Genomic DNA, 72,089 nt, shown 5'->3' with positions numbered 1-72,089 from the left:
GACCACACAACAAATCTCCCCCTCACGCACCATGTGAGGAATTCGCCATACTGGCGATCAATATGTAAACTTCAATTTAGGAGGCTCTGATAAGCCTGCTTCCCTTCTGCAAAACTCAAACTTCTCTCTCGATAGAGGTTTGGTCATCATGTCTGACACGTTGTCATCGGTATGAATCTTCTCGACAACAAATGACTTCATCTCCATAGCATCTCGAATCCATTGATATCTAACCTCAATGTGCTTTGACCGAGAGTGAAAAGTAGGATGCTTACTAAGATGGATTGCACTTTGACTATCACAGTGCAACACAAAGTTCTCTTGAACTAGGCCAAGTTCATGTAAGAACTTCTTCATCCATAACAACTCTTTGCCCCCTTCAGTAAGAGCAATATATTCAGCCTCTGTAGTGGATAATGCCACACATTTTTGCAACCTTGATTGCCATGAGACTGCTCCCCCTGCAAACTTCATCAAGTATCCTGATGTGGACTTTCTAGAATCAACATCACCAGCCATATCTGCATCTGTGTATCCATCCAACACAGGTTTATCATTACCAAAACATAAGCTGAAACTAGAAGTACCTTTGAGATACCTGAGTATCCATTTCACTGCTGACCAGTGTTCTTTACCAGGATTGGAGAGGAACCGACTAACCACACCAACTGCATGAGCTATATCCGGCCTTGTGCAAACCATGGCATACATCAAGCTACCAACTGCGGATGCATAAGGAACCTTTTCCATCTCATCTCTTTCTTCATCACTTGAAGGACACTGCTTAGAACTTAGTTTAAAGTGGCTTGCAAGTGGAGAACAAACTGGTTTGGAGTTGCTCATGTTGAATCTCTCAAGTACCTTTTGGACATATCTCTCCTGAGATAGCCAAAGTTTCTCCTTCTTCCTGTCACGTGTGATCTTCATGCCAAGAATCTGTTTTGCCGGTCCTAAGTCTTTCATTGCAAAAGACTTGTTTAACTCTTCCTTCAACATCTGAATCTTCTTAGCATCATGGCCAACAATCAACATATCATCCACATACAACAGGAGAATAATAAAGTTTCCATCTGGAAACCTTTTCATAAATACACAATGATCAGAAGTAGTCCTGTCATAACCATGATCCACCATGAAAGAATCAAACTTCTTGTACCATTGTCTTGGAGCTTGCTTTAACCCATATAAGCTCTTTTTCAACTTGCAAACTAGCTGCTCTTTACCTTTTGCTTCAAACCCTTCAGGCTGTTCCATGTAGATCTCCTCATCTAAATCACCATGGAGAAAGGCAGTTTTCACATCAAGTTGCTCAACTTCAAGATTCAAACTAGCAGCTAAGCCAAGCACAACTCGGATTGAAGACATCTTGACCACTGGTGAAAAGATTTCTTCAAAATCAATACCCTTCTTCTGACCGAAACCTTTCACAACCAATCTTGCCTTGTACCTTGGCTGTGAGCAATGTTCATCAATTTTCAACCTGAACACCCATTTGTTCTTGAGCGCTCTCTTACCTTTAGGAAGCTTCACTAACTCAAAGGTATGATTTTCATGCAAGGATTTCATCTCTTCTTGCATTGCTTTCAACCACTCACTTTTCTTCTCATGTGACATAGCTTCATCAAAGCATTCTGGCTCTCCCCCGTCAGTAACCAGCACATACTCATGAGGAGAGTATTTGGTGGAAGGTTGGCGAGGTCTAGTTGACCTCCTCAATTGTGGCTCATCTGGAGCTTCCTGCATAACCTGTTCAGGAATAACATCAATATCATCATTAGCTGATTCAGGATCACCAACTAATGGCTCATTAAGAAAACCACCATTTTCATCATTTTGCAAGTCTCCCCCATGATTAGCAGGCATCAAAGATAACTGTGGAGTAGGTGCTGGATTTGAATTAGATGGAATAAAAGTAGTAGACTCTGTTTTCTCCTTCAGTTCAAAGTCTTCAATGGTTTGATCTTCAAAGAAGATAACATCTCTGCTTCTCACAATTTTCTTCTCCTTTGGATCCCACAACCTATAACCAAACTCATCATCTTCAGAGCCCAAGAAAATACACTGCTTTGTCTTGCTATCAAGCTTAGACCTTTCATCCCTTGGAATATGTACAAATGCTCTACATCCAAACACTCTCAAGTGTGCATAGGAAACATCCTTTCCTTTCCAAACTCTATCTGGAACATCAAACTCAAGAGGAACTGATGGAGAAAGGTTGATCATGGCAACTGCAGTCTTCATTGCCTCACCCCAAAAGGACTTAGGCAGCTTTGCATGAGAGAGCATACATCTAATTCTTTCAACAATTGTTCTATTCATTCTCTCAGCCACTCCATTCTGTTGTGGAGTCTTAGGAACTGTCTTCTCTAACTTGATGCCATGTTCCCTGCAGTACTTCTCAAAAGGACCCCTGTATTCACCACCATTATCTGCTCGAACACATTTCAGCTTTCTACCAGTTTCTCTTTCAACTCTGGCATGGAAATCCTTAAAGACATCAAACACCTGATCTTTGGATTTCAAACAAGTGGCCCAAATCTTCCTGGAGTGATCATCAATAAAACTAACAAAGTACAATGCACCTCCAAGAGACTTATCAATCATTGAGCAAACATCAGTATGAACTAAATCAAGAACATGTGACCTTCTATGTGAAGGTGATCTTTGAAATGCAACTCTATGTTGTTTACCAACTAAACAATGAGTACATGTGTTCAAGTTCATACCTTTTAAAGGAAGGTAATTCTTCTTGGCAAGGATTCCAAGGCCTTTCTCACTCAAATGTCCAAGCCGCTTATGCCATAAATCAGTAGAGCAATCTTCAATTGCATTTACCTCCCCTTTGATCACCTTGGCTTGTGACATGTAGAGACCCATCTTCTTCCCTTTAGCAACAATTAGGGAATTTCTGGAGAGCTTCCATTTACCATCTCCAAAGTAACTGTGATAGCCTTCTTCATCAAGAGTACCAGTAGAGATCAAATGTAGGCGCATATCAGGCACATGCCTAACATCTTTGAGTAGCAACTTGCACCCAGTATTGGTTTCCAACCAAATATCTCCAATGCCCACAACACTAGCCATCCCTTGATTTCCCATCCTAACTTGACCAAAGTCACCAGCAGTGTAGGATGTGTAAAAATCACGTCGGGGTGTAACATGGTAAGAAGCTGCTGAATCTGCAACCCAGGTGGTATCTTGACATGCAAGATTAACACAACCATCATCACACACAATGGCAACATCACCATCAGATACAACTGCAGCTGTACCATTCTCTTCATTCTTGTCTTCATCTCTACCCTTTTTATCTCTTTTATACTTTCTGCAATCTTTTTGCATATGCCCAGGCTTGTCACAATAATAACACTTAAAACCCTTCCTTGACTGAGATCTTCCTCTTGGCTTCCATTTGCCTTTTCTATTGCTGGATTCTCCATCTTGCTTGCCGTGAGAGAACCTGCTTTGACTTCTCCCTCGACTTTCTGTAACAAGTGCATGAGACTCGGAAGTGCTTGTCCCTTTCCTCCTCTTCTCTTCATTGAGGATACAATCCTTCACTGTTTTCAAAGTGAGCTTTCCATTCGGAGTAGAATTGCTAAGTGACACTACCAAAGTCTCCCAACTATCCGGCAATGAACTCAATAGGATTAATGCTTGCATTTCATCGGCTAACTCAAGGTTCATCAATGACAGCTGATTCAAGAACCCTTGGAATACATTTATATGCACTGAAGCATCTTCACCATCTCTATACTTCAAATTCACAAGGTCTCTAATTACAAAAACCTTGTTTTGTGCACTCTCCTTGGCAAATGTTTCTTCCAACATCTTCCACACTGTATAACAGTCATGTTCTTGAGAAATATGATTAATGGACTTAGAAGATACCCATTTTCTAACATTAGCGGTAGCCTTTCTATTTAGTCCATTCCATTTTGCATCATCCATGTCATCAGGCTTTATTCCTTTACATTCAATCGGCAAAGCCAAATCATTGCAATATAAGTGATCCTCCATCATTGTTTTCCACAGAAAATAATTTGAGGAAGTGAGCTTTATCATGCCCGAATCTTCCTTTTCCATTTTAACTGCACAAGAACTCAATCTACACAACCAAATGCTCTGATACCACTTTGTTGGGAAAACTCGGGACAACTAACCGGATCAATTAAGCGGAATACATTCACAATTCACAAGTCCCAATCCTTTTTCCCTCTTTGTGCAGTAAAAAACAGATTCAAACAATGATCAAATATAATGCAAATAATCACACAAATTAACACCAAGATTTTTACGTGGAAAACCCGATGCGGGAAAAACCACGGGACCGGAGTCCACCTAAAAACTTCCACTATCACAAATAATGGGTTCACAACTGTTCTTCCTCAGATTCAACTAAGGGATACAACATATATATCATCAAGAACTACTTATTCTCGGATTACAACAAGATTAAAGGAGAATTATTTGAGAAAAACTCACAAAACTGACAGCCCCGTTTTCTGTCAAAACGGCCAGCTTCCACACCACCAATCTTCGATCCAACCGTCCAGAATGAAGAGGAATGTGTCTAGAAGCTGCTGTCAAAATCTCAGCCCGATCCAACGGTGAACGAACTGGAAATCAAAGAAAGAACGCAGGCTGCTCTGCTGCCTCTTCTTCTATTTTTCTCTCGGTTTTCTTCTCCTTTCTTGTTAAATTTGCTGCTGCTGCTACAGTATCCGACCCACATTAATTTAAATTCCAAGAGACAACATGTCTCTTGACAATTAATGTGGTGGTCCCACCATCACATGGTGCGGGACCACACAACACAAGAACTTCCCATTGCTGGAAAAAACATGATAAACTACAAGGACAGCACCAGTGTAAGCCCCCCTAGTCTATGAGTTTTGCCCAAATCATCCAATGCCTCTGAGGAGGTGTTCCACAGACTCTTCACGTGTCAGACCCTTTCTAGCTAGAGAATAGCTAACCAACAAAAAACTCCCGCATTGAAAGGATCTACCCCTTTCCATAAACCACAAAAAGAAAAACAATTAGCAGATTGATGAAGAGGTAAAGAGAGTCCACACATCGATGACAAACCAGACTTGACAGTCACCAACAACCTCCCTCATAACAACTTTGAGCCTATTCGCCAGTGCCTTTGAGATAATTCTGTACAAACTCCCAATAAGACTGATTCTGTCCAAACCAGAAACACTTTAAGACCCTACTAGTTTTAATAACTTTCGCCATTCTGTTCGAACCAGAAACAGAGTTTATAGCTGAAGACCATAAGTTTTGTATGACCACCTTGAAATCAGGTCGCAGGCATCAACCATTTAGAAATTAGAATGGTTAAGGACCCTCAATCCTTTTTCACCATGTTGGGCCCGGGATCCGATGTATACTTGGGAAGACGAAACAAAGAAGCAGAGGGAAATGTTTGAAACTTGCCGTGGACATGAAGGCTCTGTCAATTCTACCAGTAGAATTTTCCTTCACTATTAGAGAATAATATAAATTATATTTTGAAATTTTATATTTTAAAATTTTACCTATCAGTTTAAGCTATTAAGTTAAGATAGTTCTTTGACATGATATCAGAACCTTAATAACCAAATGTTCATGAATTCAAATCTTACTACTCTCATTTATTTGATAAAAAATCAAGTATAAAATAATGTGAGTTGGGCAAATTTCAAGTTCAAAAAACTTTTATTTAAGAGAGTATGTTAGAAAATAAAATAAATCATATTTCTAATCTTATTTATCAGCTTAAACTATTGGATTGTTATGATTCTTTGACATTGAGAAAGTAAACGTTTTGCCACTCACAGCTAGTTCTAACGATTTACACGTTAAACAATCTCGAAAGGCTTTCATGTAGCAGGAGTATATCTTCGATAACACACCTAGGCTTAGAGACACTACCCATAAAATGAACCAAATAGTCCCCTAATTTTGGTTTCTGGGAGTAGTTATTTGGGGTATACACCATTGTGATCATATACATTCGAATTTACACTGAAAAAAATACCTTCAATATGAAGGACTCTCCCATTCATACCCACTAAAGAAGAATTAACACTGAAATTACAAGAATTCCAGATGCAAAGAATCCGTCCTGCAAACCAATATCTAGATTCCCGCCCTCAGATAACGTTTACAAAAATAAATTTAACTTCCAATCTTCCAATATTCAATCGCTTCATATCTACTACTGTTGTGATGAGATCGTATCATCAGAGGATCTGAAGTATGCTCCAACACTATTTCCTTTTGAGATTAGGCCAATCCAAGTTGTCTGTTCCCGTTCCTTTTGAGATCGTCTGACACTGACATATTGACAAGCTTAATAGAAACAATCTTCTTCTTCTTGCTTTTGCATCTCTTTCCTATCTTTTTTGTTGTTTTCAAAATAGATAATTTCTTCTTCTTTTTTTTTAGAGCAGCTCTCCTCTTATCATTTTCCATCTCAATAATCTCATCTGGCTCAGAAATAGATTTGATAAAGTCTTCAAAAACCCCCATTGCTATTGCTGTTTGAACATCGAACAACATTTACAGATAGCACAAGCTTTGTATTATTGGGAGAACGAACAAGAACATTCATTTTCTTGTTATCTAAGGAACAATTGCCATAGAATCATCAACAGGCCTGACCATCATAAATGGGCTTATCAACAAAAAATGGATCATCACCATTTATTTTAGGTCCAAAAACATTCAAGAGCCCATAACCACCATTGTCATCAGGGTCTAAATCATCTGTCTTTGTGCCTTTTTCTTCCACCTGAACAGTTATCATCCACAGTATCCACCAACTGGCAATCACTAATCACCTATCCGCATTAACCCCATCTTCACATTCTTTCTCTGATTTCTTTAAACATGCCTCTTTGAGATTTTTATCAGTATATTTAGGGGAATCAACATTCAAGGATGAGTAATCATCATACGAAGAGGGATTATTATATCTTCCCGCCCAAGAATCGACAGCTTTCTTTTTTTCTACCCAGCAAGCATTAATTTCCAGACACGGTTCTTCAGTCACTTTAATACCACAAATTGATACATTTATATCCACCCTTACAGTTCTACCAATGCACTCCCTCGTACAAGTACTATAATTAGTACCTTTCCTGCATCAAACGCTTCTTATAGGAAGAGTTATCAAGAGTGATGAATTTACCAAAAAGGGAATTAATATATTAAAAGAAATCCGCATCCCATGCATGGAGAGGAACACCCTCCACCCCAAGCCAGACAAATCTTTCAGTAGCAGTAAGAATAGGTTCCCAATGTCTCACGACGTCAAACCATTGAGCAAGCCAATCACAGTTATCTTCAATCACACTATTCAACAAATTTGTAAAACAACGTTACCTCGATCCCATCGGTCATGGGAAACATCTGGAAACATAATCCATCGTAAAATATCCATGAAGGTTTGGCATGATCTCAGGAGATCTGGCATATGCCACAGCACTTCTGAGCAACCATTTTTTGTTCACTTCAGCAGCCTCATACTTCAGATTCGGTTCTGCTTTATGGGAGCTTGATGGATTTGGGAAATTGCCAGATATTTGTTGTGATTTCCTGAAGTTCCCAGTTCTAAAAACTTCAGCAGAATTCTCTGCTCTCTATATGAATCTGTAGGAGGATAGTACTTCTTAGATGTATCTAACTTTCTAACAGTAGAAAACCTCTTTTTGCTTCCCCGGAAATCATTTCCTTATCATTTCCCCTGGTGACATTCTGTCTAAACCGAGCAATTTAAGCTCTCAGTTTGAAGGTACCGATCCAAATTAGATTACTATCACGTATAGTTTCTTCAATATTGACTCCATTTTAAAAGCGTGCAAATCCAAAACGCCGATCGATTAAGTCTATCAATACAGGGGGAGAACCAGAGATTGGAAGGGTGGTTTTTTGAAGAGGAAAACAAAGAAGTCTTAAGAGATAGAAAGACTTAGAGAGAAGGTTTAGGGAACGGTTTCAAACAGAGGGGACGATATAGAAAGAAGGAAAAACACAAAGAAGTAGAGTAGAGAAGAAGAAGGACAGCCACATGGAACCACTGCCATTCCACCAGCAGCAGCACCGCCAATGACAGCAAAACCACCGTTAGAGGGAAGAACACCGTCAGAAACAGAAGAAGAATTAAAGAAGAGGAGGGAACGAAGGATAGAAGGAAAAACACAGAGAAGCAGAGGAGAGAAGAAGGACAACCACCTAGAACCAGCACAACACCGCCACCGTATACGACTACATCGCCAACACCAGATTTTCATATAAAATGCTTTCAAATAAATGCTTTCAATTAAATTTGTGATTTTCCCGTATATTTTTGTATTAATTTTGTTTAATATTAATTTATATTTTTATATCATAATGATACAAATCTAGTATTAAAATACCAGATTTTCATCAAAACATTGAAAAAATTATAAAACAAAAAAAAATTTCTTGTTGTCATGCATATGACCAAGTTTCTAAAAAAATATCATATCATATTGTATTTTCACACAATAAAAATTCAAAAATAATTTTATCATGCATTTTGGCTTTAATAACTAGTTTATTAAAGTTATGAGAACTAAGTAAATATTTCAAAAATTCCAAAAAAATCAATTTTCTTCTTTTAATATTAAGGATTACGAACTTATATGTAAGACGTATTCTCGATATAAAAAAAGTAGTTCTTTAATTATTGACGTTAGAATTGTTAGGTTTTACCTGATAAAATAAGGATCTCGTTACAGAGGGGACCTTTTCTTAAACCATAGACAGACAACCATAATTAGAAATACAATAACGCCTTAGTTTTTATTAGACAATTAAACAATGCAGCTTACTTTAGGTATGACATATTTGGGGTGTCAATAACTTCCCTTTACGCAACTAGTCCCCGAGCCCGATCTCTAAGGCTAGTTATGGTTCCTAGTGACCAAAATACTAGGTGGCGACTCTAATTCTTTCATTCCACTTATAAAAAACAAGAATTCCTTGTCTGTCATATTTTGCCGATTACTTCAAACCAACAGAGTGGAAGCATTCGCCGCAACGCCGCACACGTGCGACAAAATAACGACTCCACTAGGAATGTTATAGACTAAGCATTGTTTTTGTCTGTTTTTGGTTTTTTATTGTTTTGTTTTGAGTGTTTATTGTTAATATGCATTTCCTTTTGTTTCTTGCTTATACGCTTTAATTCTTGTACATATATGTTCTTGCATTTCCTTTTGGTTTTGAGTGTTTATTGTTAATATGCATTTCCTTTTGTTTCTTGCTTATACACTTTAATTCTTGTACATATATGTTCATGCATTGTATAGAATTGATTCATGCATCATTCACTTTCTTCTATGAGAGTGTATACTGAAAAACTTTAGGTTAGGTGCGGGACTAGCAGCTTACCTAATGGTAATGATGTATTGTATTGTTAGTCAAGGTTTAAGTTTGTGTAAACCCCAACTCTTCGCTAAGTATTTAGACTGGTAATGATTGGTGCATATGCCATCTCATTACCTACTGAACCCCTATATTACCTTCACAAGGGTGATCACCAGGATAACAAGAGACCCTTTTTAGATACTAAATAGTCAACCTACCCTTTGTCTCACATAAAAGAACTAGAACCTACCTGTAGGACGTATTATTCTTACCCATTGTTTTGCATCAAAACAAGCCCTTCTTGAAGCATCTTGAACTCAAGACTTGTGGTTGACACAATTGTCGTCACTCAAGAAATTTTTGTTGTAAAGTTTGAGCAAGAATCAAAATTCTTGTCTCATCATACAAGAGTTACGACCATGTCTCAACCCTGAAAGGCAAGCTCATCATATAAAACATGCTCATACATTTGTCGTGTACTTCACCAGGTTGAAACACAGGTCCCTCACCTAAGGTTTACTACACCAGATTAATGGAAAATGAAGAAAGGGCTCAAATAGAGGCCCATTATCAAAGGGAAATTGAAAACCTCTAAGGTGAAGTAGCTAGACTTACAGATCTGTTTGAACAAGTGCTGAGCTTCAATAAGAAACATCTGCGTAACCTTCCATGATAACATTGTTAGTCCACGTACCTTACACACCTCAGAACTTGGGGGCAAACTCAGTAACTCATAATTATTTTTTCCCTTTCGCCCCTATCTATCCAAGTCCAGCTCAGATCACCATGAATCCAACAACAAAAGGATCTTCTAATAATAGGTTTAGCGATCCCAAGGGCCATGATAAATGGGTTGCTCTAGAAGAAAGATTGGGAGCAATTGAAAGAAATAATCTGATTCACCTTGTGATAGCAGCTGAAGTTTGTTTGGTTCCAAATATTGTGGTGTTGAAGTAGTTTAGAGTACTGGAATTTGTCAAGTATATCGGACTAGAATGCCCATACACCCATCTTCAGTCATACTACAACAAGATGGTTGAAATGATTCATAATGATAAGATGCTAATATATTTTATCCAAGATAGTCTCACTAAATCCGCCTTGAATTGGTACATAAGACTAGATAATATCAGGATCAAGACATGAAAAGACCTGGTAGACGCCTTCTTGAAGTAGTACAAATTCAATATGGAAACTGCTCCTAATAGAACCAGCCTGATGGCTATAGAGAAGGAAAACCAAGAGTCTGTAAGGGCATATGTGTAAAGGTGATAGAAGGCAACACATGTTCAACCTCCATTGATTGATACAAAAATAGTGATGTTGTTTGCCAACACCTTCCAAACCCCTTATTATGAGCATTTGATGGGAAGTTCAGCTCAATATTTCTATGAAGTTGTGAGGATTGCTGAAAGAATTGAACAGATTATCACGATGGGGAAAATTAGAGGTCTTACCACGGATTCTATGAACATTGCTGGCTTTTGGGTTGATAGGCCCAATCACATCAATTCCCCACATTACGAAAGGCCATGGAGATGTCAAATTAAACAGAGGAACTGGAGGGGTGTTGATTTTATCACTGTACACCTGACACTTATTGCATTTTCGGACATAGTCAACACAGTCCTTTTCTAATGTCATCCAAAAGTAACCGGCTCTTTGTATCTTTCTAGCAATCATATGTCCACTAGCATGGGTTGAGAAAATCCCTTCATGGATTTTTTATAACCCGTCTTTGGCCTCAACTTCATCCAGACATCTCAACAAAATCCCATCAGATGATATCTTATACAAAATCTCCTCATCAAGATAAAAATCCATTGCCAACCTTCTCAAGGTCTTCTTATCTATTTTGGATTTCCCATAGGACATGCCTAGTTTTGTACAAAGTTCTTGATATCATAGTACCAAGGGTTTCCATTGATTTCTCTTTCAACTAAGCAACATTGAGCTGAGTTATTTTTTATATCAATGTGTACCGGTTGTACCTTATGCCCAACATCTATTCTAGCCATAGAAGTTAGTGTAGCCAAAGCATCAGCAAACTGGTTTCCTTCCCTTTCTAGATGGGTGAACTCTATTTCCTCAAATTCTATAGCCAGTTTAGACATGTACTTTTGGTAAGGCATTAACTTCTCATCCTTGGTTTGCCATTCTCCTTTTACTTGGTAAATAATCAACATTGAATCTCCATACACATCTATCTTTCTGATGTTCAGCTCCAATACAACCTCTAAACGGAGAATGCAAGCTTCATACTTAGCTAAACTACAACTTAATTGAAACCGGATACTGTTTCTTATCAGGAGAGATTATCACTGCACTTACTCCATTACCATATATATTTACAGCACCATCAAAGTACATAATCCACCAATCTGATTTCCCTTCCTCGACTGAAAGCACATCTTCATTAGGAAAGTCAAAGTTTAATGGCTCATAATCTTTCATAGCATTGTCAGCCAGGTGATCAGTGATAACACTCCCTTTCACAGCTTTGTCAGCTAGGTGATCAGTGATAACACTCCCTTTCACAGCTTTCCTTGTCATATATATTAAGTCATACTCAGCCATCAGAACATGTCATCTTGCAATTCAGCTCGATAGATAGGGCTTTTCATAGATGTACCTCAACGGGTCTAATTTGGAAATTAACCACGTAATTATGATACAACATATATTAATGTAGTCTCTTTACAGCCCATGCTAGCACGCAACATAGCTTCTTAATCATAATATACCTAAACTCACATTCTGTGAACTTCTTGCTTAGGTAATAAATGGCCCTTTCCTTTCTTCCGGTTTCGTCATGTTGTCCAAGCACACATCCCATTGTTGTTTCAGTCACTGTTAAGTACAGGACCAACAACCTTCTTGATACAAAAGGAACAAGCAATGGTGGATTCAACAGATACTGCTTGATTTTCTCAAAAGCTTCTTCGCACTCTTCATTCCAAATCTCGAGATTCTTCTTCCTCAACAATTGAAAGATTGGTTCACAAGTCGTGGTTAATTGGGATATAAACCGGGCAATGTAATTCAATCTTCCTAAGAAACCTCATACATCTTTCTCAGTCTTGGGGGCTGGCATAGATTGAATACTGATAGAATTAGCGACAGATGATGGAATTACCAACGAATGGTATACCGACAAACGCATTCCGTCAGTGAATTAGTCGGTAAAATTTTCACCGACGGAATGGTAATCTTACGCCGACGGAAAATTTCCGTCAGTAAAACTGTTAAATGTTGTAGTGTTTCCGAACATAAAACATTTTAAAAAAACAATCACTATCATACGTACAAACACCTTCTAATCTAGTGTACAAACAAATTTAGTCTTTTTTCTACTGACTTCATGTGTGAGTGTGTATGTGTGTGTGTGTAACTTGATAGATAATCTGGTGTGAAAATTGCAATATTGAATTAAAATGATTTTGGACCTAACTTATAACCATCCATGGCCTTTCACTTAAGTATGCATTATAGCATTTTATTAAATAATTATTCGTGCTACGCTGTGGGTTAGATTAAATTTTCATTGAAAGTAAAAAAAATAATTATTTAGATATTGTGTTTTCTTTTAGAAAATATTTAAATTATGTAAGGATTGACTACATATGACCTGATTAACTTTGCAAGTTCAAAGACAACCTAAATTAACATTAAGAATATAGTTGACTTTAAAAAAAATCAAGATGATATTTTTTTTTTAATATTGAGTCAATAACATATTAAATCGACTAAGATTTACTTAGATCAGTTTAAGGTTACCTTACCAAATTATGAACTCAAAGTTTGATAAATTCTAAATATCAATAATTCTTAATTTTTTTTTTGTATAATCTCCTATGAAAAATAACATACAAATTGTTTAGATGTACAACTTAAATCGACCACTTAGAAAGAAAACTCAAATAAAATAAAATCATGGAATCCAACTAGAAAAAAAAATTCAAAAATAACTAAAAAAAATAATTCTGAAACAATAACTTCTAGATGACATATTATGAAACAATATCTTTTAATACTAATTTGTACACAACCCGACCTCAACAAGTTGTGGCAAGCTAATTCATTATAAAATTAGATCTGTAAAAAATGCTGAAAAAATTTCAACCCAATCCATCAATGTCTTTTTCTTGGATTTGAATTTGTCATTACACGTCCAGATCAAGCTTCCCCGATATACGCAAGCCACTTTGTTCTTCATGAATCCATTTTCTAATTTGCCATTGTACAGAATTGTGTGAAATTAATTTAAGCAGTGGAATATTGTTTCCTGGGTGTGATTCGATATACTTCTATTGGTCCTTGTTTTTAATTGAAAACTTATACACTATTGCCACAAATTTCTTCTGTGGGTTCCACGTTAAATAGAAAAAAGAATTAGAGCCTATTTGTAGAAATCCTCCTTTTGCTTCCCCAGAAATCATTTCCCCTGGTAACATTCTGCCTAAACCGAGCAATATTAGCTCCTAGTTTGAAGGTACCGATCCAAATTAGATTAATATGTTTTTTCAAGTCGGCTACCTTTTAGAGTAAATAGAAGTCCGAGTTTGAGGGCACTGTCTTGTGATTGACAGGGGAGGAAGGTTGAAGACAAAAGCTATCAGGTTGGATTTGAGATTTGGGAAGGTGAATCGAAATTTTATTAATTTGTTTTTTTATTTTAAAAATGTTTATGAAAAAAATTAAATTTTTTGTTTTTGTTTTAAATTAATTATTTTAGTGTTTTTAGATCATTTTGATGTACTGGTGTTAAAAATAAATTTTTAAAAATAAAAAAATACTTTTTTAATATATTTCCAAACAAAAAAACATTTTAAAAAACAATCACTACAACACTCACAAATACCTCCCAAATCTAGTGTACAATCAAATTTCATCCCTTTTTACTGGTCTAAAGTTCAATTTTAGTGTATATCAATAAGACATCTTCATGCAACCACCCATGTCTTCACCTTGATTTGTGGATGAGTAGATGGGTCAGGTCAATCTTTCTCATTCACCTTGCCATATAAGTTCGTGTGTGTGTGTGTGTGTGTGTGTGTGTGTGTATATATATATATATATATATGATGAGGTTACAAAAATCATGGCGAATATTCTGGAAGGAATTATTCCTAAAGACCCATGCAGATCATTTGTAACGGGTTCTACGACCTTCACTTTCAGACTTTATCGACTTCCTCTTTAATGGATATTTTCAGGAGTTGTAAATCTTCTCTTGAATGAATACCTGCAAAAAGTCCCTTAGAGATCCTAGGGGTGTTGTTGGGAGATTCTCCGAAGATCATGTCAGTACGAGGTATTTTATATGGTAAAAAGACATTAATAAAGCTATTAATGAGTTTTTATAAAGATAGAGAAAAAGAAGGAGAAGAAGACGTATATGTAAAGGAAGAAGAGAACGAATGTGTTTATATCTAACAACATAAGGTTTCAAACCTTTTTTTGTGTACCCAAGCTTTCTTTTATATTACTTGTCTTGACTTGCTTCATACGATATATGAGGGGTAGAGATGTAATCTCGTAATGGTAGAATAATATTATTCTACTATTGATGCCATCACATCTCATTAATATAATCATGGGCTGCTTTTTCATAATTAATGGGATGTGATGGGTATCATAATAACTAGCCCTGACCTAAAGTAGGGGTGGATTAGAGTGGGGTCATTTTTCAACTATACGCTGAACCCAGGTGTATTTGGGTTCAGTAGTACGTCGAACACAATAGAAGGTAGGCTCAGCGTCATGTTGAACCCAAGAGGAATTGGGTTCAGTTGTACGCTAAGCCCAAGTGTTTGTGGGTTTAGCTTGTACGCTGAACCCATGTGTGGTTAGGTTCAGCTGTATGGTGAACCAAAGAGGAGTTGGGCGTGAACGCGTCATAGCCCAACATAGAGTTGGGCACAAACATAACCCAATTTTGTTTTCAGGCTTTCGTGTGATGGGCTTAAAATGTGGGAGGTTTTTAGAAAACCATGTCCCATCAGTAGCCCCCCAAGTCTGTTCATTCTTAAAGAATAGGGATACTTAAAGGATCAAAAAAGTTTTTGACTAACTTTAATTGAGTCGTCAAGTCAAGTTCCTATTTCTCAAGCTCCACGTGGCAATGCACCCTCTCATCGGGCCTTTACCGACAGGGAGTCCATTGTTAAATCTCCAAGGTGTGTTCCAAGAACTCCCATAGCTCCCACTAGCAAGAATGTAGCTGGTAAGGTTTTAACAAGTAAGCCTTCCGTCAGTGATGTAATGGTGCTTCTAGTCCTTTCTAAGAGGATTGTTCTTTCAACTTCTCCTCCCAATCAGGGTGTGGAGGTTTCAGAACCTCTCCCTTTCAACGCTTTGGTTGAAACGATCTGGAGCTCCTCTAAAGTCCCATCTCTTCATGTTTCTGTCAGGATGGAGGCGTCCATGTATATGAGTAGTCTTGTCAAGGAGGCAGGCATGTCTCTATTGGCTAAATTGAATAAGAAGAGTGGAGCTGCTCAACAAATTCTTTTTGGGCAAGAAGCTGACATGAAGAGAGTCGAGGAAGAAAATACTCATATGATTCCTCTTAGACAAGAAGTTAGGGAGGTATCCCCTACTAACTTGGGAGTTGGAGCAGTCCAAGAGGAGGTTTCTCAATCTAGACCCTTAGAAGTTGAGGATGCTGATAAGAGTTCTTTTGTGAGCAGAGAGCTCTTGAGCCTTCTGTCGAAAGAATACAGATGAGTTTGTGGGGTTGCTTTGTACGCAGATAAGTTGTGGAGAATTTTTTAATTCTTTCTAGCTATGCTAGAGACCAATGAACATTGAACACTCACTACTGTCCTGGAGAAGTGGGTCCCAGACACCACAAGGTATGTAACCCAATTTGGATCAGTAAGAGGTATTATCGTGGAAAGACTGGTTCCATCATCCATTTTAGAGGGGCATTGGACACTCACTACTATCCTAGAAAAGTAGGTCCTAGACGCCATAAGGGGATGTAACCCCGCTTCGACTAGTAAAAGGTATTATTGTAGGAAGGCTGGTTCCAACACTTCTTAATGCTGTAGAGGCTAGTCCTCGTGCTCTTCAGGAGAGATATGGGTCCCAAACTGCACCCAGGGTATGTAGCCCATTTGGATAGACAGGGTGAGCCTGATAAGGTCGCTCCAAAAGAGATGTGGGTCCCAGACCACACACATGGGTATGTAGCCTGTTTGGACAGATAGGATGGACTTGATAAGGCCACTCTAGTGCTTTTACTTCCACCTAAAAAGGCTAGTCAGAAAAAAGCAGGGGACGCTGAAAGCCACCTTGAAGAGTGAAGCATTGATCCCCCTACTACTACCTTGGAGAAGTGGGTCTTAAACGCCACAAAGGTGTGTAATCCTGATTGGTGACAGTAAAGGTTGATGCTCACTTAGGATTTCGCTACCGTCTTGAAGAAGTGGGCCTCAGATGCCATAGGAGTGTGTAACTCCAATTGGATCGGTAGGAAGTGGTCTTGAGAAAGGAATGTAAATTAAGTAAGAACACCAATGATAAAAATAAGCATTCTTTATCAATGAATTCAACAATAATACAACTTAAGGTGGTCTGAATGCCATGCATGAGGAAGGTTAGAGCTGTGTAGATCCTGTAGGTGATAGGTGTTAGCTCTGATCACCCGTGTCACTCTAAAGGGACCATACCATTTTGGAGCTAGCTTTCCTCTACTTTCTGTATTGCCCGTGGCTTCTAACTTCCTCATTACCCAGTCTCCTCGTTTGAAGGTTCTATTTTTTACTCTAGTGTTGTGGTACTGAGTAGCCTTGTGTTTGTAAGATTTATTCCTTATTGCGGTTATGAGTCTGGATTCTTCCAGTAAGAGTCTGTTTGGGAACGTGGTTGAAACCACATTCCCTCATATTTTAATTTTTTTTGCTAAAAAATATTTTTTTATATTTTTAGATCATTTTGATGTGCTGATCTCAAAAATGATTTTATAAAAATAAAAAAAAATATCATTTTGATGCATGTAAAGTTAGTGGGCAAGATCTGCACATGATGTCATTGTCATAGATGATCGGCTCAAGGCTTTTACTCACATTTTATATATGCTCTCGGGGGTCACATGATGTCATTGTCATAGGTACTCTTGAGGACTCTCTTAGACATAGGGGAACCTTCCACCTGATACTGGTGGACAGGATTGTGATGCCATGAACCCTCCTCAGCCCTTCTCCTAGGTCATTGTCTATGTGAGTCAGACGAACTGGATGAATCCAGCATGAGACGACGAGAGTGATGACTTCTTTCTCTCCTATGATGGCTAGCATGGGCTCTATGAAAATGTTCACTTTGTAGTGGTACCATGGGATAGTGTGAACGTTCTTGGGTTGGATTATGAGAACGGTGTCTCGGAGGTTTTTCCTCGTTCTGTCCATATCCCTATGCACAATTGAGACGTCTTCGGGCAACGGGGGTTCTTCGTGGCTAATATGGTAAGATATGTACCAGGACATCATGAGCTGGCTGAGGATGAACATGAATTTGTCCTCTTAATCTGATGACTTCTTCAAAGAGCAAACATATTTGCTCAGCCATCTTCTCAATCTGAGGTTGGGCGGATGCACCAGTGACAATGTTGGCATTTGTGACATGTCTTGATGTGTATGAATCTGCGATATCGGTGTAATTAATGGAACTGTATGTCAAAGCTTAGTTTCTTGCTGGAGAAGTAAGTAGCTTTTTTTAAGAGTTTCCACGGATGGTGCCAACTGATGAGGCTATAAAAATCACGTGGAATATTTTGGAAGGAATTATTCATAAAGACCCTTGCAGATCATTCGTAATGGGTATTATGACCTTCACTTTCAGACTATATTAGCTTCATCTTTAATGGATATCTTCAGGGGTTGTAAAGCTTCTCTTGAATGAATACCTGCACAAATTCCCTTAGGTATTGTGTTTTCTATTAGAAAATATTTAAATTATATAGAGATTGACTATATATGAACTGGTTAACTTTATAAGTTCAAAGACAACCTGAATTACTATTAAAAATATAGTTTGACTTAAAAAAATCAAAATGATATCTTTTTTTTTTAATATTGAGTCAATAACATATTAGATTGACTCAGATTTACTTAGATCAACTTAAGTTAACTTACCAAATTATGAGCTCTAAGTTTGATAAATTCTAATTATTAATAATTCTTAATTTTTTTTTTGTATAATCTCCTATAAAAAATAACATACAAATTGTTTAGATGTACAACTTAAATAGACCACATAGAAAGAAACTCAAATTAAATAACATTATGAACCCAACTAGAAAACAACATTCAAAAGTAACTAGAAAAAATTTTCTGAAACAATAACTTCTAGATGACCTATTATGAAACAATATCTTTTAATACTAATTTGGACACAACCCGACCTCAATAAGTTGTGGCAAGCTAATTCATTATAAAATTAGATCTGTAGAAAATGCTGAAAAAATTTCAACCCAATCCATCAAGGATTAAAAATTATTACACGTCCAGATCATGCTTCCCCACTATACGCAAGACACTCTATGCTTCTTGAATCCTTTATAAAATTAGATCTGTGTAGAAAATGCTGAAAAAATTTGTCATTACACGTCCAGATCCTTTATAAAATTGAATCCATTTTCTAATTTGCCAAGTTAGGCTGAACAGAATCTTGTTTGAGCAACAAGCCTACAGAAATTAATTTAAGCAGTGGAATATTGTTTCCTGGGTGTGATTGGATCTACTTCAATTGGTCCATGTTTTTAATTGAAAACTTAAACACTATTGCCACAAATTTCTTCTGTGGGTTCCACGTTAAATAGAAAAAAACTGAGAAAATAGTTGTTTTTGTATTTTAAAAGTGTTAATGAAAAAAATTAATATTTTTTTATTTTTTTCATTAAATTAATTTTTTTTAGTGTTTTCAGATTATTTTGATGTGTTGATATCAAAAATAAATTTTAAAAAATAATAAAAAATATTATTTTGATATATTTTTAAACAAAAAATACTTTAAAAAACAATTGTTGCCACAATATCAAGCATATTCTTAATCATGGAATTAATTTATACATTCAATATAAATTAATTAATATTCTATGTACATGGCAAATAAGAAAAATAAGGGATAGAAGAGAAGCTAAAATAAGGAAAATCAAATTTATTTTGTTTGGTTTAAGAACAGTGAAAGAAAATGAAGTTTTGTTTGTTTAGATATATTGATGGAAAATGAATGAATACAATTTTTTAGATGATTTTATGAGCGAAATTCTGTCCATTTTTTTGTCTTACTTTAATTTTCTCTTTTATAAAACAAGGAAAATCAAAATTTTCTGTATAAAAAAAGAAAGTTAAGGATTTATTTTCTATTTCTAGTTTTACTTTTCAAACAAAGCAAAGTGGTTTAATTTTTTTATATATATATCACTCATCTTTCCATTCATTTCTCTCAAAACTTACATGCTATAAATCTTTGCGATAAAAATTAACTAAAATGATTTAAGATTGAAACTTTGAACAATAAATCTAAAACAAATCCACTTATCTAAGAAGTTAAATCTCTAATGGTATAAGAACACTATGTTTTTTCTTTCTGGAAATCTTACTCTTTACTAAGGCTAGAGAATAATCATTATACTACAAATAACTAGATACATTAAAAGGAAAAAAAAAAACTAAAGTGGTCCTCCATAATATCATGTGTGACGAAGCTTTTTCAATTGATATAATCATCATCATGATACTACAATATGATACTATATATATAATTATAAGTAAATCTAAAAAGTGTGGGTTTTTTTTTATTGTAGATGAGAAGTATTGTTCACACACTCACAAAATATTATGGACCTCCTATTTATTTTGGTTTTCAGAATCTTATTTTAGACAATTAGATCCTGATTTAATGCCAATTGCTTTTGATTTCTTAAATAAGAGTGAAATTAGAAAAAGGAAGAACAAAATTAAAATAAGGTGTCATACATGGGTGGCACGTGCTAAAGATTTTGTGACAAATACACTTAAGTCCTCAATATTTAAAAATAACACAATTTATACAATTTAGGTCCTTTTAAGTTTTAATTTTTCACTTTTGGTACAAGAGTTTTTTTTTTATTATTTTTTAGTTCTTGATTAGAGAGAGGAGAGAGAGGGGTCGCTGAATTCTAGCGATGAGAGAGAAAATTATCATACATAGCATTTCCGACCACCAAAATGATTTTTCTTGATATCCACGAGTCTCATGCGATGAGAGGGGATTGATGGTGGTCGTTTAGAGCCTCAATGTTACCAGAAAAAACAAATCTAAGCCGAGAAAGTGAAAACAAACCCAATTTGATTTTAGGTTTATAGACCTTTTTTTGGTATTATAAATTGATGGATTGATTTATAAGTGTTCTAAGGATGTTGGAGATGTACTCTTGGGTTGAAATGACTTAGAAATTGAGTTTTTTTGGGAAAAAGAAACATTGCCTGATTTTTTAATATGGGCTTGTAGATGACACGTCGTCTACATTGTTTGCTTCTTTTTTTTCTCAAAAAATAAGAGTTGACAACAAGTTGTCTACCCCTTTAAACAATTCAAAAAAAAAAACCCAAGCCCAGAACCACAGACCTGTGTTTGTAAGCCCACCTACACAACTAGGCTTTTCATTACAGTGGCTTAGGTGTGTTGGGCCATAGGTCCACAAGCCTAGGTTTTTTTTTACCTCTTATATATATATAAAAAAAATTATTGAACTCGTTTGAGTCACTAGCTCAGATCACAGGTATAACGAGTTAAGTCATAATACCCTTGCTATTATTCTTTTCTAATATTTATTCTTTTTAATTGATATCTTTTTTTAACATGTTTTGTTTTCTAAATTTTTTTAAAATTGACATTTCAATTAATATCTCTCTTATATGATTTTTCTTTTTTGCTTATTTAACATTTTTTGGATATAGAATTGTTTTAATGGTGTTGTGTGTGTTTGATTTTTGAAAGGACTATTCTTATTTATCGATAGTTGTTTTAAATTTTTTATATAAAAGAACTTTATTTTTTAAAATAAAAAATATTTATTTTCAGATAATATTTCTAATATGTGCATCTTTGCATAATATTGTTTTTCTCCCTTTTATTTTATTCAATCAATTTAACGTGTAAGTCTATTTCTATTATTATTTGATTAAATAAAAAAATAATGTTAATAAAAAATTCAATAAACACAATTGAGTAAATGTTGTGTCTTGTGAGACTAAATATCTTAATCAATGAATGTTTCTTGATTGTTTTCCAATTTTATTTTTAGTTATCGTTAATGACTTTCTTTCTTTTTTGTTTATCAACATATATAGTTCTCGATTTATTTGATTACTTGTATGCATGATTTTTTTTATTTGATCTTGGTATTTTTTTTATATAAAAAAATATATCAAATATAATTTTTTTTTTAAAGAAGAACATATATGGCCCGCAGTAGAACTCAAGTCAAATAACTAGTACTATTTATTGCTTGAGATATTGATATTTAGATACTTTATTAGAAGGATTAAAAGAATGAAAATCTAAAGGACTCATAATTGTAATGTTTGGTTCTTGGAGGTTTTTTATGGCTATTTTTGCTTGTTAGCATGTTTTTTTTAAAAAAATATTGGTGAAATAACACACTTTTAAAAAAATAGTGAAATAACATAGCTTGTATATATTGTATTTGAGAAACGCGACATACATATCTTGTCACTATCCTGAACATTAACATCCAAAAAAGTGAAATGGATTGCACATTAGGAGAGAAAAGAGAGGAGAGAGAAAAACATAAGAAACATAACAAAACTCCGATTACAACAACATCAGTACCATGAAAACATTTCAACGAGATGAATCCAACAACATCAATGATGACCCAAGTGGGCCATATTTGCCGCCAAAGGCAAATAAGCCACCTTTGGATAACAAGTGTGGCACACGCAAGTCACTATAGGTGATCTTCTTTGAAATTGTTGGATTTGTCTCATCAAGAACTTTTTTATGATATAATGGTGTCATAATTGGAACTTCTGTATATTTCTTTATTTTTTTTGCTCTCTCCTCTCTTCTAATATGTAGCCTATTTCATAATTTTTTAGCTTGTCGCTATTCATGACATGTACTATTTCTTTTCTTTTTTTGAACTATGTTATTTCACCAAAATTTTTTTTTTAAAGAAAGCTATGTTTTTAAGAAAAAACCATTTTTGATGAAGGCTTAGTTTGTCCAATCAAATTAAAATGACAACACTCACAAATATTTAGGTGACTAGTCTATTAAAAGTAAGCGAGACATTAAAAAAAAAACTAAAAGGAATCTGCCTCTTACTATAGCCAAAAAAATATTATGCACTTTCTCACAATTCATTGAGGATTGAAGTAGTGCATTTTTTGATAATTTTCACTTTGATACTCAAACTTTTATTTTGCATGATTTGGCCATTTTGAGCTCAAATTAGCCCTTAACTGCATATTTTTTTAGGAGAGAGGATTCAATTGAAAGCTAAGGTGCTAAAGTAAAACTCTCGGGGAACATGGGAGTGGGTTGAAAGTTTTGTTAAAACATTCATTTTAATCCCTTATATATTTTATATATTAGGTGATTATTCCCTTGAATTTCAAGACAATATATTTTGATACTTAACTTCATTTTCCTCTTTTTCAGTCCTTTTTTGTTAGGAGGAGAGAGATGGAGTTGCCAGATTCCGGCCTAAAAAGAGAAAGAGGTTGTTAGACAAAGATTCTGACCACAAAAATGTTGATTTTTGTGTTAAAAGGTTCTATGATGAGGGGTTACATTTATGTTTTTTTTACCTTGAAAACACCTAAAACAACATATTTGAGCTTGGGAAGAATTTTTGTTTTAGGTGGATTTCGGGTTTTGAGGCAATTTGTTGGCTTTTAGGTGGCCATAAATTGGTTTAACAAGGTCTTTAGAGTGTTTTCTAGGTGTTTTGGGTCAAAAATAGATTGAAAATGGGATTTTAGGTGACCCTGTCTTTCTAGCCACCACAATGGTCGGTTCTGGGTTTCCCAGGCGACACGTCGTATGCTAACGCGGCCGACGTGTCATTTTTTAAAACTATTTAGGGCGAACAATGCGTCTTCCACCCCATTAAACTTTCTTTAAAGCAACAAATGCCCGCGCGCAGGCCGTTGCTTTATTGGGTCAGACGATGGGCCTGGCTTACTAGTCCCAACAGCGCTTGACCTAGTTCTTTTTTTATTCTTTGTTTTTATTTTTCATTTTTTTAAAAAAATAATGCATTATTTGTATATATTTTTTCAAATAATTTGTTGGTTTATGTTTTAATTAGATTATGATTTTTTAAAAATGATATTGAGTGTATTTATTTTTTAGAGAGGTAGGTATGATTTATTTGTGGTTTTTTATTAATTATTTTATAGATTAAAATGTTTTTTTGAATATTGATTTTTTTATAAGATTTTCATATGTGCAGCCTTGCATTGTTTTTTTTTTATGTATAATTATTGTTCAATAAAGTTTATGTGTGTGTCGGTTTATATTATAATTTTTATGTGTTTTTCTATTATAAATTTATTTTGATAGAGAAATTCATTAATTAAATATAATCAGGTAAATTATCCATGTTGCGCTGTTTGATATTTTGATCTTTATTTTTTGCTTTGTTTTCTCAATTTTATTTTTATTTATTGTTGATGAGTTTTTTTCCCCATTAATTTACACAATGGTTATTGGGTTGTTTAATTAGATGTGTGCATAAATTTTTAAATTTACATCTACAAATTGTTTTGCCCCCCCCCCCCCCCAGCACATACACACACACACACCAATGCTTGTCTAAGAAGATTAAAAGGCTTTAGGTGCTTTTAGGTTGCTTTCTCTTAGGGGAAAAAATTACATTCTAAGATGAGTGTTTGAGGTATGTACCTTACTCATTTTATGCATTCAATTCAGATACATAGATGAATACATCAAATATTTTTCTAGACACTTAACTAAGTTATTTAGGTCCTTATAGTAATAAGGAGTTGACAAGCATTTGTTACTTTTACTTGCTAACAGTTGCTAAGACTTCTCTTCTCACCCAAAAACTGAGCTTTCATATTCTTTTTATTCATCATGCCACTTTTTATTTTAAATTGCTCAAGTAATGTCTATGTTAGATTAATATCTCTTTACATTTTACAATTTGATTCTTATATGAAATTTGAGATAGTTTAAGTAAGTTTTTTGCATGTTACTTATTTGTTGCTTGAAAACAAAATTATATATCTTTTAATACTACTAGCTATTGATTGCATGTTTAGAAAACATCTTTTTTTTCCCTTTCAATTATCTCATAATTAAAAACAGTGCGTGTTTCCATAACCTATCTAATATATGTCTACACAAGGTCATATACGACTAAAATACAACATGATATGCAATCACAGAAGTGTTGGATATGTGGATTGAAGTTGGATCTTAACATGCAAACTAACCATGTTATAATTAAAGAATATAACAATACAAAATGAAGAGTAGATTGACTCTATCAATATAAAAAATAATATAAGATCAAATACGGGCAAAACACTTTACAAATATAAAAAATAATCTATGAAAATGTTGAAATTTTGCTTTAATTGATAATAATAATAATAATAATAATTAATATAGGGTAAAAGGTGCTCAACTCCTAAAAACCAATAATTCATGAGCAAATTATTTGATGAAGTAAGCTCTTAAGCAATCAGGATTTAATGAGATTCTTATGTTTTCTGGATTTATTATTATTATTATGTTTTAATTGAAAAACAGATCAATTGGTCTCAAAATGTTATTACTAAATGAATTCCTTTTTTCGTCCATTAAAGATAGCATAATCTTCAATAGGTGGGACAACTTTCTTCTTATTTCTCGTGTTTTTTTATTGAAATAGATTATACATATACTACATTCATCACCATTGTTAATGTGTTAGCATTTTTGAAACTCAAAAAACAAACATGTTTTAATAAAGAAATTCAACGCAACCTCAAATACCTCAAATGAAAAAAATTTATCATCACCCAACTTTTGTACAACATAAAAACAAATTTCATCAATTTATTTTATCTTTACCGTATAAAAAAATTAAAGTCTTGGGTCCTGCTGGGGACAAGATCCAATGTTGATGGGTTCTGCTTAGGGCAAGACTCAAAGCCACCATTTGATGGGTCTTATCATTAGGTCCTGGTGGAAGCAAGACCCAATGCTATTGGGTAGCATTGGATCCTATTGCAACGACCCAACAACCCTTTTTAACTTACAAACAAAAAAGATAATGTACGCCCCCTACAGATGCTATAATGTCATTTACTGTGCAAACACTTTATGTCTACTTTGATTTCTATAGTACAATGAGTTTGCATCCACAGTAAATTTACATTGTCTTTATAATAAGTAACAACAGTGGCAGAAAAAACAGAGTAGCTCTCAAAGCCTAAAAAAAGCAGAGCAATAACTAAAAGCTGTGAAAATCAACTATGCAAGTCTATAATTAACTATATTTTAATACAATACATGTACAGTAGAAATCCCACATGTTTTAGAGTTTTTTTTTTTATGTCTGCTCCAATTTTAACTTGAAATCATGGTCATTGTTTTCACCCAATGATTGTAGGGGTCTCATTCTCTTTTTTTTGTTTCAATTTTATTTTTTTAATTGAAAAGCTTATTTAACAAGATATTAAAGATTAAATGATTATCTGTTAAAATCTTAATATAAATTATATATTCATACATCATTTAAGAGTTATATAAGAAAAATTATGTTCATGGATTAAAAATTTTGTATCTATCAATGAACAAGAGGTTTTATAAGTTAATATTTAATTATTTGAGATCTTTATAATTCTTAAAAAGAAATGAGATTTGTTTTTAGTAAAACTGTGGTAGGGGTTGTTTTTCAAAGTGTTTTTACTTGAAAATACATTAAAATAATATATATATATATATATATATATATATTATTTTTTAAAATTGATTTTTGATAATAGCATCTCAAAACAATTCAAAAAATATATATAAAAAATTAAAATAATAATAAAATTTTTAAAAAATATAGTTGGCAGAGGACATATCTCGGTCCCTCATGAGTAGGTCTTAACTCGGTCCCTCACTACTATTTGCTTCAACATTATAGTCTATCTATCAAAATTATTTCCATTTACTTTTTCAATAAATTAAAATTTTCTTATACTAGCCTTATAGAATTAATCCACAGCATTAACTTTCTAACACGAAAACTAGGTTTTTCTTGTATTTTGTAAATTAAAAACATGGATAAAGGGAGATCATATAATGAGTTAATAATAATAATTCTTATAAATAGACAGAAAATAACTAGCTCTGAAGTTAAATATAATTGCAACAATGCCCCCAATTTCTATTCGTAATACTTCAAGTCAACAAATTGTTCATGCTTATCATCCGGGGAAATCTTATAATATAATATTAACATGGGATTACGGAAGCCAAGTGCTTATCAGTGGGGCAAATGTCTCCATCTGTTTCTTCTTTAATTTAATGTCCTCGACAATCGCTTTAGATCCTCTAGGAAAAAAGTATATATAGGTTCCTTGACTAAGTACTTACCAAAACTCTAGATTTGATGAAAAAGACATCAATATTTATACTTTAGGTTTTGACTTCCGATTTAAGTCAATCACATGAAAACTAAAATGGCTGCCTCCAAGAAACAGACAAAGAGAGGAGAGAGAGATGTTAATACGTCAAATTCAACGACTGTAAGCAATTTTTGCTCAAATCTTTGTAATTTTTTTTTTATTTTTTTTTCATGCCCGCGTATATATATAGCATAAGCATCTCTCTCTCTCTCTCTCTCTCTCATCCTCTGAGTTTTTTTCTTAGTGTATATATAGTTCATCTCTGCTCCCACCCTAGCCTTCTCTCTTCACAGAAACTCTTGTATCTCCTGAAAAGGAATGGAACAAGTACATCTCTTCACGAAGAAACTAAAACCAACCCATATAAGCCATGCTCTTTCAATTCCAACCCATGTCCTTGAGGCTTTTCCAATTCCTGAAGGAGCCAATATGATGAATTTTGAAGCAGTCGATGCTACTGGTAATACATGGAGGTTTTGCTTGTCAACCCGTCTGACTGGAGCATACCCAAAACCCGTTCTTCTACGCTCTTCTTGGCGTCGTTTTGTAGAGCAGAAAGGCCTTGCTCCCAAAGACAGGGTTGTCTTCTTCATGGGGAGAGATGAAGCTAATGACATGATCAGGAGGTACACGGTTAGAGCTCAACGAAAAGTGATGGTCTTGATGGGGCAAGATGTTTGGGTCGATGTCGAGCATCTTCCCCTATATGGTCTTTGAAGAGTTTGACCTATATGCACGAGGGGCACGAAAAGAGTCCTTTCCACTCCATCAATATCATGTATATTACTGTGTAATTAGTATCTTGTTTGGTTTTCAAGTTTTATCTTTCCTTTCTTCTTAATGTATGTGTGCCCCTCTTGCCCTACGAGCTTTGAATGGAAAGGATGTAATATTGAAGTTCATAAAAATAACTAAAAGTCTTTTGCGACAAGCCATGCAAGCGAGCATCAATGGGGAAACTATATTTTTCTATATCATTAAATGTTGATATTATCTTTTTTATTTTATTTAAATTATTCATTGATTATAATGCTATTATTTTTTTTATCGTATCTTATTTTCTTGGTTGGAATTACTAATATATAATTAGTTAAAAAATATATATAATTAATTTACATTATATTTTTCATGTTGTGTTGAAACAACATTTTTAACAATCTTAAAGTCAATCATACTATTATTTTTGTCATTCTTATAAATTAGTCTATCTTCATGTTTATATGTATATGGGATGCATCAACTTGTTAACATAATTTAATAGAAATAATTAATTTTGAGGATTTTTAAAAATTATATAATTTTATTTTTGTTTTTACCCGGGTATCCTCATCTTTTTAAAGGATGAGACTAGTCCTGTTCGGGGTTCGTGACTATCCCTTCCAATAAGTACACTTCCTAAGAATCGAACTTGTATTCTTATCTTTGCAATAATATATGAGTGTTTTAACCGCTATACCAACAATTTATTAATTAAAAAAAAGTCATATAATTAAATAACAAGAAACACTTAAATAAATATAAGAAATTCCACAATCATCAAGTTAAATGACGTGTCTCTAACTCACCAGGTTAGCAGGTTTGATTTTCACCCATGACGAGTCTATTCTCTCCTTTTGTTTGGCGTGGGTTGCTGGTGGGTTTGACTCTAGGTTAGGCATGATTCAAATGGTTTCAGTCTCGATTGATATATAATTCAATTAAAAAAATTTAATCATGATTCTAATTTTACCAAGTCGTGCTCAAATTTAATCAAAGTTTTCAAGACTTTCATGGCAAAGGATAAAAGAAAGTTCCTTTAATACGATTGAGAGCCGATAGTGAAATCATGGCCATTGTGGCTGTGAACCCTTTCATTAGAATCATAATTGTTTAATCCAGCCTTCCTTGAAAAACATGGGATTTGAAACCTAAGTTTCTAATTAAGTTTCTATTGTACCACCACACTCGTTGGATTGGCCGGCCTTTAAATCAATGGTTGAAAAGAGGGTTGGAATGTGCCTTTTTATATACACAAAGGAATTGAATTAATTTCTGATGTGACGGTCAATTGGCTTCTAATATTTTGGATTCTGGATGAATATATTAAGCTAAACAAAACTGCAACAGAGACCTCATCTTTAATTCTTTAAGCAATCCCATGCTAGAAATGCCTCTGTGGAGTCGCCATTTTTTTGACCATTTATCCCTCATCACGGTGGTCCCTCCGGATGCCACAGGAGATCTTGACACAACCTTGACAGTTCCGTGGCTTTTGTAGCGGCTTATATATATGGACCGTTTGTTTCCGAGCCGTGTTCTTAAAAAAAGTTAAGAGTTTTTTTATATAAAATTAATTTTTTAATTTTTTTAGATAATTTTGATATCAAAAAATAATTTTTTAAAAAATAAAAAAATATTATTTTTTTATATTTTTAAATAAAAACACTTTAAAAAATAACTACTATCATAATAATATATCATAATAATAAACACTCCGTTGATAAAAATAATAATTTAAAGTGATGTTTCACGATTTTATGTATACAAGTATACAATTTATTTTATATTTATTTTTTAAAATTCTACAATAATTATAATACATATTTCTTTCACCGCCTTCTTGTCCAAACAAATATCATCTTACATATATGTTCATGCCGTACAATATATTTGTAGAGGCAAATTATATATAGTTACCATTACTAAGTCCACATATGAATAAAAGCTGGCAAAAATACAAAGATTTTATCATTCAATCTCCATGAATGAACAAACTTGTCTTTACCAATCAATCGAACCTAAAATGTCAATGTATTACGGACGCATTTCATGTGCCGTAGTACTTCAATACTATATATATGCTTCATTGAATGTTCAATGTGAGTTAGCTTATGTTAAGGCAGTGTATAACAAAAATGGAAAAGAAAATCATGGCCTCACAAACTTTTAAATTACAATTATATTGTAGAGAGAATTCTGATTTAATGGTAATGAAATGTTAATAATTGTTTTTCAATAGATGAGTACTTAAATTAACCTAACTAAAAACTTATAATAAGAAAAAGGATCTGGAAAAATAAATATTCTCTCGGTATTTCTGTTTGTATTTATTAATTTTTTGATAGTGTAAGTACTTAAATTAACCTAATTAATAGAACCTGAATTAAATAGATATTTAAAAACTAATAAGAAAAAGGACATGGAAAGAATAACTTCTAGACCTAATTTGAATATGAAAAAAAACCTTAATTCATTACAGCAAGCTGACCTTTTGTTAAATTAAATTTGTAGAACGTCATGCTTATGAAATCTTATCTCGATTCGCAATTGAATTAAAAAATTATGCTAATTTCAACCAACAAATTTGTTTTACTCATCCAAGCTTCTTATAAAATAATTTAGACATGTCGGTGTGATTCTATCTGCTTCTACGGGTCCATTTATTATGGCCACAAATTTCTTCCATGGGTTCCACATATAGGCATAGTCATGGAAATGAATAAGGGGAAGCACCGAGGAAACTTCCTAGTCGGAAGGTTCCTGGGAATTGCCTGGAGCAAAAACCGAAGCATCCAAGTTTTTCCACAGCTATTACGTATATTGACATGGATAGCTTTTAACTAGTCTTCGTTTTCTACCAATCAACAAAGTCAATTATTAGAGAAGTAATGGTATGTTAAAACTTTGTTTCTTTTTTTCTTTATTTAAGCAATGAGGGCATGATTGTGCCGGCTTCAATTTTCAAAGAGGATGAAAGTGAAAGGAGCTATCAATCAACGTGTAACTCAGGGATGCATCTTGATGCATGAGGAAGATAGAAAAGCAATAAACAAATATAAAGAAACATGTTTTTTTTTCCTTAATATATAAAAATAGTTGTGATGTAAACTTTAAATTTGTAATTTTATTTTATTAATAAACCTAATAATATTTGTTTCTTAAAATATTTTCAAGACCTTTAAATAGACAAAAAAATCCTATCTCAACTAGAAAACAAATAAAAATCCAAACAAATAAAGAAAGTTAACATAAAATCTATAAAAAAACTAGAAAAAATAATAAAATTGACCAAAATAGTATTTTTTTTAAACTTAATTTTTTAAGATTCAATGATGCAATATGTTATTACCCATTTTTGGGTTCCCAAAAAAAAAAGAGAATACAAATATATATATATATATATATCAAAAAAATATTCAGAAGAAATCCAAGAAATAATAGGGGTGAGAAAAGGATACTGGAATGCAAAAAAAAAGGCCAAAATTGGTTGAGGAGGTTCAAAAATGCAAAAGGATGAAATTTGATAGTATATTTTTTACTGATGAGAGCCCTGTTGACAAGGAAAATTCAATTTGAGGAAAACAATTCAAAAATTAGATGTTTATTAACTCAATTAAATTTTAGTTAAGGTTTAATTGAATTTATGGAGGGTTTGATTGCAAGAAAAATAGATTTTTAAGTTAATTTAAGCTTTTATTGGATGAACACTACCAGAAATTTGCTTAATACCAACGGAATTACCGACGAAATCGGTAATTTGAGGTCGCCATTACTGACCAAATTTAATCCATTGGTAATTTCATCGGTAGCTACCGATAGAGTTACGGACAGAATGTTGAGAATATATAAAAAAAAGGGTGGTTCGCTGACATGGAGGTTATTGCGGGTATTTTTTACCGAGGGATTCAAAATGTTAGCTCCGTACGGTGACGTGACCGATTTACCAATGAAAATGCCGATGGAATCACCAAGGGATTCAAAACGGCAACTCCGTACGGTGACGTGCCCTGTTCACCGTCAGATGAGTCGACGGAATCATAGATGGAATGGGTCCGTCGATGAAGCCGCCGACAAAAGTTATATATCCCCTCTTTATTGACCCTCTCCTCCCCTATTTCTCCTTCTTCTTCCCCATCTTAACTCTCCTCAACTGCAAACAACCAGCCCCCCCCAAAAAAAATCTCCCTCTTCTCAGCACAACAAGTCATATTTCTTGAAGTCTTTTCGTCACAGCATCCGTGTTCTGATTTACCGATGGATTTTTATCAGTTTTTGTATGTAATTCTATCTTTTTAAATTTTAACATTTAAATGTGAATTTTATTGTTTTTTTAGTATATGTATTTTGTTAGTAGATGTACATGTTTTATTGTTATTTCTCAAACAAACTTGTAGTATATGAATGTATAATTTTATACTTGTTATGGTTTGTTTTAGATTTTGTAAGATTATATTTGTTTGTAAATTATTGAAACTTTATTGAATTACTGAATTACATATGTTGTTTTGAAATAATTAATAGCTTGTTTAATGGGTCCTTTTTAATTTTTATCATCAATGGTATTGCGGAGTTGTAATTTCTGTAAATTGATATATATGTATTAATTTGTATGGATGTTTATAATTGATAATGAATATTTAATATTTATGAGAAGTTGTAATTGGTTTGTTGGATAATCACGAGGTAAACCAATATTTTTGCAAATTTATTTACCTAACATAGTTAATTAATACATGTTGTCATCTTAATTTTATAGAGGTTCTATAGAAGTTATGGATGATCGTTCATAGATGTATCGAGATTCACCCCAAGGATTGCGGAGGATGGATTATTGTAACGGAGTTTAGGGTTTTATTAATTTCGCAACATCTATTTCCAGAAATTTTATTTCAGACGGTATTAAGTGTCCATGCAGGAAGTGTCAAAATAAAAAGTATCAGTATCCAGATGTTGTAACAATGCATCTTCTACACAAAGGGTTTATGGAGAATTACCAATATTGGTATGCACACGGAGAAGTATTTGTTAGTAAGAGGAGAATGGGAGAAAGGGTGGTTGGGTCAACTTCTAGTGCTAGCAACGTGCATGAAGTGGCAAATAACAACACTAATCCTTACAAGAATATGGTTATGGATGCAATGAGAATGAATTAAGGTAATGTCAGTCAATGTCCAATTGTAGAAGAAGAACCTAATGCAGATGCAACTAGGTTTTTTGATTTGTTAAAAGATTCTAACGAACCATTATGGGATGGTTGCACGAACCACAATAAATTATCAGTCGTAGCACAAGTGTTCACTATCAAGTCAGATCGCAGGTTGAGTGAGGCCGTGTATGACAAGATTATTGAATGGGCGAGAAGCATTTTACCTGAAGGGAATAGGCTGAAAGAGAACTTCTATGTTGCGAAGTCCATGATGAAACCTCTCGGTTTAGGATACCAGAAAATTAACATGTGCCCTAACTTCTGCATGTTATACTACCTTGAAAATGTTGAGATGACCAAGTGCATGACATGCGGGCATTCCCATTACAAACCCAAAACTGGTAGGGGAAAGACTCTAGTGGCATATAAAAATCTTAGATACTTCCCAATCACATTTAGACTGCAGAGGTTATTCATGTCACCAAGGACTGTTGAGCACATGATATGGCACCAATCACATGATGCGGTTGATGAAGTGATGGTGCATCCTTCTGACGGTGAAGCGTGGAAACACTTTAAAAGTGTGCATCCTCACTTTTCAGCTGAATCAAGGAACATGCGTCTTGGGTTGTGTACAGACAGATTCAACCCATTCGGGTTATTTGCTGCTTCTTATTCTTGTTGGCCGGTCATACTGACGATTTATAACTTGCCACCAGGGATGTGTATGAGGCTGGAGTTCATGTTTTTATCTATGGTCATACCAGGTCCGAGCAGCCCGGTCCGGAATATAGATGTTTGTCTAAAACTGTTGATTGATTAGGTGGCGCAATTGTGGTCCTCCGGAGCTTTGACTTATGATATATTGAGGAAACAAAATTTCCTTATAAGGGCGGCTTTGATGTGGACTATCAATGATTTCCCAGCTTATGAAATGCTTTCTGGTTAGAGCACGCATGGGAAACTAGCATGTCCATACTGCATAGAAAACAACAAGGCATTTACGCTAAGAAATGGAGGTAACACTTCTTTTTTTTTACTGTCACCGTCGTTTCTTGCCACATAATCACAGGTATAGAAAGAACATAAAAGATTTCTTTGTTGGCAGAGTTGAAAAGGATGTTGCACCCCTACGTCTTTCTAGTGAAGAATTGCATGATGTTGCATCAGAGTACGGTGACATTGTGTTTGGTCTCCAATCAGGTAAGCAAAAGTTCCTTGGTTTTGGTTTGACCCATAATTGGGTAAAGCGAAGTATTTTTTGGGAGCTTCCTTATTGGAAGACCAATCTTCTCTGCCATAACCTTGACGTCATGCATATTGAAAAGAACGTGTTTGAGAACATTTTCAACACCGTCATGGATGTGAAGGGGAAGAAAAAGGACAACATCAAGGCTAGTAAGTTTATGTATTGTTTAAGCATTGTTGTTATTGTTTTGTGTGATGGACAGTTTAGCAATCAAAATAAATACTTGAAATGCCACTATCACCAACATCCATACCGATGGATAAACTTCCATCGGCATTTCACAGAGAGTTGAAAAATAATTACTTGAAATGTCACTATCACCTACGTCCATACCAACGGATTCCAGGCCGTCGGTATGTTTGATAAGAGAATTTTTAGCATGTATATTTTCCACTATTCATGCTTGATTTTTAAATATTTTGGATGTGTTGCACAAGAAAATTAGAATGTTGAATCTCTTTTTGAACTATTGACCTCGTGGGAAATTAATGTGTTTTCAGATATTAGGTTACTGAACAGGCAGAGCCCGACAATGAAACTGAACAGTGATTCATTATGTGCTGCAAAAGAAGCTATATAATTTAGTTCCAGATGTTTGTCATCATTTTCAAATAGCTGAGATGAAGGTCTACAAAACATATAAAGGGCATATAACTCAGTTTTTTTGTTTCGAAGCCCAAAAAGCGAGTTGAAAAACAAGGATTGAACCAGCCCGAAATTCCTGCACTGCAAAGACTGTTTTGGTTTATGGCCCTTATCTCAATGCTCAGAGGTCCAAAAATTGCAAGATCAGTGTCGTTGGAAAGAAAATTTGATTCTCTACAATTTCTCCAGAAATAGAGATCTTTGAATTCGCACTTTTCCTACCTCAAATCTGGCCTGCAATGTCTGGGTAGGAAGGAATTCAATGCAGAAAAGGAAACTTTCCTCATTACTGCAAGGGTAGAACAACCACAATATAAAAGAAGAAAAAAAGAGGGGAGACACGGAGAAACCCTATAACATAGCAACAAAAAACAGAGGAGGCGGCACCAAACAGGAACAAAAAAGAACAGAGGAAAAAATATTGAAGATCGGGAGGACACCTATCTCTTCCACTGAAATTCTCTGCTTTTGAGTGATGTTCATTATATCAAGTTTGTTTCTCTTTAATTTAACTATGGAGTAGACTTTTATTATGGGATTTTTGATGTAGCCTTACTATGAATATGTGAACAATTTCTTCGATTGAATTATTACATTAAGATGTTGAGTATTTCATTCTATGTGTAATGCTTACGTGTGTTTGACCAACATCTGCATGATTTAGAATTCAATTTGAAACTGAGAAGTGATAATTGTTTTAGCTATTGTTTGAAATACCTTAAGAAATCTATAGGATAGAGATATCCTAGGAACTTGTGTAATCGTTACAGGTTTTACAGTATTTAATTAATTTCGACAAGTTCAGAACTTTCATAGAGTATATGAATTTTGTTTGTTGAAATAATTTATTGATGCTCGAGAGAGATTAATATTTACATTAGGAAAACCTGATTTTCAACATTATGAGTAATTAATTTAAACGAGAAAGTTCACATAGGCATAGTAACGATAAGTCATAAATCCTAGAACCAGTACAATTGAATTCATTAATATTTAATCATTTGGTTGTTTGTTTTTTTTTAATCATTAATTTTTGTTTCATAAACTATCTCATTCGATTCCTCAAATAGATCATAATTTAAAAGACTTTGGTAATTGGTAGTAATTTTTACAAATCCTCGTGGGACGATACTCTACTCATCACTTTATTACTTGTTACGATTCGTGCACTTGCAAAATTAATCAACAAGTGTCGGGGATTTTAGATAAAATTACTAATAATATCAATATAAATTAAATTTGATCTAATTTGATTGCCTTTTGTCTTCAGCTCTTTAGGTGTGTTGTCTAGTGCATGAGAAGCAACAAAAACCAGTCGTTGCTACCTTATAATCCTGAGATTGAGAGAACTGCAAGGGGATTAAGAAAGAAAACGCGAGAGACTCAAAACAGTTCAGGTATCATGGCAGACAATGAAAATCCTGAGCAAGACACACGGGCATTGAGAGATTTTGCTCTCCCACAGGTAACAGGAATCTGTTATGTTATCAGGAAACCAAAGATTGAGGCCAATAATTTTGAGATCAAACCAGCAATACTGCAGATGATTCAGACCTCAATTCAGTTTTATGGGTTGCCAAGTGATTGTTATGTTATCAGGAAACCAAAGATTGAGGCCAATAATTTTGAGATCAAACCAGCAATACTGCAGATGATTCAGACCTCAATTCAGTTTTATGGGTTGCCAAGTGATGATCCTAACGCCCATATTGCAAGTTTCTTGGAAATTTGCGACACATTTAAGCATAATGGCGTTACTGATGATGCCATTCGTCTCAGACTGTTTCCATTTTCTCTGTGAGATAGAGCAAAGAACTGGTTAAACTCCATGTCTGCAGATTTAGTTATTAGCTGGGAAGATTTAGCTCAGAAATTCCTTGCTAAACTTTTTCCACCAGCCAAGACAACAAAAATGCGCATTGAGATAGCTAACTTCGCCCAACTTGAGAGTGAACCATTGTATGAGGCATGGGAGAGATATAAGGATTTGCTTAGGCGATGCCCCCACCATGGACTACCGAAGTGGATGCAGGTGCAGAATTTTTACAATGGATTGAATGCCTCCACAAGAACACTAATTGATGCAGCTTCAGGAGGAGCTTTTATGAGTAAGGCACAGGATGATGCTTACAACTTATTGGAAGAAATGGCTATGAACAATTACCAATGGCCAAATGAAAGAAGCATACAGAAAAAGACTATTGGGGTGCACGAAATTGATGCAATCACGACATTAACAGCTCAAGTCCATTCACTAACTCAGCAACTGAAAACCACTCAACTGTCAGCAAATGCCATCCATACAACGTGTGATTTTTGCCATGGAAATCACATAAGTGAAGAGTGTCAGGTTGGGAACCCATTCTCTCAAGCAGAGCATGCTCATTTTGGTCAAACTACAGCCGGCAGAACAACCCCTATAGTGCAACATATAATCCCGGTTGGAGAAATCATCCTAATTTCTCGTGGAACAATCAAATTGTCATGAAGAATCCAACCATGCCATCTTCAAGTGAGCACATGAAAGAGAAATCAAAACTTGAAGAAGCTATGACACAATTAGCAAACAACACCAGCAGATTCATGACTGAAACAAATACCAATCTGCAGAACCAAGCAGCTTCAATTCGAAATTTGGAGGTTCAAGTTGGTCAGTTAGCCAACATGCTCACGGGTAGACAACAAGGAAATCTACCAAGCACAACCGAAATTAATCCTAAGGAGCAATGCAAGGCCATAACTTTAAGAAGTGGAAAAGAAGTGGAGCAGATCGCTGGAAACAAGAGTGCAGGAAGAGAAAAGGAGGAGCAAGTGGCCAAACCACTTCAGAATATGAAAAAATCTGATCCTCTGCCAGAACCAATGCAAGAAATAATGCAGAGAATTCCATTTCCACAATGTCTCAAGAAGAATAAACTTGATAAGCAATTTTCTAAATTTCTTGATGTGTTTAAAAAATTGCAGATTAACATTCCTTTTGCAGATGCTCTTGAACAAATGCCAAGCTATATGAAATTTTTGAAGGACATCCTCTCAAACAAAAGAAAGCTAGAGGAGTATAAGACTGTTGCTCTTACTGAGGAATGCAGTGCCATTTTGCAGAAGAAACTGCCTCCTAAACTTAAGGATCCAGGGAGTTTTACTATACCATGTTCCATTGGAAAATTCTATATTTGAAAAAGCTTTATGTGATTTAGGTGCAAGTATTAATCTCATGCCTTTATCTATCTTTAAGAAGCTTGGTTTAGGTGAAGCAAAGCCACCTACAGTAACACTGCAGCTGGCTGACAGGTCATTGAAGTATCCAAGGGGAATAATTGAAGACGTACTGGTGAAAGTGGGCAAGTTCATCTTTTCAGCAGACTTCATCATTCTAGATATGGAGGAGGATAATGAGTGTTGTTACTTATTTTTGGGTTCCCCACAAAAAAATGAAAAAAACAAAATTAATTATTGAAAAAGTAATGGTGCAATAAACCTTAAGTGTTTTTTTTAGCAATGAGGTCATGATTGTGTCTGCTTTTCTATATGAAGAATACGTTTCTTGTTAAAATATTTTAAATAGATCATTTACATTCAAAATTAATTAATTAATAATAATCTACATGGAAAATAAAAAAAATAAGGGATAAAACAGAAGCTAAAATAAGGAAAATCAAATTTATTTTGTTTGGTTTAAAGAACATCGAGGGAAAATAAAGTTTTGTTTGTTTAGATATACTAACGGAAAATGAATGAATACAATTTTTTAGAGGATTTTATGAGTGAAATTCTGCTCATTGTTTTTGTATTACTTTAATTTTCTCTTTTATAAAACAAGGAAAATCAAACTTTTGTGTACAAAAAAAAAGTTAAGGGTTTATTTTCCTTTCTTTTATTTTCTATTTCTAGCTTTTTAAAAATAACGCAATTTATACATTTAGGTCCGTTAAAATTTTAAATTTTTACTTTTGATACAGAAGTTCATTTGTATTATTTTTTAGTTTCTGATTAGAGATAGGGGTTGCCATATTCCAGCGATGAGAGATAAAAATATCGTTCACGCCATTTTTTGTCACCAAAATAATTTTTCTTGATGTCCACAAGTTTCATATGATGAGAGGGGATTGATGATGGTTGTAACAATTTCAAAATTATATCATCAAGGTCAAACTATTATATCAAAATCACCCTTTAGAAACAAAAATATTCAAGATTTTTTTCATATAAATCTAATTTTCTATAGAAAATGCAGCAGAGTTTCCTTTGTTTTTTAATGGTACCAAGTTATTGACTAGGCTTCATTCAATCACACTAATCAATCTTCACTTCGATCCAACCATCCTGGATCATATCCCATCTCATCATAAAATATCTCACATAACAATACTTCATTATGCTTTCTCAACATTACATTATCAACAAATAAAACATAGCAATTACATTCTCTTATAACAAAACATTAACGAAGTTAATACAAGTATAAATTGAAGGGATTCATATTGAACTAATTATTACTTTAACATGCATTCATCATTTATAACATGCACAACTATGATTACTAAACTTCATTTTGAATAGCTTACTAATGTTAGTTTCTTACCTATACTTTCTAAATGTGTAAGTACCAAAAATAAATTACATATAATACAAATTACATATAAGGCAAAAGATATTTGATCCCCAAAAATAAAGATCTAAACACAAAAGCCTATATCTAATGCTTCACATCATCTCATGAAATACCTGTATATATAACATTAATAAGCAATAAGTAAAATAACACAATAACAATGGTAAAATTATTATATTCACAATTCTTCAAAATATATAAAATTGTCTTTCATTACTAACTTACTACATTCCAACATAAATAGTCCATTCATAGTTTTAGCAATCCTATACTTATAGGACTTTGACAACCAACACCCATCACTTAATTTTAAATTTAGTAATTTACAAATTTACCTAAAATCCAGCTAATCCTCCTCGGCAGCTAACAAATATTTGGCAATTTCATATGAATTACTCCATATCCGGCTAATCTCATTTAATAGCTAATAATTCCGGTAATTCCATACGAATTACTTAGCATCCAGCTATTCTCTTCAATAGCCAATCAATCCGGTAATTCCATACAAATTACCCAACGTCCGACTATTCTCTTTCATAGCCAAATAAATTCTGCTAATTCCACACGAATTACTCAACATCTGGCTATCCTCTTTAATAGCCAAATACATTCTGATAGTTTCATACAAATTACTTAACATCCCACTATCCTCTTTAATAGCCAATCAATTCGGTAATTTCATATGAATTACCCAACATCCGGCTATTCTCTTTCATAGCCAAATAAATTTCAGTAATTCTATATAAATTACTCAACATTCAGCTATCCTCTTTAAACCAAAAAGTGAAATTATAAAAAAAAAGAAAAAAAAAAGAAAATGGAAGGCCCTTCACTGTTCATATTAGACCTAGCTTATAACCTTTCAATTAATTTGCATTGTAGCCTTCATGACCTTTTTAACCCGGGGCTTATATCATTTTGATCAAAACAATCTTTTTTAAATAGATTAACTTGGATCATCCCTTCCGATTTGTGATCCAATTCCTAACCTGTAAACTTCTAAATCTAAGATAGTAGCATTTCATAAGATTTGATGAACCATATAAAGTTGAAATTTGATTCATTCAATTAATATTTAACCTAATTAATTAATTAATTTTTTCCGGAACTAAAAATAACAACCACAACATTTTTAGCTCATTAATTAAAGGCTTTAAAAGCACACCAAATATCTTTCACCGACCTTTTGGGTTAAAAACAAAATATCATAGTCAAGAACATATATGGTCAAATCATACTCTTTTTTTTTTGTAGAGGCAAATTATATATATAGTCACTATTACTAATCCACATATGAATAAAAGTTTGAAAAAATAAAAGAATTTTGTCATTCAATCTCCATGAATGAACAAACTTGTCGTATCATGTGCAATAGTACTTTGAGACTTTATATGCTTCATTTTATGTTCAATGTGAGTTAGCTAATCATGGTGCAAGTCACTCTTGGCTTCATTAATCTATTTAAATTCAGTGTATATATAATGATAAAAAAAGGTCTAAATTATACAGAAGATTTGATTTAATTATTTGAAAGTCAATAATTGTATTTCAGTAACATATAAAACTATTTTAATAGTAAAATAAATTAACTGATATAACTAATAAAACCCGAATTAAATAAATATTTGAAATCCAATAAAAATATTGCTAACTACACAGTTGACAACGTTATCTTTATGTCGAACGGTTATAAGAATTGTGTGAGATCGACCTTACTGTCTTGCTTGAGCATGGAATATTGTTCCCTGGGTTTGATCCTAGCTAGCTACCTCTGTTGGCCCCTTGGTGGTCCTTGTTCTTCCTTAACAGCTGAGAAACTTAAACATTATTAATTGCCACAAATTTCATCTATGGGCTCCACATTAAATAGACTAAGTCGTGGAATAGACTAAGTCGTGGAAATTAGGAAAGTTTGGGAACGCGGCCGGAGCTCTGTTCCTAAAAAATTTGAAATTTGTTTTTTATTTTTGTTAAAATTTAATATGGTTTATATGTTTTGGATTATTTTAATGTGCTAATATCAAAAAATATTTTTTTAAAAATAAAAAAACATCATTGACATGTATTTTGGTACGAAAAATTATTTAAAAAATATCCGCAATCACACTGTCAAACACGCTCTAAGAACAAAGGGAAGGATGATCGAGGAAACTTCTCAGTCGGCAGGTTCCTGGAGATTTCCAGGCGCTAAACCAACCTGTTCAAGTTTTTCCACAGTTATGACGTCTAATTAATGGCATGGATAACTTTTAACTAGTCTTATTTATTTATTTATTTTTGAATCAGCAACGTTAATTATTAAAGAAGTAATGGTCTGTTAAACCTTGATTTTTATTTTTTATTTTTTTTTGCAACGAGGGCATGGTTGTGGAAAATAAGTTTCTTTGGTATGTGAAGAACAAGTTTCTTTTTATCAAATTTTAAATAGATAATTTACATTGAAAATAAATAAATTAATAATCTATATGGAAAATAAGAAATGTTAAGGGATATATAGGAGAGAAACTAAAATAAGGAGAAGAAATTAAGGCTTTTCGTCTGGTTAAAGAATAGTGAGGGAAATGTAGGTTAATTTGTTTGTTTAGATGTATTATTGATGGAAAAGAAATGAATACAATTTTTTAGAGGATATTATGAGAAAAATCCTATTATTTTTTTATTTACTTCAATTTTCTCTGAATTTGGGCAGAAATCAAACTTGTGTTTATATATATAAAAAAGAAACTAGAAGATTTATTTTCCTCTCGTTAATTTTCCTTCGTTTCTTATTTTTATTTTTTTCACAAATAAATTAAAGTGACTTATTTTTCTTTTTTTTTTGCATTACTCTTACTTCCATTCCTTTTTCTCAAAACATTAAAGTGATTTATTTTTATTTTTTTCACAAATAAATTAAAGTGATTTATTTTTTTTTGCATCACAGAAATCAAACTTGTGTTTATATATATACTACAAGTCTTTGCGATCGCATGATTTAATTAAGATTAAAACTTGTTTTGGGAATCTTACGTACTCCCTACTAAATCTATGGAATGATCACTATATCAGGATTAAGATCATCATTTTATATTTCAAATTCAAATCTCCTTGTATTTAGTAACAGTTTTTTTAAGTCTAGGTGTAAATCAGTTTCTCTATAATCTATATGTATACTCTTTTCATTAATGGAATGTAGGGCAATATCATAAATAAACTGCTAAGCCTACACACTATACATTAACATCGATTGATAATGAAGAAATAACTATATTATATATTAGGAAAAACCTAAAGTTGTCCTCCATCACATAATCTCATGTATGCTAAAGTTGTGTTTGGATTGATAGATCATCATCATCATCATCTTGATACTTTATTACAAGTTTGAGATATTGATATCTATATACTTTATTACAGGGATTAAATTAACAATCAAAATCTTGAGGCAGGCTAGATATATGTTTTTTTTTTTTTTTACATTAGTGTGAATTTAAATTAATTAGTATTCATGACTAATGTTCATAATTGCACTGTTTGGTTTTTGTGGGGTTTTTTTTTTTATTTGGATAAAAGGCTTGGTTTTCCCACTCAAATCAAGAGCAAGCAGTACATACATGTCTTCATAAGGCCATCTATAGCTAAAATACAACAATCAATGAAGTGTTAGAGTCTTTGAGTGTACTGAAAAGTGATTGCATGTTGATTTGTTGTGTGCACTTGACTGCTCACGCTGCAACAAAAGTGTAAATTCTGAAAATCACGACCCGTCAAAATCATATTAATTATGGAAAATCAAATTAAAATCTTGAAAATAAGTGAAATAGATCTTGACTTGTATAAAATCAGTAAAATCTAACCGGATTTACTATATTTAACTTTTAAAATTAACTTTGACTCAATAATTACAAAAATTTAAAGAGAAATACTCATTTAAACAAAACAATTTATACCATTTCTATTTGTGCCTATATTTTTATTTTTTATCCTTTGATATATAATTTTTTCTCTCCATTTGTATGACATTTGGGTTGCTGGTGGGTTTGACTCAAGGTTAGGCATGATTTTCAACCATGATAAGTCTTGATTGATATAAAAATCAATTAAACAATTATCCCAGTATAAGTTGGAAAAAAATATAAAAAGTATGGTGCATTAAATATAAAATATTATTAATTAGTGAAGTGAAGAAAACTATAGCTAGCTTAGAAATTAAATTATCATTACTCTTACATACACATAGTAATTGAGATAGTACTAGCTTGATTTCTCATCGCTAATATAATATCTTCATCTATTTCTTCTTTAATTTAATTTTCTTAATATAACTTAGAAATTACACGCTGAAATTATTGTTTCTATTTATGAAAGCAATGAAATAATGTTAGATTTGATAGAGAAGTAGAGTATGTTTAAAAATATTGTAGTGATTGTTTTTTAAAGTATTTTTTTAATATATTAAAATAATATTTTTTTTATTTTTTATAAATATTTTTTCAAGACTTTAATCGAGCCATAGTGAAATCATAGTTTTCAAGACTTTCATAACAAAGAAAGTTCCTTTAATACGATTGAGAGCTGATAGTGAAATCATGGCCATCGTGGCTGTGAACCCTTTCATTAGAATAATAATTCTTTAATCCAGCCTTCCTTTGAAAAACTTGGGATTTGAAACCTAAGTTTTTAATTAACTAATATAACATTAACCCCACGAATTATTAGATTCAACTGAATTTTTAATGATTTTATTTATTTAATTAAATTAAATTCAAATTATTGAATTGAAATAATTTTTTAACATGATATTAAAAGTTTTGATAAACAAGACTAATTTAAAATTATATGAGTCAAATAATTTTTTTAAAAAAACATTATTCTTTTAATAAAAATAATTGAAATAAACTAGCGACACATAAATCAACAATCTATACCCTGTTTTTCAATAATTCTCCCAATTATAAATAGTAATTTTAGGAGATAGTGAAAAGCACCAAATCCCCCAACTCCACTTTATCTCTATAGATCCCCCTAGCTATAGGTACCCTTTTGACTTCTAAACTAAGTCAATGACAGGAAGAGAAATCTATTTTTAACTTATGTGGTAGATCGATGGCCCACAAAACTGATCTATCCAAGAACACACTCCGATACAGCTCAGGTGGGAATTGCTTAATATGGTGATGTGTCCCGGCCACTGAAATATTGTACCACCACCTTCGTTGGATTGGCCGGCCGTTGAATCATAGCAAACTTTTTCTAAAGCTTTTTTGTTTACGCGGTCGAGAAGGAGATGAAAACAAAAAAACACGGGCATCCATGGTTGAAAAGAAGTTCGGAAGGTGCCCATTGTCATTATCATCTACAGTGTTTTTTTAAAATGTTTTTTTTTTAATATCAGTCTATTAAAATTATTAAAAATATTAATTTAATAATTTTTCAACATAAATACACGCTCGCGAACAGACACGAATTCATTCTAAACTTAGTTTCAACTGCACTGTATTTTTTTCACTCCAACCTCTGTTTCAATCGCGGATTACCGATACCAAATCTCCAATGATTTTGTTTTTTTTTTTTTTTTTTACTCAATTGGGTTTATCTTTATGATGACAAATTTTCTGTCCAAATAAAATTAGGGTTAAATTACAATTTTTATAGTTATGTTTCTAATTTCTCATCTATTTTTAAGCCCCAATAATCACATACACATATTTATTAATGACTGATTGGAGATAAAGATAATTAAAAGCCCAAAATTTATAAGGAATAATTACACTCTAATGATTGGTTAAACACAAATTTTGGTCACATCTCTATAAGTTACATGTAGCATCTCTCTCTCTCTCTCTCTCTCATTCTCTGAGTTTGTTTCCTAGTGTCTGTATAGCTAATCTCTGCTCCCACCCTAGCTTTTACTCTTCACAGAAACTCTTGTATCTCCTGAAAAGGAATGGAACAAGTACATCTCTTCACGAAGAAACTCAAACCAACCCATATAGGATATACTCTTTCAGTTCCAACCCATGTCCTTGAGGCTTTTCCATTACCTGAAGGAGCCCATATGATGAAATTTGAAGCAGTCGATGCTACTGATAGTGTATGGAGGTTTTGCTTGGCAACCCGTCTGACTGGAGCATACCCAAAACCCGTTCTTCTACGCTCTTCTTGGCATCGTTTTGTAGAGCAGAAAGGCCTTGCTCCCGAAGACAGGGTTGTTTTCTTTATGGAGAGAGATGAAGATAATGACATGGTGAGGAGGTACACGGTTAGAGCTCAACGAAAAGTGATGATCTTGATGGGGCAAGATATTTGGGTTGATGTCGAGGATCTTCCCCTGTATGGTCTTTGAAGACTTCGACGTACTCGTTGTTGATATGAAAATAGTCCTTTCCGCTGCGCTGGTAGCTTGTTAATATAGCCTTATAGCTAGCTGGCTAGTTAGGCCATTTGCTTATCGGTAATCAATATCATGCATATAACTGTGTAATTAGTATCTTGTTTGGTTTTCAAGTTTCTTTCCTTTTCTTCTTAATGTATGTGTGCCCCTCGTGCCCTACGAGCTTTGAATCGAAAGAATATAATGTTGAAGCTAATAAAAATAACTGAATGTCTTTTCCAACAAGCCATGCAAGTGAGCATCAATGGGGGGAAACAGGACCAGCTGTGATTGGTGGTGCGTTCATATTTTATTTCTCCTGCACTGCTGACTTTATTGATTCGAACTTTATTGATTCGAGTGAGGCAAAGTTGCTTAAGATCCTGGAAGACCTTTTATGAGCTTCAATATATTGTTAAGAAGACAGTTGAGGGAAACAATTTTTACATACTCACTAACACAGAGGGGCTAACCATGCCGCAGACCAACTAGTCAAAAGTAGTGTTAATCTTACATTAGACTTCGTTGCTTGGTTGTAATCGCTTTAATTTGTTGTTTACTTGTTCGTTAAAATTCAAAAGGAAGCTATAGAAAATAGCCATTAAGTGAGTGGCTGAAACAGAGGAAAGAAATTAAGGAAAAAAACAGGACAGGTAATAGTCAAGCTAGCTATGAAATCAAGCTCTGCTTTGCTAATGGCATGCCTCAACTTCCCACTCTCGAAACGTCAAGAAAGGCCACTATTCTCAGAGTTGCCATTAATGGAAATAGAATTAAAGAGACGCAGCATCCTCCATGGCCTGGCTGCTAACCGAATCTGATTCCACAAACCAATTAAGCTGACTTGCCAACGACGAGGGAACACTAATCTCTAATGCTTTCTTAATGGGGAAAACTTCAGTCTCATTTGAATCCATGTCCTCAATCATGCAAGAGAAAACGCACAAGAAACGACCCTATGAATCCCGCACTTCCTGGTTTCCCTAAGAATCCTCAGCATTCCATTTTGCAGTACCATCCTCGGGTTTCTTCCAGCTACTGTCAAGCCAGATTTTGTTTTCATGATGCAATGGGCTACTGGCTCATCGATCATGGATCCCCTGTATCCTTTGTTTTTTGGACCATTTTCCACATGGCATCAGCCAACTTCCATCCATACTTCTACCAAACACAATTGTAAATATTGATGCACCGAGATTCAATATTCACTAAGGAATTGAATTAATTTCTGATGTGATGGTCAATTGGCTTCTAATATTTTGGATTCTGGATGAATATATTAAGCTAAACAACACTGCAACAGAGACCTCATCTTTAATTCTTTAAGCAACCCATGCTAGAAATGCTTGTTATTAAAACCTTCAAGCCTCTGTGGGTTGAATGATGCAGTAATGATGGTGGCTTGTTGATAGTGATGGGGCAGTGCTGAATTCTTTTGTTAGTAGGCGTCCCCATTTTTTTGTCCTGGAGAGGATGATGTGGCTGGGACAGCAGGAATTGACCACTTATCCCCATCATGGTGGTCCCTCCGGATGCCACAGGCGATGTTGACATAACCTGAAAGTTCGGTGGTTTTGATGGCGGCGTTTATGTCGTTGTTCTATGATACAAAAAGGATGCTTTGTGACATGATTTTCTAAATCTAATATTAACAAAAATTTCTACCGTGATTAAAATAAATATTTTTTTTAGAAATTAAGCAATTAGATTATAGATGAAAAATATGTTTTAAGTTTAAAATTTCATTTTCTTATCCATGTATTTCTCATCGAAAACATTTATATTTTTTTGAGAACATGGTTTTTTTTTAAGAAAAACTTAACGCAATTAAAATAAATATTTGCAAGAATTCAAATGATTTAAAGCACTAAAAAAAATATTTCTTTAACGAAATCTCTCCTTTCTTATTCGTGTTATTTTTCTAGCCAAAATACTTTTTTATCAAAAAATTTGTTAAAAATTAAGGGAGAGGATAATTATTCTCCGCCAACTCTGCCTTTTTTTATCGCCATAGTAACAGCAGGAACCTGGACTCCCTATTTACAAACCTCCCTTTGAACACGTAAGGATGCCAATTATAGCCACGAGATTTGTTGCGCCGCTACTTTGCCTGGGTCGAGCTTTCCAAGTCTAGCCATGGCCATATGACCACAATTGTTGTTGCCATTGAGTGGGAGCTTTCATCCTATTCCACAGTACCCGCTTCGCACTTTTTGTTTCTCTTCGTCCCTGTCCTTTTCTAACCTGATAAATATCTTCAAGTGCTCCTGGTGGTCATTGTTCAGTCAGATGACTTACCGGAGTTTGTAGCTAAGGTTCCTATTTTGGCCTCTCCTGTACGTTCAAGTTATCAGAAATCAAGAAATTTGTATTCATCTCTGATCCATTTAGAAGATAGCAATATCTGGAATCTAATGTAGCTGTGAAGGATTTAGGGATTGTTGGATGTGTATTCATAGGAATTGCTTTTGCGCAAGCTTGGGAAAGGCTTACAGAATCATGAGGTTCTCTAGCCCTCCGTTAATAATGCTTTGATCATAGGTCGTTTGAACCTTCAACCTTGTAATTGCTTGGCTGCCCTGCTTTTGGTAGGTTTTAACATCATGCCCATTTTCCCTGTACACAGTATACAAGCCATCTCTATTGCCTCTCTCGCTCCTTTTCTACTGACTATCACTGTCGAGAATCTTTAAGCTTCTCAAAGAAAATACCATGATTCTAAAACACCAGTCTTCAACAATGTCAGAGAAAGGCCTTTGACAAATCTTGGAAATAAAAGAATGGCCTGTTGATATGTTGCTGCATCAAGAAATGGAAGTTGAAGAGGGTAAAGAGAGAGATTGAGATAAGATGTTACTTGTAAATAAATTTTGGAAATAGAGTAATAGAATATAATTATTGTAGAAAGTTATATTCAGATATCCTGGTAATCGATTAAAAATAATTTATTGGAAAAGAAATAGATATTTAACATCTTATTCTTATGGGAAAATGTTTAGTTTAAAAAGTCGTTATCTAGTATTATGATCACTAAGAACCTTAACTGGTTGACAAAAGAAATAGATATTTCACCATTCACGTTCAGAACAAAAAAAATCCCTAAATTGAAATCCCAAAATTCTAAATCATCACTAAGGATTCCTAGTGACTCAGTCTCTTAATCTCTTTCTCTCAGTCGTCCATGATTTCACGGTCCAACAATCAACCACCGTCCACCGGTACTCCACAATAGCCCTCGCCCCTCATGTTTTTTATTTTTCCATCATCGACGACGTTCTTTTCACCAGCCACCGTGAGAACCATAGTCCACACAACAACAACGGCGTCTCTCCAGTCTCCACCAAGTAAGTTACTCTGTTTATCTTGTTTCACCTCCTGCAAAAATTCACTGGTTCTCTCTTCTCTGTTGGTAACTACCAGCCTACCAGTGCTAGGGGTGCTTTTTTTTCCCTGTCCGTTTCATACTTTGATGCTAATATTAGTTTGATTGGATTCGCAAGCTCCAAGTTTGACTGTAATATTGATCTACTCAGTGCTCACTGCTCAGAATAGAGGTAAGATTCTTAGTTTCTTACCATGTCCGTTTCTTACCCTGTTTGTAATATTTTCAAGACTGTTGTTTAGGACCTTTAGGTGCTTTAATCTTTACAGTTTAATGATGTTAAAGATTGAGATTTTGAATCAAAGTTTCTGTGACTCTGTCTATTATTGAGATTTTGCCTGTGAATTTTAGATTCAAATTTAACCGTGTGTGTGTGTGACTTTGTTTTTTCTTACCCTGGATTTGGATTTATTGTAATTTAGAGTGCTGCTACTGCTGCAAGTTAACTGAGAAAAATTCACTTCTGATAAATGGATTTGGGTTGTAAGTTGTAACCTGTCATGAGCGTGAGTCTAATTTAGAGTGCTGTGTGACTATTTTTATACTGTCTTTGCGGAGTTGTAAAGGGTTATAAGTTTATAACCTGTCATGGTGCTTTGATCTTTACAGTCTATTATTGAGATTTTGCCTACGAATTTTAGATTCAAAGTTTTCTGTGTGTGTGTTTTTTATTTGAACCATGTATTTTAAGGTGCTTGAACTATGTATGAATTTTTATTTGAAGCATGTATTTTAAGGTGCTATGAATTTTTATTTGAAGCATGAATTTTTTTAATGTATTTTAAAATTCCTTACGATTTTACGATCCGTTTTTACGATTCGAGTTTGTTTTGCATTTTCCATGCCGTGTTAAAACAACTTTGAAAAAAATATTATCACCCCTTAAACATTTTACCTGAAACAGACTGCATTGTTGGTTTTGTTTAAAATTGCTAAAAGTTTGTTCTTTTATTTTTTTTATTCTTCCTATCATGCTTTTGATTCTAGCGTCAATGAATAATACCTATAAATATTTTCAACTCTAGTTTTGGTAAATATTGCTTAAACCCAAAGAAAAATGATATTTCTAACTCTAACGTTAATGAATAATTTTGTAAGAAAGTGAATTTGAAGAAGAATTTTTCTATGCCATTTTCTTTTTTTTTCTATCCTTTATTGTTATTTATCATTTGTAGATAGAAATTAAAAAAACATTACACAATAGATTTTGCATTTAATATAGTAATGGTCCAAAGATTGAACATATAGCAGGAAAACAAAATTGCAATAATAAAAAATAAAACAATGAACAAGGGGCCAGCAAATTATCAAAAGGAGATTATTTGGCCATATATTAAAATAAAAAAGTAAAAAATTATAGTAAAGGTATAAAGATATGTTTTGCAGAACCCACCCCTTAGCAAATAGTAGTTTGGGCCATTAAAATTGATGAAACACAGAACCAGTTATTTGTGTTTTTTAAGCAAGCCCGCCATGATATTTTTACTATTTTAATCATAGTGATGCACAGTAATTAACCGGTGATTTTAGGGTTTTTTTTTCTTTTGGTATGTAACATTATTAGTTAAAAAAGAAGAATTATTGCGATAAAAAAAGAGGGAGAGGGACGCATACAGTAAAGAAGAAAGAGACTGTTAGAGTTATTTCAAGCCTCGTTCTATAGGAGTACTAATAGGGGGCAGTGCCCAACAACCCTGCATCCTTAATGACTTCTAATGCATAATTACGTTGCGAAATAAAATTCCTATTCTTTGAAGCAGAAACCTCAATTCCAAAAAAGTATTTCAAAGCATCAAGGTCTTTGATATGAAAGTTGTTATGCAAAAATTGTTTCATTGTAGTAATTTTAACAGGATCATTTCCGGTGATCAGAATATCTCAACATATATCAAAAAAGTAATAAAGGACTCACCCTGCTTTCTGGTGAATAGAGAATAATTAGCTCTAGATTGTATAAAACCAGCATAGCAGATAGCTTTGTAGAACTTGCCGAAACACTAGCGAGATGCTTGTTTTAAACTGTACAGAGACTTATGAAGGTGACAAACGAGATGGTTCTCCCCCTGTCACTAAACTCCTGGCGGTGGAGACATATAAATTTCTTCATCTAAGTCTCCATAAAAGAAAGCATTGTCGACGTCTATCTGGTGAAGGGACCAACCATGAGCTGCGTTTAATGCAAGTAAGCAGCGAATAAAGATGATATTGGTAGTGGGAGAAAAGGTATCATGACAGTCAACACCTTCTAGTTGAGTGAAACCATTTGCGACAAAGTGAGCTTTGCACCGATCGATAGAACCATTTGAATGTTGTTTGATTTTATATACTCATCTACAGCCAATCAGTGTCTTGCTTGTCGGGAGTGGAGTGAGAGACCAAGTGCCATTGGCCTAAAGAGCCTGCAGTTCGGAACGTATTACCTCCTGCCACTCAGGATGAGCAATAGCTTCTGAATAAGACCTGGGTTCTGTGATATTACTGATTTGAGGAACAAATGATTGATATGCAGGGGTATATTGATGATAGGAAACAAAGTTAGCCAGTGGATAGCGTGTACCTTCGGTCGGATCTGGTAGTAAGGAGGTCGATTGGTAGGAGTAAACGATTGTTTAGACATAGTTGTTGAGCTTAGCTGGCAAACCGGTGTGGCGGCTAGAACGACAAAGCAGAGTGAGTTCAAGTGTGGGTAGCTTTGCAGCACCAGATGAGAATAGAGGGGACTGAGGAGGCTGGTTGGAGAGTGATTGACTTAAGGATAAATTCGGCACAAGAGAGGGTGAAGTGGTTGGTGGTGATGGAGTAGCAGAGACGATGGGAGAGGATGGGTTGCAATGATTGTCTGGGTCAGAATAATCAAGTGGCACAGAGTGAGTGGAAGGCTTGGGCCGACACATATATGTGCAGAGGATGGATGAAGGAGAGGAGGCAGGTGTGGGTGGTAGCTTTGAAAAGGGAGAAGCGGGTAAATTGGCGGGAGGTGATATGGTTGGATGAGAAGTGTTTGGACTGGAATCAAGAGAAGAAGTGGTGTCGTGGGTCATAAGAGGAATTGGACCAAAATCAATGTGTGAAGGAGAGAGAGCAGGATTGGGCTTGACAGATGCATAATGAAAAACTTTTTCATGAAATCTCACATTGCGACTAGTGAAACTTTTTTGGTCGACAAATCAAACAATTTATATGCTTTTTAACCGATGGGATAGCCAATAAAAATTGAAGGCATGGAATGAAGGTCAAATTTATGAGAGGGATAGATAGTGGTAGCATAAGCTAAACAACTAAAGACACAAATATGAGAAAAACAAGGTGGTTTTGAGTAGAGAAGTTTAAAAAGAGTTTTGAAAGAGAGCATTGGAGAAAGGAGTCGATTGATGATATGAATAGCAGTAAGAACACACACCCCCTCCAAAAGTGGGCTAGGAGTTGAGCTTGAATTTTTGAAGCTCGAGTTACTTGTAAGATGTGATGATGCTTGCGTTCCATATTTTGTTGAGGCGTGTAAATGCAGGAATGCTGAAAAAAAGACACCAGTTTCTTGAAAAAAAGAACAAAGTGATATAAATTCCCCACCATTGTCATTTTGAAAAACCTTAATAGGAGATTCAAATTGAGTGAGAACATAACTAAAGAAGCGTTTTAAAAGAGATTGTGCTTTATTTTTGTGTCGCATCAAGAAAATCCATATGAAACGTGTATAATTATCAACAATAATAAGAGAGTAATAAGAATCAGAAAGAGAAGGGTGTCGATAATGACCCTAAATGTCACAATGAATTATCTCAAAAGATTATATAGAAGATATGATACTAGGACTGAAAGGCACGCGACTCTGCTTAGCCAAATGGCATATAGGATAAACATTATTGGATTGAACAGAAAAATTTTAAAAATTCTTGGCGATGAAACTTAAACGAAGAGCTGAGATATGACCGAAGTGTTTATGCCAGAGTTCAATGGATGAGATGGTGAGATTGCAAGTTGGTTGGTTTCATGGTGAGGTAGAGTTGATCATGGATTTCTTCATCGCTAGTGCCACCAAGTAGTATAGTTCGTCATATTGTTTACCTAAACCAATTATCTTCCTCATAGCCAGATCCTGCAAAATACACCAATAAGAAAAAATTACTGAACAATTTAAACCTTTTGTCATACAACTAACTGACATCAAATCAACTTTGAATGTGGGTACACATAGCACAACATGCAAATAATAGATAGAATTAAGAGGCAATGATCCTTTTGTAACAATATTAGTTTTTCCTTCGCTAGGCAGTAATATGAGAGACAGTGAGCAATTTTTATCTTTATGAAAAAATGATTTAGATTATGAAGAAATATGATTTGTCATCCTGCTATCAATGATCCAACTGCGGGAAGCGACTTTAGGCAAACCTGGCTTGGTTACGACATGCACTTGAGAACTACATTCTGCACCTTTGTTATTAAGAAGTGATAAGAGCTGCTTCAGTTGAGTCTTTGAAATTCCAACAACTAATTTTCCTTCTTCTTTCGAATAGCCCTCTGAAACATGATTAACTACAGGTTTGTTGCTGTTGCTGAAATGTTTTGGACCTAAATTGTGCTTTGCTTTGGGATGTCCCGCTGGATACCCATGCAGCTCATAACAGGTTTGGACCTGATGACCCGGTTTTTCACAGTGGGAACAATGAGGACGTCCTCTTCTAGAGCCAAAACGACGTCTATCTTGTTCAAATCTATGTCCTCCACTAAAATTGTCTGGCACCCTGTCTTGCGAACTAAATTCTTGTGACCCATATGAGTGGTAGGAACGCTCGGACCTCCCTGTACCTGTTAATGGAGTAGGTTTGTTGTTGTTGCTTCGAACTGCCATGGCGGCGCTGCCAACAGAATCATTTATAGCATGCACTGAGCTCAAGAGACACTTCTTTTCTTCTTGAGAAACAAAGGAATAGGTTTGCCAAACTGAAGGAAAGGGATTCATGAGGAGAACTTGTCCGCGAATAGCACTGTAAGTATCATTCAACCCCATTAGAAATTGCTTCAATCTTTGTTGATCTTGTTGTACCCCATGTATTGTATCATTGTAGTAAGCTAGTTCATCCCACATGCCCTTCAATTTTTTGTAATAGGCAGAGACATAGAGTTGTTCTTGTCAAAGACAAACGTTATCTCTCTAAATCTCAAATATGCAAGGTGCATTGCTTTGAGAGAATCGGTAATGAAAATCTTTCCAAACTTCATGAGTAGTAAAGCAGTATATCACACTGTCTGAAATCTCTGGACTAAAGTGTTGATGATCCATGAATGGACCATATCATTACATCGAGACCAAGCTGCATAACCTTCAGAATTAGTTTCTTTTGAAGGGGCTCTAATTAAGCCATTGACAAAGCTTAGCTTGTTTTTAGAATTCAAGGTCAGGGTCATAACCTTTTTTCTAGTAGAATAATTGTCTCCATTCAAGGTTTGGAAATCAAAACGAAACCTCGATGATCTGAATGGTGAGTGAAATAGGGAATTGAGAGATTCGTCTTTGAAAAATCTGCATAAGTTTCTAGGTTTGGTGTCATAGAATCGATAATTTTCTTGCCAATGATAGAAGTCGTTATGATGTTTCATTGTTGGCCATGATGGCTGAAGAAAAGATATGTTACACGAGAGATCTGAATGAAGCGATGGGTCAAGATCTTAATCCTGCTGTGATACCATGAAAGAATGAAGAAGAGATTGAATTTGCTGAGATAATTGTTATTGATACTGAATCATGTACTTATATAGGGACATGGTTATTTATTCCTACAAGTCAGGAATCAATTGCTACGCTGTAGTTTATCTAGCGACATATCTGAAATTACAATAGAAACCTAATAAATACAAATCTGTTATTCTATAAATGGAAGATTTGATTTCCTAACAAAGCCGAGTTAAAATAAAGAGAAATAAGGAGTCATAGTCTGGTTATTTTTGTTTAAAAATCAGATCATTACGAATGAACCATATAGTGACCAAACAATAGCGAAAAACAGCATGAACCATACTTTCCTCTGAAATTTCCCATGAACAAGAACTTCCCATTGCTGGAAAAAACATGATAAACTACAAGGACAGCACCAGTGTAAGCCCCCCTAGTCTATGAGTTTTGCCCAAATCATCCAATGCCTCTGAGGAGGTGTTCCACAGACTCTTCACGTGTCAGACCCTTTCTAGCTAGAGAATAGCTAACCAACAAAAAACTCCCGCATTGAAAGGATCTACCCCTTTCCATAAACCACAAAAAGAAAAACAATTAGCAGATTGATGAAGAGGTAAAGAGAGTCCACACATCGATGACAAACCAGACTTGACAGTCACCAACAACCTCCCTCATAACAACTTTGAGCCTATTCGCCAGTGCCTTTGAGATAATTCTGTACAAACTCCCAATAAGACTGATTCTGTCCAAACCAGAAACACTTTAAGACCCTACTAGTTTTAATAACTTTCGCCATTCTGTTCGAACCAGAAACAGAGTTTATAGCTGAAGACCATAAGTTTTGTATGACCACCTTGAAATCAGGTCGCAGGCATCAACCATTTAGAAATTAGAATGGTTAAGGACCCTCAATCCTTTTTCACCATGTTGGGCCCGGGATCCGATGTATACTTGGGAAGACGAAACAAAGAAGCAGAGGGAAATGTTTGAAACTTGCCGTGGACATGAAGGCTCTGTCAATTCTACCAGTAGAATTTTCCTTCACTATTAGAGAATAATATAAATTATATTTTGAAATTTTATATTTTAAAATTTTACCTATCAGTTTAAGCTATTAAGTTAAGATAGTTCTTTGACATGATATCAGAACCTTAATAACCAAATGTTCATGAATTCAAATCTTACTACTCTCATTTATTTGATAAAAAATCAAGTATAAAATAATGTGAGTTGGGCAAATTTCAAGTTCAAAAAACTTTTATTTAAGAGAGTATGTTAGAAAATAAAATAAATCATATTTCTAATCTTATTTATCAGCTTAAACTATTGGATTGTTATGATTCTTTGACATTGAGAAAGTAAACGTTTTGCCACTCACAGCTAGTTCTAACGATTTACACGTTAAACAATCTCGAAAGGCTTTCATGTAGCAGGAGTATATCTTCGATAACACACCTAGGCTTAGAGACACTACCCATAAAATGAACCAAATAGTCCCCTAATTTTGGTTTCTGGGAGTAGTTATTTGGGGTATACACCATTGTGATCATATACATTCGAATTTACACTGAAAAAAATACCTTCAATATGAAGGACTCTCCCATTCATACCCACTAAAGAAGAATTAACACTGAAATTACAAGAATTCCAGATGCAAAGAATCCGTCCTGCAAACCAATATCTAGATTCCCGCCCTCAGATAACGTTTACAAAAATAAATTTAACTTCCAATCTTCCAATATTCAATCGCTTCATATCTACTACTGTTGTGATGAGATCGTATCATCAGAGGATCTGAAGTATGCTCCAACACTATTTCCTTTTGAGATTAGGCCAATCCAAGTTGTCTGTTCCCGTTCCTTTTGAGATCGTCTGACACTGACATATTGACAAGCTTAATAGAAACAATCTTCTTCTTCTTGCTTTTGCATCTCTTTCCTATCTTTTTTGTTGTTTTCAAAATAGATAATTTCTTCTTCTTTTTTTTTAGAGCAGCTCTCCTCTTATCATTTTCCATCTCAATAATCTCATCTGGCTCAGAAGTAGATTTGATAAAGTCTTCAAAAACCCCCATTGCTATTGTTGTTTGAACATCGAACAACATTTACAGATAGCACAAGCTTTGTATTATTGGGAGAACGAACAAGAACATTCATTTTCTTGTTATCTAAGGAACAATTGCCATAGAATCATCAACAGGCCTGGCCATCATAAATGGGCTTATCAACAAAAAATGGATCATCACCATTTATTTTAGGTCCAAAAACATTCAAGAGCCCATAACCACCATTGTCATCAGGGTCTAAATCATCTGTCTTTGTGCCTTTTCCTTCCACCTGAACAGTTATCATCCACAGTATCCACCAACTGGCAATCACTAATCACCTATCCGCATTAACCCCATCTTCACATTCTTTCTCTGATTTCTTTAAACATGCCTCTTTGAGATTTTTATCAGTATATTTAGGGGAATCAACATTCAAGGATGAGTAATCATCATACGAAGAGGGATTATTATATCTTCCCGCCCAAGAATCGACAGCTTTCTTTTTTTCTACCCAGCAAGCATTAATTTCCAGACACGGTTCTTCAGTCACTTTAATACCACAAATTGATACATTTATATCCACCCTTACAGTTCTACCAATGCACTCCCTCGTACAAGTACTATAATTAGTACCTTTCCTGCATCAAACGCTTCTTATAGGAAGAGTTATCAAGAGTGATGAATTTACCAAAAAGGGAATTAATATATTAAAAGAAATCCGCATCCCATGCATGGAGAGGAACACCCTCCACCCCAAGCCAGACAAATCTTTCAGTAGCAGTAAGAATAGGTTCCCAATGTCTCACGACGTCAAACCATTGAGCAAGCCAATCACAGTTATCTTCAATCACACTATTCAACAAATTTGTAAAACAACGTTACCTCGATCCCATCGGTCGTGGGAAACATCTGGAAACATAATCCATCGTAAAATATCCATGAAGGTTTGGCATGATCTCAGGAGATCTGGCATATGCCACAGCACTTCTGAGCAACCATTCTTTGTTCACTTCAGCAGCCTCATACTTCAGATTCGGTTCTGCTTTATGGGAGCTTGATGGATTTGGGAAATTGCCAGATATTTGTTGTGATTTCCTGAAGTTCCCAGTTCTAAAAACTTCAGCAGAATTCTCTGCTCTCTATATGAATCTGTAGGAGGATAGTACTTCTTAGATGTATCTAACTTTCTAACAGTAGAAAACCTCTTTTTGCTTCCCCGGAAATCATTTCCTTATCATTTCCCCTGGTGACATTCTGTCTAAACCGAGCAATTTAAGCTCTCAGTTTGAAGGTACCGATCCAAATTAGATTACTATCACGTATAGTTTCTTCAATATTGACTCCATTTTAAAAGCGTGCAAATCCAAAACGCCGATCGATTAAGTCTATAAATACAGGGGGAGAACCAGAGATTGGAAGGGTGGTTTTTTGAAGAGGAAAACAAAGAAGTCTTAAGAGATAGAAAGACTTAGAGAGAAGGTTTAGGGAACGGTTTCAAACAGAGGGGACGATATAGAAAGAAGGAAAAACACAAAGAAGTAGAGTAGAGAAGAAGAAGGACAGCCACATGGAACCACTGCCATTCCACCAGCAGCAGCACCGCCAATGACAGCAAAACCACCGTTAGAGGGAAGAACACCGTCAGAAACAGAAGAAGAATTAAAGAAGAGGAGGGAACGAAGGATAGAAGGAAAAACACAGAGAAGCAGAGGAGAGAAGAAGGACAACCACCTAGAACCGGCACAACACCGCCACCATATACGACTACATCGCCAACACCAGATTTTCATATAAAATGCTTTCAAATAAATGCTTTCAATTAAATTTGTGATTTTCCCGTATATTTTTGTATTAATTTTGTTTAATATTAATTTATATTTTTATATCATAATGATACAAATCTAATATTAAAATATCAGATTTTCATCAAAACATTGAAAAAATTATAAAACAAAAAAAAATTTCTTGTTGTCATGCATATGACCAAGTTTCTAAAAAAATATCATATTGCATTTTCACACAATAAAAATTCAAAAATAATTTTATCATACATTTTGGCTTTAATAACTAGTTTATTAAAGTTATGAGAACTAAGCAAATATTTCAAAAATTCCAAAAAAATCAATTTTCTTCTTTTAATATTAAGGATTACGAACTTATATGTAAGACGTATTCTCGATATAAAAAAAGTAGTTCTTTAATTATTGACGTTAGAATTGTTAGGTTTTACCTGATAAAATAAGGATCTCGTTACAGAGGGGACCTTTTCTTAAACCATAGACAGACAACCATAATTAGAAATACAATAACGCCTTAGTGTTTATTAGACAATTAAACAATGCAGCTTACTTTAGGTATGACATATTTGGGGTGTCAATACCTTCCCTTTACGCAACTAGTCCCCGAGCCCGATCTCTAAGGCTAGTTATGGTTCCTAGTGACCAAAATACTAGGTGGCGACTTTAATTCCTCCATTCCACTTATAAAAAACAAGAATTCCTTGTCTGTCATATTTTGCCGATTACTTCAAACCAACAGAGTGGAAGCATTCGCCGCAACGCCGCACACGTGCGACAAAATAACGACTCGACTAGGAATGTTATAGACTAAGCATTGTTTTTGTCTGTTTTTGGTTTTTTATTGTTTGGTTTTGAGTGTTTATTGTTAATATGCATTTCCTTTTGTTTCTTGCTTATACGCTTTAATTCTTGTACATATATGTTCTTGCATTTCCTTTTGGTTTTGAGTGTTTATTGTTAATATGCATTTCCTTTTGTTTCTTGCTTATACACTTTAATTCTTGTACATATATGTTCATGCATTGTATAGAATTGATTCATGCATCATTCACTTTCTTCTATGAGAGTGTATACTGAAAAACTTTAGGTTAGGTGCGGGACTAGCAGCTTACCTAATGGTAATGATGTATTGTATTGTTAATCAAGGTTTAAGTTTGTGTAAACCCCAACTCTTCGCTGAGTATTTAGACTAGTAATGATTGGTGCATATGCCATCTCATTACCTACTGAACCCCTATATTACCTTCACGAGGGTGATCACCAGGATAACAAGAGACCCTTTTTAGATACTAAATAGTCAACCTACCCTTTGTCTCACATAAAAGAACTAGAACCTACCTGTAGGATGTATGCTTCTTACCCATTGTTTTGCATCAAAACAAGCCCTTCTTGAAGCATCTTGAACTCAAGACTTGTGGTTGACACAATTGCCGTCACTCAAGAAATTTTTGTTGTAAAGTTTGAGCAAGAATCAAAATTCTTGTCTCATCATACAAGAGTTACGACCATGTCTCAACCCTGAAAGGCAAGCTCATCATATAAAACATGCTCATACATTTGTCGTGTACTTCACCAGGTTGAAACACAGGTCCCTCACCTAAGGTTTACTACACCAGACTAATGGAAAATGAAGAAAGGGCTCAAATAGAGGCCCATTATCAAAGGGAAATTGAAAACCTCAAAGGTGAAGTAGCTAGACTTACAGATCTGTTTGAACAAGTGCTGAGCTTCAATAAGAAACATCTGCGTAACCTTCCATGATAACATTGTTAGTCCACGTACCTTACACACCTCAGAACTTGGGGGCAAACTCAGTAACTCAGAATTATTTTTTCCCTTTCGCCCCTATCTATCCAAGTCCAGCTCAGATCACCATGAATCCAACAACAAAAGGACCTTCTAATAATAGGTTTAGCGATCCCAAGGGCCATGATAAATGGGTTGCTCTAGAAGAAAGATTGGGAGCAATTGAAAGAAATAATCTGATTCACCTTGTGATAGCAGCTGAAGTTTGTTTGGTTCCAAATATTGTGGTGTTGAAGTAGTTTAGAGTACTGGAATTTGTCAAGTATATCGGACTAGAATGCCCATACACCCATCTTCAGTCATACTACAACAAGATGGTTGAAATGATTCATAATGATAAGATGCTAATATATTTTATCCAAGATAGTCTCACTAAATTCGCCTTGAATTGGTACATAAGACTAGATAATATCAGGATCAAGACATGAAAAGACCTGGTAGACGCCTTCTTGAAGTAGTACAAATTCAATATGGAAACTGCTCCTAATAGAACCAGCCTGATGGCTATAGAGAAGGAAAACCAAGAGTCTGTAAGGGCATATGCGTAAAGGTGATATAAGGCAACACATGTTCAACCTCCATTGATTGATACAAAAATAGTGATGTTGTTTGCCAACACCTTCCAAACCCCTTATTATAAGCATTTGATGGGAAGCTCAGCTCAATATTTCCATGAAGTTGTGAGGATTGCTGAAAGAATTGAACAGATTATCACGATGGGGAAAATTAGAGGTCTTACCACGGATTCTATGAACATTGCTGGCTTTTGGGTTGATAGGCCCAATCACATCAATTCCCCACATTACGAAAGGCCATGGAGATGTCAAATTAAACAGAGGAACTGGAGGGGTGTTGATTTTATCACTGTACACCTGACACTTATTGCATTTTCGCACATAGTCAACACAGTCCTTTTCTAATGTCATTCAAAAGTAACCGGCTCTTTGTATCTTTCTAGCAATCATATGTCCACTAGCATGGGTTGAGAAAATCCCTTCATGGACTTCTTATAACCCGTCTTTGGCCTCAACTTCATCCAGACATCTCAACAAAATCCCATCAGATGATATCTTATACAAAATCTCCTCATCAAGATAAAAATCCATTGCCAACCTTCTCAAGGTCTTCTTATCTATTTTGGATTTCCTATAGGACATGCCTAGTTTTGTACAAAGTTCTTGATATCATAGTACCAAGGGTTTCCATTGATTTCTTTCAACTAAGCAACATTGAGCTGGGTTATTTTTTATATCAATGTGTACCGGTTGTACCTTATGCCCAACATCTATTCTAGCCATAGAAGTTAGTGTAGCCAAAGCATCAGCAAACTGGTTTCCTTCCTTTTCTAGATGGGTGAACTCTATTTCCTCAAATTCTCTAGCCAGTTTAGACATGTACTTTTGGTAAGGCATTAACTTCTCATCCTTGGTTTGCCATTCTCCTTTTACTTGGTAAATAATCAACATTGAATCTCCATACACATCTATCTTTCTGATGTTCAGCTCCAATACAACCTCTAAACGAAGAATGCAAGCTTCATACTTAGTTGAACTACAACTTAATTGAAACCGGATACTGTTTCTTATCAGGAGAGATTATCACTGCACTCACTCCATTACCACATATATTTACAGCACCATCAAAGTACATAATCCACCAATCTGATTTCCCTTCCTCGACTGAAAGCACATCTTCATTAGGAAAGTCAAAGTTTAATGGCTCATAATCTTTCATAGCATTGTCAGCCAAGTGATCAGTGATAACACTCCCTTTCACAACTTTGTCAGCTAGGTGATCAATGATAACACTCCCTTTCACAGCTTTCCTTGTCATATATATTAAGTCATACTTAGCCATCAGAACATGTCATCTTGCAATTCAGCTCGATAGATAGGGCTTTTCATAGATGTACCTCAACGGGTCTAATTTGGAAATTAACCACGTAATTATGATACAACATATATTAATGTAGTCTCTTTACAGCCCATGCTAGCACGCAACATAGCTTCTTAATCATAATATACCTAAACTCACATTCCGTGAACTTCTTGGTTAGGTAATAAATGGCCCTTTCCTTCCTTCCGGTTTCGTCATGTTGTCCAAGCACACATCCCATTGTTGTTTCAGTCACTGTTAAATACAAGACCAACAACCTTCTTGATACAAGAGGAACAAGCAATGGTGGATTCAACAGATACTGCTTGATTTTCTCAAAAGCTTCTTCGCACTCTTCATTCCAAATCTCGAGATTCTTCTTCCTTAACAATTGAAAGATTGGTTCACAAGTCGTGGTTAATTGGGATATAAACCGGGCAATGTAATTCAATCTTCCTAAGAAACCTCATACATCTTTCTCAGTCTTGGGGGATGGCATAGATTGGGTTCAGTAGTACGTCGAACGCAATAGAAGGTAGGCTCAGCGTCATGTTGAACCCAAGAGGAATTGGGTTCAGTTATACGCTAAGCCCAAGTGTTTGTGGGTTTAGCTTGTACGCTAAACCCATGTGTGGTTAGGTTCAGCTATATGGTGAACCAAGGAGGAGTTGGGCGTGAACGCGTCATAGCCAAACATAGAGTTGGGCGCAAACATACTCCGGCCCAATACAAGATTGGGCGTGAAGAAATCATAACCCAATTTTGTTTTCAAGCTTTCGTATGATGGGCTTAAAATGTGGGAGGTTTTTAGAAAACCATGTCCCATCAGTAGCCCCCCAAGTCTGTTCATTCTTAAAGAATAGGGATACTTAAAGGACCAAAAAAGTTTTTGACTAACTTTAATTGAGTCGTCAAGTCAAGTTCCTATTTCTCAGGCTCCACGTGGCAATGCACCCTCTCATCGGGCCTTTACCGACAGGGAGTCCATTGTTAAATCTCCAAGGTGTGTTCCAAGAACTCCCACAGCTCCCACTAGCAAGAATGTAGCTGGTAAGGTTTTAACAAGTAAGCCTTCCGTCAGTGATGTAATGGTGCTTCTAGTCCTTTCTAAGAGGATTGTTCTTTCAACTTCTCCTCCCAATCAGGGTGTGGAGGTTTCAGAACCTCTCCCTTTCAACGCTTTGGTTGAAACGATCTGGAGCTCCTCTAAAGTCCCATCTCTTCATGTTTCTGTCAGGATGGAGGCGTCCATGTATATGAGTAGTCTTGTCAAGGAGGCAGGCAGGTCTCTATTGGCTGAATTGAATAAGAAGAGTGGAGCTGCTCAACAAATTATTTTTGGGCAAGAAGCTGACATGAAGAGAGTCGAGGAAGAAAATACTCATATGATTCCTCTTAGACAAGAAGTTAGGGAGGTATCCCCTACTAACTTGGGAGTTGGAGCAGTCCAAGAGAAGGTTTCTCAATCTAGACCCTTAGAAGTTGAGGATGCTGATAAGAGTTCTTTTGTGAGCAGAGAGCTCTTGAGCCTTCTGTCGAAAGAATACAGATGAGTTTGTGGGGTTGCTTTGTACGCAGATAAGTTGTGGAGAATTTTTTAATTCTTTCTAGCTATGCTAGAGACCAATGAACATTGAACACTCACTATTGTCCTGGAGAAGTGGGTCCCAGACACCACAAGGTATGTAACCCAATTTGGATCAGTAAGAGGTATTATCGTGGAAAGACTGGTTCCATCATCCATTTTAGAGGGGCATTGGACACTCACTACTATCCTAGAAAAGTGGGTCCTAGACGCCATAAGGGGGTGTAACCCCGCTTCGACTAGTAAGAGGTATTATTGTAGGAAGGCTGGTTCCAACACTTCTTAATGCTGTAGAGGCTAGTCCTCGTGCTCTTCAGGAGAGATGTGGGTCCCAAACTGCACCCAGGGTATGTAGCCCCTTTGGATAGACAGGGTGAGCATGATAAGGTCGCTCCAACACTCTTAAATGCCATAAAGACTAGCTCCGTACTGTCCAAAAGAGATGTGGGTCCCAGACCACACACATGGGTATGTAGCCTGTTTGGACAGATAGGATGGATTTGATAAGGCCACTCTAGTGCTTTTACTTCCACCTAAAAAGGCTAGTCAGAAAAAAGCAGGGGACGCTGAAAGCCACCTTGAAGAGTGAAGCATTGATCCCCCTACTACTGCCTTGGAGAAGTGGGTCTTAAACGCCACAAAGGTGTGTAATCCTGATTGGTGACAGTAAAGGTTGATGCTCACTTAGGATTTCTCTACCGTCCTGAAGAAGTGGGCCTCAGATGCCATAGGAGTGTGTAACTCCAATTGGATTGGTCGGAAGTGGTCTTGAAAAAGGAATGTAAATTAAGTAAGAACACCAATGATAAAAATAAGCATTCTTTATCAATGAATTCAACAATAATACAACTTAAGGTGGTCTGAATGCCATGCATGAGGAAGGTTAGAGTTGTGTAGATCCTGTAGGTGATAGGTGTTAGCTCTGATCACCCGTGTCACTCTAAAGGGACCATACCATTTTGGAGCTAGCTTTCCTCTACTTTCTGTATTGCCCGTGGCTTCTAACTTCCTCATTACCCAGTCTCCTCGTTTGAAGGTTCTATTTTTTACTCTAGTGTTGTGGTACTGAGTAGCCTTGTGTTTGTAAGATTTATTCCTTATTGCGGTTATGAGTCTGGATTCTTCCAGTAAGAGTCTGTTTGGGAACGTGGTTGAAACCACATTCCCTCATATTTTAATTTTTTTTGCTAAAAAATATTTTTTTATGTTTTTAAATCATTTTGATGTGCTGATCTCAAAAATGATTTTATAAAAATAAAAAAAATATCATTTTGATGCATGTAAAGTTAGTGGGCAAGATCTACACATGATGTCATTGTCATAGATGATCGGCTCAAAGCTTTTACTCACATTTTATATATGCTCTCGGGGGTCATATGATGTCATTGTCATAGGTACTCTTGAGGACTCTCTTAGACATAGGGGAACCTTCCACCTGATACTGGTGGACAGGATTGTGATGCCATGAACCCTCCTCAGCCCTTCTCCTAGGTCATTGTCTATGTGAGTCAGACGAACTGGATGAATCTAGCATGAGACGACGAGAGTGATGACTTCTTTCTCTCCTACGATGGCTAGCATGGGCTCTATGAAAATGTTCACTTTGTAGTGGTCCCATGGGATAGTGTGAACGTTCTTGGGTTGGATTATGAGAACGATGTCTCGGAGGTTTTTCCTCGTTCTGTCCATATCCCTATGCACAATTGAGACGTCTTCGGGCAACGGGGGTTCTTCGTGGCTAATATGGTAAGATATGTACCAGGACATCATGAGCTGGCTGAGGATGAACATGAATTTGTCCTCTTAATCTGATGACTTCTTCAAAGAGTGAACATATTTGCTCAGCCATCTTCTCAATCTGAGGTTGGGCGGATGCACCAGTGACAATGTTGGCATTTGTGACATGTCTTGATGTGTATGAATCTGCCATATCGGTGTAATTAATGGAACTGTATGTCAAAGCTTAGTTTCTTGCTGGAGAAGTAAGTAGCTTTTTTTAAGAGTTTCCATGGATGGTGCCAACTAATGAGGCTATAAAAATCACGTGGAATATTTTGGAAGGAATTATTCCTAAAGACCCTTGCAGATCATTCGTAATGGGTATTATGACCTTCACTTTCAGACTATATTAGCTTCATCTTTAATAGATATCTTCAGGGGTTGTAAAGCTTCTCTTGAATGAATACCTGCACAAATTCCCTTAGGTATTGTGTTTTCTATTAGAAAATATTTAAATTATATAGAGATTGACTATATATGAACTGGTTAATTTTACAAGTTCAAAGACAACCTGAATTACTATTAAAAATATAGTTTGACTTAAAAAAATCAAAATGATATCTTTTTTTTTAATATTAAGTCAATAATATATTAGATTGACTCAGATTTACTTAGATTAACTTAAGTTAACTTACCAAATTATGAGCTCTAAGTTTGATAAATTCTAATTATTAATAATTCTTAATTTTTTTTTTGTATAATCTCCTATGAAAAATAACATACAAATTGTTTAGATGTACAACTTAAATAGACCACATAGAAAGAAACTCAAATTAAATAATATTATGAACCCAACTACAAAACAAAATTCAAAAGTAACTAGAAAAAATTTTCTGAAACAATAACTTCTAGATGACCTATTATGAAACAATATCTTTTAATACTAATTTGGACACAACCCGACCTCAATAAGTTGTGGCAAGCTAATTCATTATAAAATTAGATCTGTAGAAAATGCTGAAAAAATTTCAACCCAATCCATCAAGGATTACAAATTATTACACGTCCAGATCATGCTTCCCCACTATACGCAAGACACTCTATGCTTCTTGAATCCTTTATAAAATTAGATCTGTGTAGAAAATGCTGAAAAAATTTGTCATTACACGTCCAGATCCTTTATAAAATTGAATCCATTTTCTAATTTGCCAAGTTAGGCTGAACAGAATCTTGTTTGAGCAACAAGCCTACAGAAATTAATTTAAGCAGTGGAATATTGTTTCCTGGGTGTGATTGGATCTACTTCAATTGGTCCATGTTTTTAATTGAAAACTTAAACACTATTGCCACAAATTTCTTCTGTGGGTTCCACGTTAAATAGAAAAAAACTGAGAAAATAGTTGTTTTTGTATTTTAAAAGTGTTAATGAAAAAAATTAATATTTTTTTATTTTTTTCATTAAATTAATATTTTTTTGGTGTTTTCAAATTTATTTTGTTTGGTTTAAGAACAGTGAAAGAAAATGAAGTTTTGTTTGTTTAGATATATTGATGGAAAATGAATGAATACAATTTTTTAGATGATTTTATGAGCGAAATTCTGTCCATTTTTTTGTCTTACTTTAATTTTCTCTTTTATAAAACAAGGAAAATCAAAATTTTCTGTATAAAAAAAGAAAGTTAAGGATTTATTTTCTATTTCTAGTTTTACTTTTCAAACAAAGCAAAGTGGTTTAATTTTTTTATATATATATTACTCATCTTTCCATTCATTTCTCTCAAAACTTAAATGCTATAAATCTTTGCGATAAAAATTAACTAAAATGATTTAAGATTGAAACTTTGAACAATAAATCTAAAACAAATCCACTTATCTAAGAAGTTAAATCTCTAATGGTATAAGAACACTATGTTTTTTCCTTCTGGAAATCTTACTCTTTACTAAGGCTAGAGAATAATCATTATACTGCATGGACTGATTATGAACAAATAACTAGATACATTAAAAGGAAAAAAAAAAAAACTAAAGTGGTCCTCCATAATATCATGTGTGACGAAGCTTTTTCAATTGATATAATCATCATCATGATACTACAATATGATACTATATATATAATTATAAGTAAATCTAAAAAGTGTGGGTTTTTTTTTATTGTAGATGAGAAGTATTGTTCACACACTCACAAAATATTATGGACCTCCTATTTATTTTGGTTTTCAAATTTTAGACAATTAGATCCCGATTAAATGCCAATTGCTTTTGATTTCTTAAATAAGAGTGAAATTAGAAAAAGGAAGAACAAAATTAAAACAAGGTGTCATACATGGGTGGCACGTGCTAAAGATTTTGTGACAAATACACTTAAGTCCTCAATATTTAAAAATAACATAATTTATACAATTTAGGTCCTTTTAAGTTTTAATTTTTCACTTTTGGTACAAGAGTTTATTTTTATTATTTTTTAGTTCCTGATTAGAGAGAGGAGAGAGAGGGGTCGCTAAATTCTAGCGATGAGAGAGAAAATTATCATACATAGCATTTCCGACCACCAAAATGATTTTTCTTGATATCCACGAGTCTCATGCGATGAGAGGGGATTAATGGTAGTCGTTTAGAGCCTCAATGTTACCAGAAAAAACAAATCTAAGCCGAGAAAGTGAAAACGAACCCAATTTCATTTTAGGTTTATAGACCTTTTTTGATATTATAAATTGATGGATTGATTTATAAGTGTTCTAAGGATGTTGGAGATGTACTCTTGGGTTGAAATGACTTAGAAATTGAGTTTTTTTGGGAAAAAGAAACATTGCCTGATTTTTTAATATGGGCTTGTAGATGACACGTCGTCTACATTGTTTGCTTCTTTTTTTTCTCAAAAAATAAGGGTTGACAACAAGTTGTCTACCTCTTTAAACAGTTCAAAAAAAAAACCCAAGCCCAGAACCACAGACCTGTGTTTGTAAGCCCACCTACACAACTAGGCTTTTCATTACAGTGGCTTAGGCGTGTTGGGCCATAGGTCCACAAGCCTGGGTTTTTTTTTACCTCTTATATATATATATAAAAAATTATTGAACTCGTTTGAGTCACTAGCTCAGATCACAGGTATAACGAGTTAAGCCACAATACGCTTGCTATTATTCTTTTCTAATATTTATTCTTTTTAATTGATATCTTTTTTTTAACATGTTTTGTTTTCTAAATATTTTTAAAATTGACATTTCAATTAATATCTCTGTTATATGATTTTTCTTTTTTGCTTATTTAACATTTTTTGGATATAGAATTGTTTTAATGGTGTTGTGTGTGTTTGATTTTTGAAAGGACTATTCTTATTTATCAATAGTTGTTTTAAATTTTTTATATAAAAGAACTTTATTTTTTAAAATAAAAAATATTTATTTTCAGATAATATTTCTAATATGTGCATCTTTGCATAATATTGTTTTTCTCCCTTTTATTTTATTCAATCAATTTAACGTGTAAGTCTATTTCTATTATTATTTGATTAAATAAAAAAATAATGTTAATAAAAAATTCAATAAACACAATTGAGTAAATGTTGTGTCTTGTGAGACTAAATATCTTAATCAATGAATGTTTCTTGCTTGTTTTCCAGTTTTATTTTTAGTTATCGTTAATGACTTTCTTTCTTTTTTGTTTATCAACATATATAGTTCTCGATTTATTTGATTACTTGTATGCATGATTTTTTTTATTTGATCTTGGTATTTTTTTATGTAAAAAAATATATCAAATATAATTTTTTTTTAAAGAAGAACATATATGGCCCACAGTAGAACTCAAGTCAAATAACTAGTACTATTTATTGCTTGAGATATTGATAATTAGATACTTTATTAGAAGGATTAAAAGAATGAAAATCTAAAGGACTCATAATTGTAATGTTTGGTTCTTGGAGGTTTTTTATGGCTATTTTTGCTTGTTAGCATGTTTTTTTTTAAACATTGGTGAAATAACACACTTTAAAAAAAAAATAGTGAAATAACATAGCTTGTATATATTGTATTTGAGAAACGCGACATACATATCTTGTCACTATCCTGAACATTAACATCCAAAAAAGTGAAATGGATTGCACATTAGGAGAGAAAAGAGAGGAGAGAGAAAAACATAAGAAACATAACAAAACTCCGATTACAACAACATCAGTACCATGAAAACATTTCAACGAGATGAATCCAACAACATCAATGATGACCCAAGTGGGTCATATTTGCCGCCAAAGGCAAATAAGCCACCTTTGGATAACAAGTGTGGCACACGCAAGTCACTATAGGTGATCTTCTTTGAAATTGTTGGATTTGTCTCATCAAGAACTTTTTTATGATATAATGGTGTCATAATCAGAACTTCTATATATTTCTTTATTTTTTTTGCTCTCTCCTCTCTTCTAATATGTAGCCTATTTCATAATTTTTTAGCTTGTCGCTATTCATGACATGTACTATTTCTTTTTTTTTTAACTATGTTATTTCACCAAATTTTTTTTTTAAAAGAAAGCTATGTTTTTAAGAAAAAACCATTTTTGATGAAGGCTTAGTTTGTCCAATCAAATTAAAATGACAACACTCACAAATATTTAGGTGACTAGTCTATTAAAAGTAAGCGAGACATTAAAAAAAAAACTAAAAGGAATCTGCCTCTTACTATAGCCAAAAAAATATTATGCACTTTCTCACAATTCATTGAGGATTGAAGTAGTGCATTTTTTGATAATTTTCACTTTGATACTCAAACTTTTATTTTGCATGATTTGGCCATTTTGAGCTCAAATTAGCCCTTAACTGCATATTTTCTTAGGAGAGAGGATTCAATTGAAAGCTAAGGTACTAAAGTAAAACTCTCGGGGAACATGGGAGTGGGTTGAAAGTTTTGTTAAAACATTCATTTTAATCCCTTATATATTTTATATATTAGGTGATTATTCCCTTGAATTTCAAGACAATATATTTTGATACTTAACTTCATTTTCCTCTTTTTTCAGTCCTTTTTTGTTAAGAGGAGAGAGATAGAGTTGCCAGATTCCGGCCTAAAAAGAGAAAGAGGTTGTTAGACAAAGATTCTGACCACAAAAATGTTGATTTTTGTGTTAAAAGGTTCTATGATGAGGGGTTACATTTAAGTTTTTTTTACCTTGAAAACACCTAAAACAACATATTTGAGCTTGGGAAGAATTTTTGTTTTAGGTGGATTTCGGGTTTTGAGGCAATTTGTTGGCTTTTAGGTGGCTATAAATTGGTTTAACAAGGTCTTTAGAGTGTTTTCTAGGTGTTTTGGGTCAAAAATAGATTGAAAATGGGATTTTGGGTGACCCTGTCTTTCTAGCCACCACAAAGGTTGGTTCTGGGTTTCCCAGGCGACATGTCGTATGCTAACGCGGCCGACGTGTCATTTTTTAAAACTATTTAGGGCGAACAATGCGTCTTCCACCCCATTAAACTTTCTTTAAAGCAAAAAATGCCCGCGCGCAGGCCGTTGCTTTATTGGGTCAGACGATGGGCTTGGCTTACTAGTCCCAACAACGCCTGACCTAGTTCTTTTTTTATTCTTTGTTTTTATTTTTCATTTTTTTAAAAAAATAATGCATTATTTGTGTATATTTTTTCAAATAATTTGTTGGTTTATGTTTTAATTAGATTGTGATTTTTTAAAAATGATATTGAGTGTATTTATTTTTTAGAGAGGTAGGTATGATTTATTTGTGGTTTTTTATTAATTATTTTATAGATTAAAATGTTTTTTTGAATATTGATTTTTTTATAAGATTTTTATATGTGCAGCCTTGCATTGTTTTTTTTATGTCTAATTATTGTTCAATAAAGTTTATGTGTGTGTCGGTTTATATTATAATTTTTATGTGTTTTTCTATTTTAAATTTATTTTGATAGATAAATTCATTAATTAAATATCAGGTAAATTATCCATGTTGCGCTGTTTGATATTTTGATCTTCATTTTTTGCTTTGTTTTCTCAATTTTATTTTTATTTATTGTTGATGAGTGTTTTTCCCCATTAATTTACACAATGGTTATTGGATTGTTTAATTAAATGTGTGCATAAATTTTTCAATTTACATCTACAAATTGTTTTGCCCCCCCCCCCCCAACACACACACACACACACACACACACACACACACACACCAATGCTTGTCTAAGAAAATTAAAAGGCTTTAGGTGCTTTTAGGTTGCTTTCTCTTAGGGGAAAAAATTACATTCTAAGATGAGTGTTTGAGGTATGTACCATACTCATTTTATGCATTCAATTCAGATACATAGATGAATACATCAAATATTTTTGTAGACACTTAACTAAGTTATATAGGTCCTTATAGTAATAAGGAGTTGACAAGCATTTGTTACTTTTACTTGCTAACAGTTGCT

The 72,089-nt window shown here is 34.3% G+C and overlaps 1 protein-coding gene and 1 non-coding gene across 2 annotated transcripts; one reads left to right on the top strand and one right to left on the bottom strand.

Moving 5' to 3' along the window:
• Window positions 1-36,233: 36,233 nt before the first annotated feature.
• Window positions 36,234-37,800, top strand: LOC133701502 (uncharacterized). Its single transcript, XM_062125435.1, has 4 exons — window positions 36,234-36,603; window positions 36,670-37,114; window positions 37,234-37,730; window positions 37,796-37,800. Exons 1-4 carry the CDS (start codon window positions 36,234-36,236, stop codon window positions 37,798-37,800), a joined length of 1,317 nt encoding a protein of 438 aa, XP_061981419.1.
• LOC133702431 (small nucleolar RNA R71) lies at window positions 36,744-36,847 on the bottom strand. Its single transcript, XR_009843724.1, has one exon. It is a non-coding gene; the product is annotated as a small nucleolar RNA R71 (small nucleolar RNA).
• Window positions 37,801-72,089: the final 34,289 nt, after the last annotated feature.

Source organism: Populus nigra, chromosome 8 (genome assembly GCF_951802175.1).
Source record: "Populus nigra chromosome 8, ddPopNigr1.1, whole genome shotgun sequence".
NCBI lineage: Eukaryota > Viridiplantae > Streptophyta > Magnoliopsida > Malpighiales > Salicaceae > Populus > Populus nigra.
Note: the sequence above shows the minus strand (reverse complement) of the source record. Positions and strands in the feature narration are given on the sequence as shown.

Coding starts and splice junctions, on each gene's coding strand:
- LOC133701502 (XM_062125435.1), top strand. CDS start 36,234: ATGGCAGACAATGAAAATCCTGAGCAAGACACACGGGCATTGAGAGAT. Junction 36,604..36,669: donor CGTTACTGATGATGCCATTC/GTCTCAGACTGT, acceptor CCATGTCTGCAG/ATTTAGTTATTAGCTGGGAA. Junction 37,115..37,233: donor CAACTGAAAACCACTCAACT/GTCAGCAAATGC, acceptor GTCAAACTACAG/CCGGCAGAACAACCCCTATA.